Source organism: Gopherus evgoodei, chromosome 2 (genome assembly GCF_007399415.2).
Source record: "Gopherus evgoodei ecotype Sinaloan lineage chromosome 2, rGopEvg1_v1.p, whole genome shotgun sequence".
Classification (NCBI taxonomy): domain Eukaryota; kingdom Metazoa; phylum Chordata; order Testudines; family Testudinidae; genus Gopherus; species Gopherus evgoodei.
In genome coordinates, this window is record NC_044323.1 from 40973009 (window position 1) to 41045097 (window position 72089).

Below are 72089 nucleotides of genomic sequence, written 5' to 3' on the forward strand. Positions count from 1 at the left end.
ACACACACACACCTTAAACATGTTGTGGAAGTGCTGAGCTATGAGTAACTTTCTGGATGGAAGGATTGGGGGACTCTCTATATCCAGGGCTGTTCTAATCCAGAGAAAGGTGATCATTGTTATGTGCAATACTCTTTTACATATACCCACCAAGCTCACTGAATGGTCCCTGATGAACCACACATGGGCAGGATGAGCATTTAAGATGATATATTTATTTATTCATTTATTTATTTTGCAGCCTGAAGCGAGGCTTTACAAGCAGCCCTGATCATGATGCCACTGGGGCTGAGGAAGAATGAAGCTGAGGCTGCAGGGCCTGGAATAGTTTCACACTGACCTATAGCTCCTACCAAAACTTTTCCTGGCAAAGAAGAAAAAGCAGGCTTGTATAGCGGGTCCTTTGAGAGGAGGCGCCTAAACAAGTGAGCTCAAGCTGACTTCCAAAGGGCTGGGGTGGAAGCTCATAGCTTAGGGAACTGACTAGCTTGTGTCTTTGCCAGATAAAGATTTTTTTTTTAAAGTAGAACGGTAACAAAAAAAAACAGAAAAGGGGGAAATATTTACAAGGGTGGGAAGCAGAAGCTTTATCAGCAGCCTGCTGGGGAGATAAGCAGCCTGGCCGGCCCATCTCTGCACCGCTTGGACTCACTCACTGCCTTCCAGTCTCCCAGGAAAGAGCAAAAGGAGCTGCTGACATTTCTGCTTAAAAGGAAGAATCGATGAATCTTTGTTCCCCACCGCCCGCCTGTTTGACCTTATTGTGTTGCAGAGCAGAAAAGAAAGAAAAGGGAAGGGGTGGGGGGAGGCGATCCATGCTAACAAAATCCCAGACAAGATCACAGCCCCTCTGATCGTGGCTGGAGATGGGATTATTTGGTTGTTGTCTTAGTTGCTGCTGGGGCTCATTTCGGATTCTCGCCCTGCTGTAATAAGTCACACGCTTTCCAGCTATCATCCCAATATTGACAGGCAAATGTCACCTGCCTGTGATTGACATCCATTGCTCCTGCATGCAGAAGTACGATTTGGGAATAAATTCTGCTTACTTGTTTAAAGAGCGCTTTGTGCAACTTGTAGCTTTGCTAACTTGGTAACTTGCTTAACATCCTCTGTGGGGAGTTGGCCCCAATGTGACATGCAGGCTGGGCTTTCACCTACCCACTCAGAGCAGAGGTGCCCACCAGCCCTCAGGAGCAGGAGGAGGGGAGGAAGGGACCCTGCCATCAAAACTTATCACCTGGCCCTATCTTTACCCGGGACGGCCCCTTTCCTAGAGTCCTGGGCTAGTCTGATTTGCATGAGCGGGAGTCCTTTTCACTGGCTTGGTTCCTTAAAACGCAAACGATAGCTGGCTACAATATGAAGCAGCCTTGGACAAGTCACCAAGTAGATCGTTTAATTTTAATTCCCAGAGCGAGACATTTCCCACGAGCTATTTCTAGGAGTGTGTCATAAGGCTCATGCCCGTGCTCTAAAATCCGTGGGAGCAGCTAATCTCCTTTGCCTGAGCAGAGGGAGGTGTGGTGTCAAATAATTTTCACTTGGACAGTCAGGTGAAGTGGGAAGCCTGGTCCTTAGATGAAAAGTGATATTTCCAATCCCGTGCTAATGTGACGGGGGAGAGCTCGGGGTCCCATTAACCAGGAGGTGGCGGTGACCTTTCCGTCCCAGCTCGGTGACCTGCCAGGTCTCCAGCCCCCGCTCTTCCCCTCGGGCTGCTCCGGAGAGACTCTCGGCGCCAGGGAGTGCGCACGATTTCACTGTTCATCCATTTGCAGGGAGGGAAAAATCCCCACACTGGCAGGGTGATGCCAAACTCGGTGTGAGTGGGAAGAGCGGAGCAGCTGCTGGAATGAGATGCCAAAGCAGCTCCCCTTTCCCCTGCGCTTTTGGGTGCCTATAAATTGCTTCGGCGCCTTTGTCAGCCTCCTCTTCTCCTGGCAGGTGGCAGGCGGGCAGGCTCCAGCGCTCACTCTGTCGGCGGCTCCGCACCCAGCCAGCAGCCCCGCAGAGCGCCCGCGGGTGCGCGTTGCAGGAAGGAAGCAGGAACCGGCGAGGAGGGCACCGGGCCGCTGCCGCGAGGGGGGATTTTTCCTGCGCTCTTGCAAGTTTCACCAGCCGGCGCTGCCTTGGGAGACTTGTTGTCGCTGCAGAAAAAAAGGAGGGGGGGGGCCGGAAAGTGGGGCGATCGCGAGGGGCGCGAAGAGGCCGGCGCGAGGGAAAGTTGATTCGAAGTGGCACCGTATGCAGAAAAAAAAAAGTCGATCGCCAGCAGGAGCATAAAAGTGTGAGCGGTTCCGGCGCTGGGCTGCAGCTCCCTGAGCGCTAGAGCAGCGGCAGCCACAGGTGCCCGGGGCTCAGACTTTGCCTTGCGGAGCGGCCGCGGGCGCTTTCCTCGCCGCAGGAGCGGAGCCGGGAGGCTCGGGCTCGCCAGGGGCGTTGGGGTATTTTCGGCTCTGAGGAGGTCCCCGCCAACCAGCAAGATTTTGTCCAAAAGCAGGCAGGAGGATCGCCCTGCGCTGAGCCGGCTGGTGGGCAGCAGGCGGCGGCTGATCGCGGCCGGCGCTCTGGGGGTGGTCATGGTGCTGCTGCTGGTCATCCTTATCCCGGTGCTGGTGAGCTCGGCCGGCACCTCGGCGCACTACGAGATGCTGGGCACCTGCCGCATGGTCTGCGACCCCTACGGCGGCACTAAGGCGCCCAGCACGGCGGCCACGCCCGACCGCGGCCTCATGCAGTCCCTGCCCACCTTCATCCAGGGGCCCAAGGGCGAGGCCGGCCGGCCGGGCAAGGCGGGGCCCCGCGGGCCACCCGGGGAGCCGGGGCCGCCCGGGCCGGTGGGGCCCCCGGGGGAGAAGGGCGAGCCCGGGCGCCAGGGCCTGCCGGGTCCCCCCGGGGCACCGGTGCTGAACGCGGCCGGGGCCATCAGCGCCGCCACCTACAGCACCGTGCCCAAGATCGCCTTCTACGCCGGCCTCAAGCGCCAGCACGAGGGCTACGAGGTGCTCAAGTTCGACGACGTGGTCACCAACCTGGGCAACCACTACGACCCCACCACGGGCAAGTTCACGTGCTCCATCCCCGGCATCTACTTCTTCACCTACCACGTGCTGATGCGGGGCGGCGACGGCACCAGCATGTGGGCAGATCTCTGCAAGAACAACCAGGTGAGGGGCCGGGGCGGGAAGCCCGGGGGCACCAGGTGCGGGGGAGTCCGGGGTGGGTATGAAAGGGGATTCGAAGGCAGAGGAAGCAGATGTGGGGGATCCCTGAGAGGGGCGAGGGGGGAGGAGAGGAGGGAGCTGGAGCCTGGGGAGAGGTGGGCCGGGGCGGTGGAGAGGGGCACCCTGCAGGCGTGCAGGGAGTACGCAAGGGCAGGTCCCCGGGGGAGGGATGGTGTCGGGCCGCGGAAGGGAAGGGCACCGAGAGGAGGCCTGGCGGGGAGGGGAGGACACGGGACTAGGGGCGTTAGGAGCCAGGCGGTCCCGGGCTGGGCCTGTCCTGCCCCTTAAGGCCGATGGGGAAACTCCCCCGTGGGTTCCCGGGAGGAGACTCGGACCCTGCGGTGACCTCGGGGGAAAGGAGATTACAACGTCCCTTCTTGTCCAGCGAGTCAATCCGGCTTTGCTCCGGGGGCCCTCCAGCGGGAGCAGGGCGGTGCCAGACCTGGAATCCCTTTGCCCTCGTGTTCCCCACCCAGCCCGGGCCGCCCCGGGCACGTCTGCACAGGAAGGGGGGGTGAGGGAGGCCGCCGCCCCGGCCCAGCGATGCTCTGTAAGTGACAGCGCTTGCGGGGAGGGAGCAGGAAACACCCAGAGACAGCGCCGTGCACAGCGGAGACACTCTGACGAGCACGTGGGGGAAGAGATTCCCTTCTGCGCTCCGCCCCCACCCCACCCCAGGGGCGGCTGTGGCTGGGAATTGCTCCTCTCCCTGGGCAGCACGGCCTCAAAAAGGAGGGTAGTCGCGGGGAGGCGGTTCTGAACTGTACCCTGGAGGGCTGCGATCAACCCCCACAGCCTGCACGGATGCTCCTCTCTCAAACGCCCAGCCCGGGAGGCACAGAAAGGCGGGGCCCAAGGGAGTGGCCGGAGAAGCCAGACGCCCTGAGAGTTTCTGTGAGAATACACAGGGCAAGGGATTGGGGAGACGCGAAATGTAATGGGAACAGGCCCAGCTGGGGACTAGAAGGGAAGAACTCCCGTCAGCAGGAGGCCTGGCCTGCTAAGAGCTAAGTAACCACGAAACAATCCGAACCTCCCGTTTGAAACATGCAATAAATGGAAACGACTGGACACAGTACCGGGGCGAGAGGATGGCAGCTAGGGGCTTTTAAGGCACTGTTGCCAGAGCAGGTAATTTATTATTCTGCCGTAATTCCCCTGTTAAAGAACTTTTATAACCAAGAACATTAATATTAGCTACAGCCTCCCCATTTGTACTTTCCTTGGTACAGAGAGAGCAAGTACTGTGGCTTTCGTCCAAAAATGTAACAGCCATACGAAACATGAAAGAACTCTCGTTTTTAGGGCTCAGAGTCTGAGATTCTCCATCTTTTTCTCAGGAACACCGAAATAGTCGACATAATGAAAGCTCTTGAGATGTGACGGTATGCAAGACGGGCCTAATCCACTTTAATTAGTCTGACTCCTGCTACTGCCGAGTTTGTGGAAATATTCCCTGTAACTTTGCACCTCTTCCCTGTACGCCGAACGAACACACACACACTATGCTACTATAGTTTCTAAATACTATTTCTATGAACTAACGCAGAGGGAAACATACAAGCGTTACTACTATTCTACAAGTCATTCAGTATAACTGTAAACTGTTTCCTACCCCAGGACTATTCTGGGACTAGAAAGCGAACCGACACCGTACCTGAAAATTTCTATGTAAAGAATTTCCCTCTAGTCAATTTAAAATGTTGCAAGGTTGACGCTGTCAGCTAACAGAAAGCGCACTCTGCAGCTTTGCTGCTCTCTGTGCAGTAAGACTCCCGTCTAACCCATGTGCTGGGCAGGTTTTCTTGGACTGACAGGGACAGGGATTGTTCTCATAAGGCTGAAATTTGGGATTCCTTGTCACTATGCCATGGTCACTGTTCCGTGTCGCTTTTCGGATTAAAATCCCCTCCTCCCCCTTCTGAAAGGCACAAAAATGAAGTTTAAAAATGCTTAACACGCCTGTCCAGCGCAATCTCACTGTACCGTAACCAGGCGCGAGCCGTTTCACTTAGGCACTGTGGTGAATGCAGGCGCACAGATGGAATCATCAAAGGCCAGTAAATTAATCTGCTGTGCCACTTAACCTTTTGTTTATGGTTTCTCAGAAGTACCGTGGAATGGAGTTATGAGGACGTCCGCGGCAATTAATTAAATTAGCAAATGTCGCCCATAAATACTGCAGCTGAGCCCGCACTATTAAAACAGTGTTAAATTGTAGTACAACCGCGCTGACTTCTTCCTATAAAAGCAATGCTGTGTATAGTCTATAGTGAGTCTACCGTATCTGCGATAAAATCATGAGCCTATATTTGGGTATTAAAACGTATTAAGTATTTCTCCCACTACCTGCTAGAAGTAAAATAAAATACCACGACAAAGTGAGGCATGCATTGAGAAAACCTAATTATAGATAGTAAATTGAGCCTGAGACTAACCGAAAAGATCCCAACAATTAATAAACTGCTTCAGCCCCCGAGAATGACTACACAGACAGCTCACGCTGAATGAGAGTCTTGTGTACAAGGGATGTCACTATTTTTTTCTTATCTTTATATGTAAGCTGAGAAGTGGTGGTTAAGCTTAAATATCAGGACTCGGTTTATTTGAAATTAGTCGTTTTAGTGCACGGGTGCCTTTTTTAAAGTGTGATCTGTTCGTGAAACCCTGGTGGGTGATGCAATATGATAGTTAACTTCCTATGGTAATTGTGAAAAAGCCTGGACATTATAAAATGAAATCGTTAAAAAGGGGTCTGAGTCTGCCCTAGATGGTGTTATATATTCAGTAGGATTCTCTAAGGGGGGAAATTACTATAGGGGAGAGGGCATGATTTATAGGAAAAATCATCCCAAAGCAATGTATATTAGGAAGCTCATAGTCTCCAGTGTAACACATTGCCTTCCTTAATAGTTAAAGAGCTTAAACACAAGAAGTGCTGAGATCACATTGCTTAGCAGGTATGTGTTTGCAATTTCAGTGTCCCAATGTACCTTTATAAAATGATGAGGTGGGCACTCATGCAACTTATAAAATGGATACTACATTAATGGTTTAATTTTGAAATACATTTACACTCTTAGGGCAGTTCACTTAGGAGTCTTCTGAGACTATTTTCATAGGCTTTAAAAAGAAATTACATTGGCTTTCCCAAACAAAAGAAGAAAAACCCTTACGGTAACACACTGGACTGTGGGACCAAGTTAATGCATTGACTGGGCTTTTCGCTATACACAAATTAATACAATCGGTTACATTAGTTTTAGGTTCTCAATGTCTAAATCATTCTCTCAGTACAGCCCATAAGTACTCCTAAAGTCTTAGCAATGAAATGTCCATTGCTGTAGCGAATGTTCATCACCCATAATATCTTCATAATGAACATCTTTAATGGTAAAGTCAATAGTACAAATAGTTTGTTAATGTACAGCAGATATACTTATTCATAACAACACAGGTATAAATATTAGATATATCCAATAAGTAGAATTTAATTGTGACATGAATGGAATGTGTGGGTGGGTGAGGGTGGTAATTTAAACAATTCAATTTACCAATGTGCAGGGTATTAATTCCCTAGAAAAATCATTTTGTTTCACAGATATTACAAAACAAACTAACCATGCTCACATATTTATTCCCTCTTCCTCCATTTATAGAAGCAATAACAACCTCTATTTTCTATGGAGGAGTATTTCTGGAGTTAATGGCCCAAGCCATCAATTCTCCCCTGATGGTCATTAATCCCTAAGAAATGTCCCATGTCTTGATAGTTATTGCTGAAATAATGGTCAAAACAGATCATCTCAATAAACAATTATACATGTGAATCAGTGACTTCTATATTATGTATTCCTTTAAATTTGCACATTGTTATGCAATTATAAACCTTGTAAGCTGGTCTCACCCCTGCTAGGTGATGCACAGAGAATTTTTGCTGCTTAAGCTTCATAATGAAATACCTTGAGATCTAGAGTGCTAAAGAGCCTTCCTTTTTAACATTTCAATATTAACGTGGAATCATGCCATATGAAAATTTAATCTGAAAACCTGTCATTTAAACTTGAAAAGGAATGCATGGAAATTCTAGACTTATAGATCTTTTTTTTTTTTTTCAATTCTGAAGATAAAAATCCCACGTATTGTAAGTCAAGTCATGCATTATTACTTACTTCTGGTTTGCAAAACCACTAAATCACTTACTGCTCTGTATAACTATTCTAGAATAGGGCCAAGCAACAAAGATGATGTGCTATAATAAAATAAATCACATACAAATCAGTTTAAATATTTTACAAAGTAGAACTAAATTATAGTTAAATGATTTGAAGGATTACCTTTACTTGAGCATGCGACAGAATATTCGTAGCTCAAAACTGACATACAATTTGATATTGATTATAAATTCCTTTCAGTTTGCTAATAAATTCCTTTTTTCTTTGCTAATTATGTCAAACTCAATTAGCAGCCAAACAGTAAGAAGGGAGAAATGTTTGCATTAAAGTAGTATATTCAGTTTTTAAAAAAATCAAAATATCTGAAATCTCCATAATTCATCTTAAAGTACATGCTGATGTAATTTTAAAATGTGTATCTTTTAGACTGTACAGAAGTTAAATGATTAAGTGAACTATGTGGCAATAACAGAATTTCCTACTTTGGATTGGATTGTTTACCCACTAGTATTTTTTTGTTCTTCAGCATTTCATTTAGATTTTGATTACTTATTCAGAGATAAATCAACTACAAGGGTTTAAAGTTCATTGGAAGCAAGATATTATTTTATTTCTGTGTTTTTGCAACATGATCTGGTAACTATTATGATCAGAACATTTCTGAAAACTCTACCTTAATACTTGGTGCTGATAGTGATCTCATGTCAGTGTAAATCAGGAGTAGTTCCACTGGAGTTAAGAGTTCGATCAGTCTAAAAGTGGAGTGAGCCCATAATCAGGTCCCTGGAGTCTAGCTATTTCTTTTTTTTTTTTTTTTTGGGGGGGGGGAGTCCATACGAGCAAAATAGCTGGAGATGCGAGAGTGAGCAGTTTTGTATTACTCAGAGGCAAACAAGCCATGTGATAATGATTTGAGTTAAAATATTTAGCCTAATTCCAGGAGAACTTGCTGCTACATTATAAACCATTTCTAGCAACGGCAGAAATAGTGATGATATTGTTAGGGGAAAACTACAGCTGAGAAGTGTATAGGCACATTTAAAGTGGCACTGAATGTGTGCAACGCCTTCTTAGGACATGTTTTAATTATACCATGCAGGAAGAATGTCCAAGTTTCATAACCAAACATTTATGTTTGTTTTTGTTTTACATAGGTTCGAGCTAGTGCAATTGCTCAGGATGCTGATCAGAACTACGACTATGCCAGTAACAGCGTGGTTCTTCATTTGGAGCCAGGAGATGAAGTTTACATAAAATTAGATGGAGGAAAAGCACATGGAGGAAACAACAACAAATACAGCACATTTTCTGGATTTATTATTTATGCTGACTGATTATGAGTCAAAAACAAAGCTTGTTCTTCTAAGAGATGGATTCATGTGGCAAAAGTCAATGAATCAAGAATCCAGCGGATACTGACCGTGGGACACCTCAGTAGTGGGGGAAAATCAAATGCTACCTGACTCACATCTGTATGACACAAAAAACCCTTATATTAAAATATATATATATATATTTAAAGCAAGTTAAACAGATGTGTGATCCACTACCGCCAAAGCAAATACTTCTTATTGTTAATTGTCGATGTGAACGAAGTCCTATATAGATCACAAATTTTTATTGGAAAATCTAAAGACACTGAATTATTTCTTTAGTGTATATGATACTTCGATGTATTATGATCTTGCTGCTTTATCCATACGTCACCTTTGGTTCTTGTGACTTACCCGCTAACTATGATGTTTGGAGTCCACTCATAGTGAGGAATGAGTTTACAATAAAAGGAAGAGGTAACTGAAATGCTTCTTCTCTCCAAAGGAATTGTTTGCCTTGTACTTTTGTTATCCTTCTATCTAGAACTAGAAACTAGTAAGTTTCAAGCCTTAACTCTTAATTTCCCTGCTTTGTGAGTATAGGTCAGGCCTTTTAAATGATTTCCACCTGTTTGTTTAGTTTAAATTTCCTTTCCCTCCCCTTAATTGTATTCTAAGAGAGACCGACAGAAGAAACAATTCAAAGAAAATGTAAGAGATGATATAACAAACTGCCTATATTTGGACCAAATCCTGGGTCCACTGAAGCTAATTGCAAAACTCCGATTTGGCCTTTAATATGTAACAAATTAGCTCTTAATTTGTAACATGTGTAATACATATATTTAGACAACTTAACAAACCATTCTTGATGGTTTGTTGTGTAAATACGCTCCCAGGCCAAGCCAGGCCAGAATAATTTTTTTGCTGCAATTAGTCTTCAGTGTAAATCTGTAGTTACTACTTTTGTTTAACAAAAGATTATTTATGACTTGACATACTACAAAGAGTCAGCTGGAGTCATTACATAGAACATTGTGAGAAAACCACTGGCCAAAATCCTGCTCTGCTTATTTATGCAACCAATCTTGCTGAAGTCAGTGTGGATACTTGCATGAGATTGGGATTTGGGCCCCATGTAATGATGCCATCACACAGTACCTGTTACAAGGTATTGCATTCATTTGTAGTATGGTGTGACTGAAATTAACAGATAAGCATATTACCAAATATGAAAACCAGTTATGCAAAGAGAGAAACAGATTTTCAAATGCAAAAAACTGTGTATTAAAACCTATTTTTCTTATATATATCTATATCTATATATATCTCTCTCTCTATATCTCAAAAAGTCTTACTCAGTATAACAGACTAATGGCCTGAAGAATTACATTGTAAAAACATGCTTTTCAGTTATAGTTCTACAAAAGTCTTTTACAATCAGTAATAGCTGCAATAACAGTAATTACCTCTATAAAAAGGAATTTTATTTTAGAAATTATGTTTGTTTTTTTAACTGCTCCCATGTCGATACTTGCAAGTTTAAGTCTGAAGCAAAATTATAGCAGAAATACACAACAGAACCTTTACAGCAGGGTCAAAATAATTACAGAGCTTCCTGTTTTAATGCTGATGCAGTATAGATCTTAGGTTACATTCATGGCAGAATAAAAATACTATTTGTATAAATTGCTATGAAGTAGTGAGAGGCCAGACCTAGTTTTTCTGTTTTACATAATCTGCCACATGCAACCTTCTCTAATCTACCAAGGGAAGGGGACAAACTGAGATTTGTCATATACTAAAGTGTCAAATATCTGCCATAATTAAAGAAAAATATTTTCCCCTTTGATTTTTTGATAACTTTAAGATAGAGATTTTAAAGATATAAAAATTCCCCTAAAAAGCATTTATTTACTTGATTAAAGCATTTCTTACACAGACCATATCATTCATCTGGTCTGTTCCTCCTTTGGACAGCTGTTCAATTAAAAAGACATGATGTGCCATCAGTCTATGCTCAATAAGAGAATCTCATATGTAACATATCTTGGTTCTCAAGAGGAAGAGTTGTGCTTCATAACTGCCTTTTTTTTTCTGTTTCCTCATTATATCACATCAGTTTGGTTAAACATTACTACACTCCTTGTAAAAAAGACAACAACCCATATTCATGGGGTGTACTGATTATATGCAATATATTTTATAATGGACACATAGTTGACTTCAAATCTACTCATATCACAATTGCTTTTATTGCAGAGGACCACCGCTACAGAGTGGTTGGCAGCCAAGCCTTGGAGATTTCTCATGCAGATATCAAATAACAAGGTTTCAAGCAAAAAATAATTTATAACTAGCAATGCACATTCACCAAGAAGTGACCAGGAATACTTCATTACCACAAGACATCAAAAGCTGGACACGTGAAGAATAAGCTGTTGAAATGAGATTGCCATTGCTAACACACAATCTTTTCTTTGGATAAATAAATATTTACCCCTGTTTTGGTCTAGAGGAAAGAACAAATATTTAAATGAAAACATATATAAGGCAAACATTTCTTTTTGAATCATACTTGACAAACTGATTTGTAACTGATTAAATGATGGCTTTTGTTATAATTGTAACAACTCATTAAATTGTATTATGTAATATATTTGGACTTGTGGATTTTCATCTTTTCAACATCAAGCTGATTTGCAAGACATTTCATATTTTCACTTGCAAGTTTCCAAAAGTTCAAATCAAAATTTAACATAATTAAAAAAAAAAGACTTCTAAAACAAAGTTGGTAGTGGTCCACAAATTGCTTTATTAAAAATATATTTTCCATGTATTCTTTTACATTTTCATTAAAAATAATCTCTAAAGATTGTTAATCATGAGAGATACAATACCTTTTTTGAAATCACGTTGTCTTCCTTCTGTTATTCTGTTTTCTGCAGTAGCTATTTAAAATGCCATATTCTTTTTTCAAGCAGTAATTAAAGAACAGCAGGATAATTAACAGGATCATCAATATTACAAGGAATGTCAAATTGCTCCAGAGGGGGGCCATTTAACTGGAAACATTTTAAATTTCTTCAAGTAGTTAAGCTAATGCATCTTTAAAAAAATTATAATCCTGAATGATAACTAACCGTAGTATTAAATCTGCTCTTTGGAAGCAGATATTTCAATATTTACTTGGAAAGATTCTGTAGTTGTGCTCAAAACAAATAACTCATTCAGGACCAGATTATTAGAGGTAATCAGATGGAGAGATAATACACAACATTTTTTGTTCTAATTAAAAAGGGAAGTGATTATCTGCTCTTTGGGGGTCTTATGAACATCACACAAGTTTTTCTCAAAAGAACCTAGCTTTAAAATGACAACTCTATTGAAACAAATCTGACTTTTTCTCAGCAAGCTTCACATACAAGATGTGAATATCTAATCATGAGCCCTATTTAAAAGTCAGCCACTGTTTTGGGTTCTCGATCAATATCTTATCAATTATATTTTGGGGTATGCCTCTTATTAGCATTTTAGGAACAATGTTTTGGAGGATATGTGAATATCCATGACCTCCGTATTTCATCAATCGATTCTTAGTGTGCATATCATGAGCAATTACAATTCTGTCTTCATAGCCTTCATCAATTAACATCCGAATCCTGCATAAAAGTAAATAGGAAGTATGTCTGTCAGTTAAGAGTTCATACAATTCTGGAAGTAATATAGAAATAAATTAGTATTTAAATATTTTACAGGGACATACCTCTAGTCTGTATTACAAATGAAATGAACTATTTCAGGGTCTTTAAAAGAAACAAGCAGGCATGTTTCTCAAAAATACACAAAAGATTAAACTCTCCTAGATCCATTTTAGAGAGAAGAAATCTCTCTGGAAGCAAGACAGTGTCACACATCTGGAACGATGGGTGGGGAAAATCCACTTTGCCAGGATTTATTACACTGTTTTGCAGTCCTGCTCCATCAGTGGTAAAATTCATGGATTTCAACAGGAGTAGGCCTGGTCCACAAGACTAAACAATCACTTCCTACATACACTGTTCTTCAAATGATCATTTAACATGGTTAATTCCTGCCTCTAACCTAATACAAACCATTTCCACACCTGTACTGCTAAGTAGTTCAGTTGCATTTGCACACTTTTTTTGAGGGATTTCCACAAACAAAGAACATGGTAATGCACAGGGATTAGATAACTTTCAACCATGGGTCTTTCAGCTGAAGAAGCAAATCTTCTGGAGGATTTTTGCTCACTCTAAACAGCCTTTCTTAACAATACTGGTTTATTATTCTGCAATCACACAGGGAAAAGCAAAACCACAGGTGTAAATGGCTGTAGCCTTGCTGAAGTCAATCAAGCTTCTGAGGATCTGACCCAGATTGTTGAAGTTTATTCATAGAATAAAGTATGGGTGGATTACACAAATATTAACATTTCTTTAGTGAATTGCCATCTGGAATAACTGGGCTACAAATATTTCAAGTCTTTGAGAGTCACAAATTTGCATGAAGACAAAATCACACAGAAAACATCCCACCCTCAGCAGGTTATCTATGAAGAAAGTCAATTAAATGGCTAGTCTAGCAGCCGCTGTTTTTGCTAGTGCTGAAAAATAAAAAGTAATGTCAGCAATATCATAGGTGTAAAGGGCTAATTCCACAGTCCCTGTAAACAGATTTTGCATAATCAGAGAGAGGGCCAAGTTGGGACAGACGATAAGTTGGTGGCTAATGTCTTCCCCTCTGAGGGTGAAGTTTGACTGGTGGATCTGCAAAGATCACCTCTTCTGTGGCAGTGCAGAAGCAGCTTCATGAACCTTCCTGCATCCTGCCACCCTCTTCCAGTCAGCAGAACCACTTTGGTTCCACTCCTTTCAGCGTGCTCCTTCCACACTTGCAAAATGTGGAGGGGAGTATGATTTGCCCCCTAAGAGAACAAAGGTAGAATTCTGCTGGCTGATATACCCTTATGGTAAGAGCCTACTATATCTGAAGGTAGTTCAACATGCTTCTCTGACAGCCTCTACTGGCACAGAAGTGACTGTCAATGTGTTCTGGCCAGGTGTAGGTCTTGCTGCATTAAGAGGCGACAATGTTACCAAGAGTCCTGAGCTCCCACTAGCTTGCAACATTAAAGTGGAAGAGATGAATTTTAGCAAAACTGGTGTTTGTTCATTGCTTATCATTCACATAAACCTTTCGATTCCACCATTTTTATTAGCACACTTCAACTTTGATTTTTCATTATTTGAGAGTGCTTTGATCCCAGACAAGGAACATTGTATTATTTTGTCAGCTTGGGGTGGGGGAGGGCAGGATTTATACAGAAAATTGGTTATAGGAAGATATGTGCATGCAGCTGGGCAAAAATCACAATCAGCCTAAATCTGGTAAATAAGGTGTTTTGGGACTTAGTGCCAAACTGGAGGTTTTTCGTAGAATACGCATGCTAACATTGTAAATACTGTAGGTCTGCCACAGTGCAGGTACATCCTCCATCCCGAAACTACATGCCAATGCCAGACTGTGTACTTGGTAGAGGATAAAATGACAGTGGTTGGATCTGTAAATCAAAGTTTAGTACTAACCAAACCACCAGATCTGAGCAAGGAAAACCAGATAAAAGAAAAAATAGGTAAGATGTGCCATTAAAAAAAAACCCCAAACCAATGAATAAACAAAAATTTTGAAGGAGATTATGTCAGAGATGATGACTGGGTCAGTCTAAGATCCAGGCAGTCCCAGAAATATAACTTCCCCCACTCCATAACTTTCCTAAAAATTGACAATAAATCTACATGTCTGTTCATTAAAAAATACTTTTCAACATACTCTTTGCATATGCCTATATTATATGTACATACATATACATATTTATAGCTGTATTTGTGTGACTATACATACACACGTATGTAAATTAATTCATACATTAGTATTGGATCTGAACATGAATATGTTTGAAAATGTTCTTCTCTTTGACTAGTGCAAACAAATGTAGGGGTCAAGTTGATACGTATTACTTTGTGTGGATACAAATCAAATGTCAGCCTATTAGGAATCTGCAGAAAAACAGGAGGCTGCCATTGTCATGGTGTTTCAAATGTGAACACACTGAAAGTACAAGAAACAGTTTAATGGCGTTGCCAACCCAAATACACACGTGCACACACAAAACCAGAACAAAAGGCAATCTTGTAGTATTTCTTTTTATAAAAAGCCTGCTGCCACATTCATTCAATGCCAGGGAGCTAAGGAGGAACAGCTGTGGCGGGGCGGGCGGGGGGGGGAGGCAGAATATTATGGATGAGACAAAAAATATTACCATGATTAAGGAGAGACATATTACCCGGTCCCAGTAGAGCAATCCTTTTGGATGCATAGCTCCCAGTGTTTTCAATAAGAGTTCTACATGCAAAACAACTGCAGCACTGGATGAATGTTTTGCAAGCCTGTGTTAGAAAGGCCAAGTGTGAAAAACTGTTGTTACAACAGAACACAATTTGAGATAGTGAGTGCAAGACTGAAAAGCAATATAAATAGAGAGAAGATTTCCTATTGTGTAAAACCAGAGATCTTTCAGGCACAGAGAAAGTCAAGTGCAGAATCAGACAAATACTTGGCAGAAAGAAAAGAGATAACAGTCTGAAACCAGACAAGAGAGATTGTGCAGCCAATGTAACAGAGGCGGCCCAGGCAGAAAAGTAACGTCCACAATAGGAGTTAAAACTAGAAAGATATTTCCTATATTTCGTCAAATGATCAGGAATCATAAAAACCTTCTCATCAAAAAGTGAGAAGAAAGAAGTGTTTCTGTCCCTGGGAGAAAGAAGGGATGGCATCTTGCGATGTAGCAATCTTCCACTCAATTAGGAATGACACTGCTGACAAGTAGACACAGTGGATTCCACTCCAAACATAGCAGGAAGCCCCAGCCTGGGCAGATTGTACCCACCTCATTCACATACCTCAGGGGTCTGTCTCTTTTGTAACCTCTGGCAACACTTGTACAGTGTGCTATGCTAATAAATCTCATTGAACCGAACTGGTATTCGAGAAACTGATTAGAAGCAGGGAAGAGGACAAGAAGAAGTGAACATGAAGATCATTAAAGAGTTTTGAAGAGAAAAGAATTTTATCCCTTGGATAGGTAATGTGGTGGTAGTGGGAGAAGTGATAGAGGGCCTAGCGGATAAACAGATCATGCTGCACAGTGGAAGCAAAGGGGCAAAGGCACCTTTCATGTAAGTGGCTGCAGCTCCATTAAGGCCAGTGGTGAATTTGGGCCAAAGTCTTTTACCCATTTATCAGACATTACAATTAGACTGGACAATGGATAGTAATATCATCTAATACAGGGATGACTATAAACGAAGGCCAGACCGTTATGTAATCATATTTAATCCCTCACTTTGGAGACCAGGATGCTAAAAAAGAGCAACCACCGTACATGGTGATATTCAACTAAATGAACAAATAATTATGAATAAACATCTTTAAAATATTCGACTTGCTTAGATTTCCATAGTTGCATTTTCTGTAGGAAGAAATATTTGTATTATACATACCTAGCTAGGTAAGAGACAGAGTTATATTTATTGTACTAGATAGAAGTACCAGCAACAGTAAACTACCATCATTTAGCATATTGGTATGAGCAGTGAGAAGGATCATTCTGTGATGCATTTGAAACCTGCATACCAATAATTTTCATTTTCAGTAGCTAGCAGTGTTATTGTTTATACTTCATTGCATTGCACTAGGTACCTTGCAATTCTTTCATTGTCACTTGGCATATCAATTTCGGGATGGAAGTGGTAATGAAGCAATTCTGTACCAAAGAGGTCATACTCTAAGTAGCATCCAAGTTTAGCAAACTCCAGCAGTTTCTTCTCATCAAATATAGTCCTGCAGAAAATACAAAGCACATTGTAAATGTGCATAAACAAGTCGTCATCATAACACATGTTGGAAATGGTTCCAGGGCACCATGTTATATGAACTAAAGCATTTAAATATATGACTGGGGGAAATCTTACTTCCAAGGAACTAAAATATTTCATCAGGTTTACTGAGAAACTGAGCTACTGTTTGAAAAATTTAAGTTGTTAAATAATAATAAACCAACATATTATTCAGTCTTTTCCCACATCATTTGGAGATTCCATGCCTTTTAAAATATGTTAACATGTAGCATAACCAGTGCAATTATAATGAACTTCAATGAGAAGAAAGAACCAAGACACACATGCTTGATATCAGAAACTGTCCTGTCACACTCATGAGGAAGGAAAGTTTTGCTGTTTGTTTTTTTAAATTCAGAGGGATGTTTATTTAAAGCCAACAGACTACTTATGTGAATTAGCACTACTTGCTCAAACTAGAGGTATCAGATCAGGCACTACATATAGGGCTCATTTCAAAATTCAGACATATTTTGAGGTCGTCTTCTTAGCATATGTGCAACATGCCTCAGGTAACACGTGAGCAGGATTCATCACTGAATTTGGTCTGCTGGTTGGCTTCCCCAGCCAGGACTGGGTACTGATGGGGAGTGTGACGTGAATGCTGATCCACTCCCTTCCCTTAGGGGTAAAATGCTGCAAATGTTTAACACACAACACTACGCACTGGTTTAGGACTGAAAATCCTATCCAACAGAGACTAAGATAAGGTAGGCAGAGTGTAATGGCTCATACTGGAATTTCACCAAGATTCCCTAAGTTAACATCCCTATTCTTGCAAAACAATGTAATGGCATCTTGAAGTAGTCAAGACCACAACTAAAACACAGCACATCGCTGGAGCACTAGTTCAGGGGGAAGGGTGACAATTGGTGAACTAACGACTTCTGGCAGCAAGCAAGTCCTCCTTGGAAATGTACTCTCTGAAGATCTCCAAGCAGGTTCTTCCATCTTTGATAAATTCCTCTGAATGATGCATTATAAATCTACCGATACACCCATAAACGTGAACTTTCTGGCATGGAGGAAGCTATTTTGGGAGGGATAGGAAGAAGGGGGGAGAGGCAGAAGAGAAAACATTTAACAAAAAGCAAAAACAAAGTAAAACAACAATTTACTTTGCAAACATTGTGCTCTGTTCCTTTATTATAAGCACAGATATTGCATTTAAATAAGAATGTTCACTTACAGCTTCTCTTTCATTTTGATGCCACAGTCATTTTTCTCAGTTTAATTACATCATAGTCTGTTGCTATGGAAATGACTGATGTCACAAATTCAATATTATGACTTAACAGCAGAATCAAGTAGGAGGAACAGATGGGCTGAGAGAGAGAAAACCCTTGTTCAGACAAGCCTGTCACCAGCAGCAGTCTCAGTATTATCAACTGTAATTAATAAAACAAATTCTTTTAAATACATTTCACAGTTACGCAAGATAAGAGCTGGGCTTTCAAAGTGCAATGCGAAGAAGGAGTGGCTTACAGTGCCAGCCCTGCATAGTCCAAAGGGACTGCAGTAGCCAAGAGAATGAAGCTAGTTCCAGTGCAATGCCAAATTTCACAGGAGTAATGTCACAGCCATGAAAAATTATTTAAAAATAATTGCTAGTGATGGACTCACAGGGGACTATATATGTTATGATTATTAACATATAAAGCATTATCCATTACACACCTTCATGATATATACACCATGGGTATGGTAACAGTAGCCATGGGTACCAGTGAATGTGCATCCCTATCATGACAGGGCACCTTTGTAACCTTAATCCCTAGGGGACGGGTGACAGGGGCCAGGAAATAAAAAGTTGACTCTTCCAAGCCCTCCTGTGTATCATGTTTTTATTACAGAGCCCTAAGAGAGACTGTAATAAAAAGCTGTACTGGAAAACATGATGTAACTATCAGTACAGAATTAACCATTATGGTCTTTTCCTGACATCTAAATAATACTGTTACGTGTTGAATGAAGACAGGCATGAAGTTTAACTCTACATGCAAACTTCTAAATTTAGGGAATCTGGATATAAAGATGGGCCTAAGATGCTAAATTAACTTCTAGATACTGAGCTGTACGTCAAAATTCGAGGTCATTCAGATCCTGTGTTCCAGTGAGGGCCCATCCCCAAGTTTGTAATGTAAGGACATAATAAATATCAGAACATGTCATTGTCATGATATAATTCCCCAATCTGAACCTTAGAGTCCAAAAGATGGGGTACCAGCATGAATTCCTCTAAGCTTAATTACCAGCTTAGATCTGATAGGCTGTCATCGAACAAAAATATAGTGTTTTGGGGCACTCTGGTCCCCCCAAAAACCTTCCCTGGGGACCCCAAGACCCAAATTCCTTGAGTCTCACAACAAAGGGAAATAAACCATTTCCCCTCCCCCTCCTTTCTTCCTCCCAGATCTTTCCCGCCCTGGGTACACTAGGAGATCACCGTGATTCAAACTCCTTGAATCACAACACAGAGAAATCAGGTTTTTTCTTCCCCTTCTTTCCCCCTCCCAGGCTTTCCCTCTCTGGGCTATCCTGGAGAGATAGACAGAGTCAAGCTCCGTGAATCTAAAACACAGAGGAAATTCACCTTTCCTCCCCCACTCCTCCTTCCCTTCTCCTGCCAGTTCCCTGGTGAGTACAGACTCAGTCCCTTTGAGCCTTAACAAGGGAAAAAATGAAAACAGGTCTTTTAAAAAGAAAAGCTTTTAATAAAAGAAAGAAAAAAGTAAGAAATCTCTGTAAAATCAAGATGGAATATTACAGGGTGTCATAACCTATTCCCAGATTTGGACCTTAGCGTCCAAAATATGGGGGTTAGCATGAAAACCTCCAAGCTTAGTTACCAGCTTGGACCTGGTAAAGCTGCCACCACCCAAAAAATTAGAGTGTTTTGGGGCACTCTGGTCCCCCCAACAACCTTCCCTGGGGACCCCAAGACCCAAATTCCTTGAGTCTTATAACAAAGGGGAATAAACCATTTCCCCCCCTTCTCCCTTCCAGGTGTTCTCTCCCTGGGTTCCTGGAGAGATACACAGAAGCAAGCTCCGTGAATCTAAACAGAGGGACGCCACCCTCCCTATTTCCAGTCCTGGAAACACAAGTACTTCCCTCTTCACCCAGATGGTATGCAAAGTCAGGCTAGTAAATCTAACACACAGAGATTTTCCCCCCTGACTCCTTCCTCCCACCAATTCCCTGGTGAGCTACAGACTCAATTCCCTGGAGTTCCCCACTAAAGAAAAACTCCAACAGGTCTTAAAAAGAAAACTTTATGTAAAAAGAAAGAAAAATACATAAAAATGGTCTCTCTGTATTAAGGTGATAAATACAGGGTCAATTGCTTAAAAGAATATTGAATAAACAGCCTTATTTAAAAAGAATACAATTCAAAGCACTCCAGCAACTACACACATGTAAATACAAAAAAACCCAAACCTATCTTTGTACTTACAACTTGGAAACAGAAGATTAGAAAAGCAGGAGACAGAAATCCTTTCATAGCCGAGAGAGAGTACAGGCAGAACACTAGAACAAAGAACTCAGACGCAAACTTCCCTCCACCCAGATTTGAAAAAGTCTTGTTTCCTGATTGGTCCTCTGATCAGGTGTTTCAGGTTACTCCTTTCCAGGTGTAAGAGACATTAACCCGTAGCTATCTGTTTATGACACGCCCCCAAATTGCAGACAGTGGGGAAACTCACTGGCAGCGATTTCCTCCTAGAACTTTAAACTAAACAGATTAATACAACACATGCACCTTTACATATACCACTAAGTATATAACTAACAGACTTCTACATTTTAAGAACACTTTTTAACTACTGGATTCTGGGAAACTTTCACGGGAGAGTGCATCAGCTACTTTGTTAGAAGCTCTTGAGATGTGCTGAATTTCAAAATCAAAATCTTGGAGAGCTAAACTGCAACGAAGAAGTTTCTTGTTGTTCCCCTTGGCAGTATGAAGCCACTTTAGCGCAGCATGGTCAGTTTGTAGCTGGAACCGCCGTCCCCAAACATATGGGCGTAGCTTTTCCAGGCCGTACACAATGGCATAGCATTCCTTTTCACTGACTGACCAGTGACTTTCCCTCTCAGACAGTTTCTTGCTGAGAAACACGACAGGATGGAAGCTGTGATCCGTTGCTTCCTGCATGAGAACTGCTCTTAACATTGTTTTCTGATATTCAGGCCTCATAATTTTTCCCAACGTAGTAGGCGTGTTTGGGAAAAGACACATCTGGTTTCCACTTTTGGGTTCTGAAACGCCGACGGGCATGATCCGGGATTATCTCCATTGTGTATCTGGCCTTGGTTTGAAAAAGTTTATAGTCGTTCATGTTATACTTAGGCATTTCAGCTGCCACCTCTGCTAAAGGTCCATTGAGCTGTGGCCTCAATTCTACCATGTACTGGTCTTCAGAGATGCTGTACCCAAGACAGGCTCTTTCAAAATTTTCCAAGAAGGCCTCAGTGTCATCACCTGCCTTGTAGGTGGGAAATTTCCTGGGATGTGGAAGCATAATTGGTGAAGGGTTGTTAGGATTGGCTGGAGCATGTTGCTTAGCCTTTTTTAATTCCATGGCCTGTCGGTGGGCTTCCCTCTGTTTTTCCAACTCTCGTTGGTGGGCTGCATTGTTGGCTTCTTCTTGTTTTTGTAGCCTTTCCGTCTCTTGTTTGTGAATTGCCTCTCTTTCTCTTTCTCTCAGCTCCATCTCTTTTTGTTTTATTTCTAGTTCCTGTATTTTTTTCCCCATCTCTCGCCTGTGCTTGGCGTCTTTGATTTGTTCTTCAGCCTCCATTTTTGTCTTGTTAGGCATGGTTCCTGTTTTCTTGTGTTGGGGTGCCCTCCGGTGTTTATCTTCTGAACTGCAGGCTGTCTGTTGTCTCCTGGGGTCTGCCTAGCAACAGTGCCTTTTTCCCTTTCTTCCTCTAGCTAATCTTTTAAATGTAAAGTAAATCAGAAAAACCACTTTATTTGCATGTGTATAGTGCTGGTATTTGACTCCTAATGGGAGTGCTATTGTGTGACAAAAGACCCTGAATAGTTCCTTAATGGTTCCTTGCTTAATATGCAAGCCACAACTGCCAGAGAGAGCAGAGAAAAAAAATTCTCTCTGGTTCCTTTTGAAACCAAACTGTTTTTCTCTGCTTAAAAGCCCCTAGCAGAGAAATGAAAAATATAATATTCCTACTGGCTTCTGGATTCTATCTTTCCCACAAACGCTGCCACCATGTCATAACCTATTCCCAGATTTGGACCTTAGCGTCCAAAATATGGGAGTTAGCTTGAAAACCTCCAAGCTTAGTTACCAGCTTGGACCTGGTAAAGCTGCCACCACCCAAAAAATTAGAGTGTTTTGGGGCACTCTGGTCCCCCCAACATCCATCCCTGGGGACCCCAAGACCCAAATTCCTTGAGTCTTATAACAAAGGGGAATAAACCATTTCCCTCCCCTTCTCCCTTCCAGGTGTTCTCTCCCTGGGTTCCTGGAGAGATACACAGAAGCAAGCTCCGTGAATCTAAACAGAGGGACGCCACCCTCCCTATTTCCAGTCCTGGAAACACAAGTACTTCCCTCTTCACCCAGATGGTATGCAAAGTCAGGCTAGTAAATCTAACACACGGAGATTTTCCCCCCTGACTCCTTCCTCCCACCAATTCCCTGGTGAGCTACAGACTTAATTCCCTGGAGTTCCCCACTAAAGAAAAACTCCAACAGGTCTTAAAAAGAAAGCTTTATGTAAAAAGAAAGAAAAATACATAAAAATGGTCTCTCTGTATTAAGGTGACAAATACAGGGTCAATTGTTTAAAAGAATATTGAATAAACAGCCTTATTCAAAAAGAATACAATTCAAAGCACTCCAGCAACTACACACATGTAAATACAAAAAAAACCAAACCTATCTTTGTACTTACAACTTGGAAACAGAAAGATTAGAAAAGCAGGAGACAGAAATCCTTTCATAGCCGAGAGAGAGTACAGGCAGAACACTAGAACAAAGAAAGAACTCAGACGCAAACTTCCCTCCACCCAGATTTGAAAAAGTCTTGTTTCCTGATTGGTCCTCGGGTCAGGTGTTTCAGGTTACTCCTTTCCAGGTGTAAGAGACATTAACCCTTAGCTATCTGTTTATGACACAGGGTCTTTCAGCTTATACACATTGGAAAGAAGTCTCCCCCCAGCACAAATACCAATCAAAATCCGTCCAGCAAAATACACATTTGCAAATACAGAAAACAATCAAAAGACTATAACCGCCTTTTCTACTTAATACTCACTATTCTGAATATATAAGAGACTGTAGCAGGGAGATTGGCAAGAAACCTGGTTGCACGTCTAGTCCCTTTCAGGACCCAGAGAAAACAAAACAAAACCCAAAAAACACAAACAAAGGCTTCCCTCCACCGAGATTTGAAAGTATCTTGTTTCCTGATTGGTCCTCTGGTCAAGTGTTTTAGGTTCACTGTTTGTTAACCCTTTACAAGTAAAAGAGACATTAACCCTTAACTATCTGTTTATGACAGTCATGAATTGTATCAATGGCTGTTCAGCTGATGCTGCACTTAGAACTTTGTGGCCCTGATTCTCCTCTTGCTTATACTGTTGTTTTTTTTCCACCAGTGTAACTCTGTTCAGTGAAATGGAATCACGTCTAATTCACACTAGTGTAAGTAAGAGGAGATGCAAGCACTGTTTAAAAACAATTTGTTTTGCTACATTCTATTGAAGTGGTTACAAAAGTTCCTGGCACTGCTCGTGCAAGTTGTTGAGCATGCTTGTATCCACAGATTAAGTGGTTAATATGTTTTTTAGAAAGTCCAAGAAATAAATCTATAGAAGATTAATCACATATTAATACATGGAGAGATTATGTGATGTATATAATTGATTTTTTATTTATTTTTATAGCATGAAAGCATTATTTTAAAAATTAATCAAATGTACCCAAAATGTGGATGAATAATTTGGGGCTATGGTATATATACAATCTGTACTTGAATTGCAATGTTGTGGAACATGTAGTCGACAGGAATCTTCAATAAATGTAACAGAGTTGGGTATAATTTATATGTCTATATTACACCCTTGATGGGGACAAACAATTGAATTGCTGAGAGTCATATGACCACAAACAGTTTCCATTATTCAGCAGCTAGCCACATTAATCAATACTTGGACATTTGCCAAATGATAGCCAGTTACACAAGGTCACATAAACCTGCTGTGCGCCAAATGGACTGTTTCTCAATTCAAGGAGCAGGATACTATCTCTTCCCCGCCATGTCTGTGTTGTGTTTCTGTTTTTGTTTTAAAGAGGGCTAACATATCGCTCTCTGTAATAAGACAGGACCTATCTAAAATCTAACTGGGATTTTTTAAGCTGTACTGCTTTAAATTGCTTGCAGAATCTGAAGAACCTGGTTTGGGGTCTGATCCAGAGTCCAGTGGAGTCAAAGGAAGTCTTTCCATTGGCATCAATGTGCCCTGAATTGGGTCCTTGGAAAGTAACCTGATTTTTAAAAGGGATGAACACCTAGGAGCTCTCACTTAAATCATTGGGACCTGCTGAATGTCCAGCACTTTCGAAACAAGGCTACTTATTCAGATGTCTGCGTATCGACACAGGATCTGACTTTTTAAAATTTTGGCCAAGATTGCTTGTAGACTAGAAGCCTGATCCAGAACTTCTTGGATTTCATAAGCATAAGCATTATTATGTTCTTGAATTCTACATAAGCATTATTGTATTCTTGAAATCACTAACCACAAAGCAAGGCTTCTTGTAGTGATATCTGATCACTGGATAAACCCAACTGTCTAAAGCTGCCATGTAATTCCCAGAAATTCCACTATCTCCAGACAGCACATCCAGGAAAACCACAGACATGTGATACCAGGGTAGCATATTAGGTTACCTGTCAAGGTGAGACATGACTGTTTTTGAGATATCCGCCCCAGTCTCCTGCAGAATGCGAATAATCTGGAAAGGAGCATCACTATTCCTGCCAGGATGGATTATAATGGGGCAGCCCAGCTGTGACTGAGCATGCGCTGTTGCCTGCAGTACTTTGTTTTCACTCTCAGTCAGAGGCCATGAGCAGCCAATTTCTCCTACAACACCACACTTGATGTTGGTTCCATCAGCTCCACTGAGTATCTCGTTGACGATAATGTCTGTAAGCTAACAAAAAAAAAAGGAAATCCTTTTGTTAATGATACTCTTTGTGTTGCAAAGTATCAGCTCTGGTCTACATGCAAAGTTGCACGGGGTCTAACTAATGGTGTGATTTTAATCTGTTTATACAAATATATCCAGCTTTGTGTACACACTCTTACACTGGTTTAAGCTTGGTTTACATGAGTGTACCTTGTGCCAAGTGCAACCTAAACCAATATAAGCCAGGTTTAAACCAATACCAGAGCGTCCACACAAAAGCTTGCACTGGCTTAACTAAGGGCTGGTCTACACCCAATATTTGTAATGATTTAAACCTATGGAACATCTGTGCTTAAACGAGGCCTCAAGGTGAAAGTTCATAAATGTCATATTAGTAGAGAAGGGACAAAACTGTAAATTCTTTAAAGTTGGGGGAAGATTCTAGTTGTCAAGACCTGAGGAGGAACCATCGAGCCAAATCCTGCTCTCAAATATGTCAGAGTAAATCTGAAGTAATTTCACTGACTTCCCATTTGTAACCAAGAATAAAATGTGGCCAACAATCTTTCAGGGTGAATTTTTTTAAAGCAGTCTGTAATTCTGCAGGCACAGATGATGGCATGTAGACACCTGCAAATATGGTTGGGTAGTTAAACTTCTTGATGCCATTATTTGCCCTCACAAAAACAGGCGCACACTTGTGTGTGCAAAACTGAGGATGAGGACTTTTAAATATCTGGCTCTGAATGTTTAATATGGAATCATGATTTCAGGGCACACTAACAATTAAGTAAACAAGGAGAGAAAAAGGTCTGGCAAGGCTAATTTACTGTATTAACCTAGAAGCTAGTACCTTAAAACTAGAACAACAGCAAACAAACAAACTCCATGTCAAGTTTATCTGTCATTCATTCTTACTCATTCTCTCCCCTGGACATGGACACACAACACAATGGGGTAGATCCTCAGCTGGTGTAAACTGAAGTTAATAGAGCTATGACAACAAAGACTAGCTGAGCATCTGCCCCAATACTTCTGCACTGTAACTGTAAACCTTCCAATTCATGGATACAACTGAGCAGTTAACAAGAATGGGTAACGGGCAACAGAATACAGTTCTTAGAATTCCTTATGGCTGTCTGAAGAATACCATTTGTGTTGCGATGTTCCTAACATGCAGCTTACCTAAATCTTGTCCAGTTTAAGCAAACATGGCATGGATTGCTGGAGACACTAAATCCCTCCCTCGTTTAACTAATCCTAGTGTCAAAACTTTCCATTTATTTAACTGTATCCTAACAAAAAGATAGACCACAATGTCCATATCAATGTCTCTATGGAATCACTGATCATTTTTCATTGATCAGTCACTGCAGGCATCTACATTCAACCAGGTACCTGTCAACATCCTGGACTGGATTAAGCATTGATGGAATGGACTGCAGACTACACTGCACTCTGAAGAACAGCTTGAAAGCTTGTCTCTCTCACTAACACAAGTTGGTCCAATACAAGCTATTACCTCATCCACTCTGTCTCAAATATCATGGGACCAACACAGCTTCAACAACATTGCACACACTGCGCTCTCTAAGTCACCAGTGGTCCATGGACCACAGTTAGAGAACTTTTACTCTATGGATCCATTCAAATTGGCCCACCTATTGAGAAATGGCACCAGTGCGAATGATTTCAGGCTGCTCCTCAGTTGACATAAATGATTAAGGTCAATGATGCTAACCTCAATGAAAGTATGCCAGTTAGCACCTGCTGAGTATCTATCTCTATGCTTTTAAGATTAATTTTACTCTTTTGTAAATACAGATGTTTTTAGTTTCAGCTCAGATCAATACATTCACACTCTTTGGGATGCTCAGGTCTCTTCTGCCTTGGAGAGGTCCCCTCTCCCTTCATCATATCAGCTTAAAAACAGCAGAGTGGATATTTATTATGGTGAGGTGTAGGGATCTCAGCCATGCTCAGGACCCCATTGTCTAGGCATGTACAAACACAGAGATGGTCCCTTCTCAAAGACCTTAGTCAGACAAAGGGTAGGGAAAAAGGATATAACAGACAGGCAGAGTGAACAGGGAGATGGGTTGCAAATAGCTTGTCAGTGCCACAATTATTTATTTACCTCCTTTTAAAAACCCTTTTGGGTGTTTAGTTGGGATGGATTAGCTGAAAAGAAGGACAAGGAAAGTAGAGGGGACATTAGACTATTTTCATCCCAATATTTTGTAAAAAGGAAGAATTTTCACAGCTGTGCCAGGATGCTGTACACTTGGAGTCATTTTTCACTGTTAGGTCATAATAAACTTCTAAAAGAAAATGGAAATGCTGACAAATCAGTGTGGCAATACTGGGTGCAGATACAACTTACACAAACACAATTACCATTGTTTGCACAGATTTTCAAGAAGAGTCTATTTAGATTTTTATCAAGTTGTGCTTGACCTGTCACTGATCTCCTAGCATCTGTACATTATCAGTCAGGCAGTATTTCACTATTCACTTGTTAGTACTTACCTGCTCCACTGACATAGCTTGTGTCTTGGAAGAATGAGTGGCATGCACATAAAACCCAGCCCCGGCAATAATGTGCACCTCTGTTTCCTCAGCAAGCTTCTTTAAAGTCTTTACATCTCGGCTGATACCCATGGTTGTGTTTTCCACTATAGTCCCACCACCTGCTGCCTTATAATGTAATAGCTCTTCCTTTACAGCATCTGTTTCCTGACAAAGAAGAAGGTTCTCTTTATGGCTGTAGGGATTCTGTTTAATCCAAAACAAGTTCTTCATCTCAATGGGCCCATCAGACAAAGCTTCTTGGCCTGAAGAAGGTGGGACGTAACAGCAGCTGTAGTTCATTGTCAAGTGTTCATGGGTCATGGTGCAGCCAAGCTGACTTGGCTCCACAAGGCCCAACACGGTCTGCACTTTACCACTCAGGGAAGGCATTTTTCTTCTTATTTTAAAAGGAAAGAATCCAGATTCTAAACAAGCAATTGATGGAAAAGAGGAAGGGAAATAAAACATGAAAAAAGTTGCATAAAAAGCAATAAAGCACCTATAAAATATAGGAATTTCACTCCCAATGCCAATGTAGATTGTTCCTTACAATATATTTTAAACTCTTTGTCCAGTCTAGTTTTAAGATGGAGTTTCCTTTACTCCCTTGTGGGAAACTATCCCCAGTTTAGCAGACTTCCCTAGCAGGGAATTTTCTCTGATATTCAGCCTACATTTTCCTTTTGAACCATTACTCCCAGTTATCCTCCCCTGGATCACTCTTATTGTTAATATTCAGGACAGCTGTTTGGAAAGTGTGGGGAAAAAATCACAAACATGCTTTGCTTGCTTGTAAGAAAAAAAAGATTAATAAATGTCTTTGCACACTAATATCCTACAGGAACAGTGATAGACAGAACTTGTAAGGAGTGTTTCAAACAAGGAAAAGATAGCAGACTTGCCTACTAGCTCAGAAAGGGGGTGGCTCTCAAAAAAGCAAAGAGATGGTAGTAGGAAAGGCAGAAAAATGGACCATGGTTGCTGGCATGTTGTGCTGGTTGAAGTTATGTCTACACTACAAGCTAGGGGTGTGATTCCCTGCTCACGTAGACATACTTGTGCTAGCTCTCATCCCAGATTGCATGCTAAAAACAGTAGTCAAAGTAGCACGGGCAGCAACAGCACATGCTAGCAGCCCCGAGTTCAAACCCAGTTGAACCCAATGGGTACGTACTCTGGGCTTCTAGCGCACTGTCTGTGCTACCACAGCTCTGCTATTTTTAGCATGCTAGTGCAATGAGCGCTAACATGAGTACATCTATGCGAGCTGGAAATCACATCCCTAGTTCACAGTGTAGATGCAGCCTAAGTGAAGAAAGAGCTGTGTGATGGTGGGGAGAACCAATATGAAACAAGATCAGATACGTAGACAGGGGCACAGATACGTAGGGACCTGAGGGCAAGGAAAATAAGTTTAGACTTAATGGAGCTGATAAAAGGAAACCCTAAACAATTCCTCTTTGACTTTGGCATTTACACCCCATAGCAGTTATTGTCGTTCCATTTGGCCCAGTTCTTTCACTGTGTCTTCATTAGTCCATGTCCCCTCCATTCCCTTTTGTGGCTGTGAATTTCACCAAATATTTGCCAAAATCTTTCTGGTGTTCTGAGCCACTTTAGGCAAGGGCCTGTGTAACTGGCAGAAAGCTGGACCTGAATTCTGCCAGAAGGACCCCTAGATTCTACAGCTGGCTGGAAACTCAATAGCAGATCCAAATACATTCCAGTAAGGAAATTTTTATCAGATTACATAGGGAAATGAAAAATGCAATTGGCACAACTATGTTTATATTCTCGTTAACGTCAATTATTTAAAACTGTTCACACACTTTCAGTTTTCAGTGTGGTGCAGATTTTCACATTGACAAAAAGCAGCAGCATTATAAAAGCCGGACAGTCTGTCGATTAGGCAGGAGGCAGTTGGGGCTTTTGGCACCAAATGTGCGGAAGGAGTTTTGGAGTTGGGATGGAGTCCACTAGTTGCGCTAGAGGAGAAAGGTGACACTTCCGTTACTCACCCCCGAGCCATCCAGTACCCTAGCAGCATTTCTACCATATTTAGCACCCTGTCATGTCATTGTCTGACATTATTTGTGAGTTCTGACCCTTGTGTCCTAGTCCCCTTTCTCTTTGACTGTCATTTCTAGTATGGTGGTTGGCATAGGAAATAATGATAAATTCAAAGTTAAATTTATATCAAGATATGTAAAAAAATTCTCATTCCAGTTAAAGGAAAACATCACACTTTATTGTGGTAACGCAATATCCCATTAAGACAAATGTTTCCTTTTTAATAGCAACCACTGTATGTTCATTTAGGATTCTCTGCTCCCCAGCAGCTGTCACATTTTGTCAGCTTGAGCCACCAGCTGAACATACTTGGCATCAAGGCTGAATATTACTTGCCTGATAATTTTTTTTTTAAATGGAAAGTAGTATCCTCCAAGATTGAATATACCCTTTCCAAGCCCACGAATGTGCCTATGTTTGGACACCTTGTTTGCCCTACTGTGTGAAGATTTTGGGGGGACAATCTCCACCTATTTTAGAAACCTGAGGTCAAATTCTGATCTCAGTTACATTGGTGTAAACGTGGAATAACTACATTGCAGTTCCTCTGGATTTACAGTAGTGTAACTGAGGCCTGGTCTACACTACGCGTTTAAACCGATTTCAGCAGCATTAAACCGATTTAACGCTGTACCCATCCACACTACAAGGCCCTTTATATCGATATAAAGGGCTCTTTAAATTGGTTTCTGTACTCCTCCCCGACGAGAGAAGTAGCGCTAAAATTGATATTACCATATTGGATTAGGGTTAGTGTAGCTGCAAATCAATGGTATTGGCCTCCGGGTGGTATCCCACAGTGCACCACTGCGACCACTCTGGACAGCAATCTCAGCTCAGATACAGTGGCCTAGTAAACAGGAAAAGCCCCGTGAAATTTTGATTTTAATTTCCTGTTTGCCCAGTGTGGAGCTCTGATCAGCACGGGTGGCAATGCAGTCCCAAATCCAAAAAGAGCCCCAGCATGGACCGTACGGGAGATACTGAATCTGACTGCTGTATGGGTAGACAAATCTGTTCTATCAAAGCTCTGTTACAGAAGACGAAATGCCAAAGCGTTTGAAAAAAAAATCTACAGGCTACACAGTGCTGCGTGACAAGCGTAACGGGAAGCCACAGACTCAAATGGACGCTCATGGAGGGAGGGAGGGGGTACTAAGGACTCCAGCTATCCCACAGTCCCCAGCAGTCTCCGAAAAGTATTTGCATTCTTGGCTGAGCTCCCAAAGCCTGTAGGTTCAAACACATTGTCCAGCGTGGTTCAGGGAATAGCTCGTCAATTTACTCCTCCCCCCACGTGAAAGAAAAGGGAAAGAAATCATTTCTTGACTTCTTTCAATGTCACCCTGTGCTGAATGCTGCTGGTAGATGCGATGCTGAAGCAGTGAAGAAAAGTATCCACTCCTCTCCTCTCCCCGGTGGCAGACGGTGCAGTAGGACTGGTAACCGTCCTTCTTTTCAACCCGTGAGTGCTCCTGGCTGGCTTCAGGTGAGGCTGGCCAGGGGCACCTGGGTGAAAATAGGAATGACTCCCGGTCATTCCCAGTAGATGGTACAGAACGGCTGGTAACCGTCTTCATCATAGCAACTGGGGGCTGAGCTTCAATCAGCCCCCTCCCTTTCATGTGAAAAGAAAAGATTCTGTACTGCCTGGACTATCATAGCAGTGGGATGCTGGGCTCCTCTCCCCCACACTGCTTAATGTCCTGCCTGGACTATCATAGCACCAGGAGGCTGCCTCCCCCTCATTTTATGTCACTAAAAACTCAGTGTTTCTTATTCCTGCATTCTTTATTACTTCATGACACAAATGGGGGGGACACTGCCATGTTAGCCCAGGAAGGTTGGGGGAGGAGGGAAGCAACGGGTGGGGTTGTTGCAAGGGCACCCCCCGTGAATGGCATGTAGCTCATCATTTCTGCGGGATCTGACATAGAGCAGCTGTACTCTCTGATACACTGCTTCTCTAGTACATTTGCCCCATATTCTAGGCAAGACTGACTCTATTTTTAGAAACCACCCAGTTTTGCTTTTGCGCCCCCGGCCGATCTCAAACAGGGGCACCCATGATAGCAGCAGACAGCACAGAAGGACAGATAACCGTCATCTCATTGCCAAATTACACTGGCAGCAGACGGTACAGAATGACTGGTAACCATCTCTGCTATCATGCAAAAGCAAATGAATGCTGCTGTGTAGCGCTGGAGTATCGCCTCTGTCTGCGGCATCCCGTACACATATGGTGACTGTAAAAAAAAAAAGCTGAACGGGCTCCATGGTTGCCGTGCTATGGCGTCTGCCAGGGCAATCCAGGGAAAAAGGGCGTGAAATGATTGTCTGCTGTTGCTTTCCCGGAGGAAGGAATGACTGACGACATTTACCCAGAACCACCCGCGACAATGATTTTTGCCCCATCAGTCACTGGGCTCTCACCCCAGAATTCTAAGGGGCGGGGGAGACTGCGGGAACTATGGGATAGCTATGGAATAGCTACCCACAGTGCAACGCTCCGGAAATCAACGCTAGCCTCGGACCATGGACGCACACCGCCGAATTAATGTGCTTAGTGTGGCTGCATGCACTCGACTTTATACAATCTGTTTTATAAAATCGGTTTATGTAAAATCGGAATAATCCCATAGTGTAGACGTACCCTGAGAGTGGAATTTGGCTCCTGAACAGCAGGAATTCCTACAGCAGAAACTCAGATCCAGTTCTACTCCCAAGCCTCACTGGGAAAATATTGTTATCTGAGGTGATTAAACTAGCATTTCTTTTATATGGCTGAACCTACAATATTATTTTTCTTCAGCTAATTTTGATTAAACAATTTTATGTTATTCCTTTAGACATTAAATGGGCAGTGACTATGATATTTGTTAAGGCTACTACCTACAACTGCACCATGTCAGAGGTTTCCAAACTGTAAAAATGTCACCTGAATCTCTACAGGTTAGAATTAGCAGCAACTCTCTCTCTCCCTCCCTCTCTTTTTAAGTTTACTTCCCGTATTAACACTAAACAAGGCTGACTATCCAGTTCAAGTTAGATCTGCCTGATGCTAGCTGCAAAGGCTTGAGGATATGTAGTTATAATTCCTAGTCAAATAAAATCATGAGTTATGAAACAAAATACATGTTTAATGATGCCCAGAGGATAGGACTAACTGGAGCACACATTATTGATTAAAGAGAGAGGTCTTTCCCTTTCTGTCTCCCTTTTAGTGAATAATATCATAAAGATGGGTCTGTTACTGGTAAAGCCCTAAGAGCAGATTTTTTGTGTTTAACTTTCTGTTAACGTGACAGAAGAACAAAGTCAAAAGGGCATTGAGGCCTAGATATCAAAGGGGTTACTAATATATAGATTTCTGATCTTTAGGGCTAAACAAAGTACGACAGTAACCCCATTTCATAGCGACAAAGAGCTACCCATAGTGTTTCAATCTAAGCATCAAATACCAGGTTCAACAGATTAGCGACTGACACTATATAAAGAGTTTTCAGTGACTGTGGTTAACCTAGTTATGAAACTTGGCCAACTTTAAGAGACAGATCTGGTTGATTTACTGTATTTGTATGTCCTGTGTATAAGCAGACGCTGTATGAAAATTCCAATTAGAAAGGACTGTTCTACTATGGATTTAAAGAGTAAATGTCAGCAGAAGGGGTTGTGCTGTATATGGTAGACTTAATATAAAACATTACTTTGGGATATTTCCATAACATGGGATTACAATAATAGTGCTCCAGGTGGGTCATTGTGTTGACTTGTTTGCAACAGTACAGAGTCACTCTGCTAAGACAGACTCCTAATTTATTAATATAATGAGCTGGTATTTGTCAAATAAAGTCACGAAGGATAAGATTTCGAAGGGGACTGCACTTGTGTGAATCATTAAAAGCAAAACACCTCTCTCTTTCGGTAACTGTGGTTGGTTGTAATTAAAATCAAGTTGTCTGACATCATTAATTGAATGTTGTTGATTAGAGTTGGTGTTCTGCAGACCAGCCCGCCATTTTGGAAAAGATTCAATGACCTGAGTGATTCTTGTCATTCCTATAGCCTAGGCAAAGAGAGTAAGATGATTGTCTTAAATTTTAGTCCTTTTCTTGCTGTTTTTTTCTTCCCACTAAAAAACTACTGTGGAAGTAGAGCAAGAACTGACAGGGATTTCAATGCATGACAGTCTCCGTTAGCAAGAGTCAGGCTAGCTGTAACCCTAATAACGTGTGATTTGTAGAAGCGAGGATTGTGTGAAGCGAGTGAGAAAGAACTGTGGGAGAAGTTGTTGCAATCTTGTGTTGATAAGACTGTGTGAAGCGAGTGGGAAAGAACTGTGGGAGAAGTCATTGCGACCTTGTGTCGATAATAAGGAATGTAAATTGGCATCTAAACAGAAGTGAGAAAAATAAGATAACAAAATAGCCTATGTATAAACAAAATGCAGCTGTTGCTCATTATTGTAGGTAACAAAAAGTATAAATGCTTGCTGTAATTGTTTACTTGAAAAGAGACCTGCCTAGGACCGGGGCAACCCTGTGTCCTAGGGCACTCCCTCCCTCTAAACAATTGTAAAGAGAAAATAAAGTATCTGACTCTGCTGCACCCAACCAAAAAGTGAGAACTAAGTTTTTCTCCGACACTACACTCTCACATTCAACCTAAACCTGGCAGCATAACCAGGGGTATTTACACTCCATATAAAACCATACTTTCAAATGATTTTTTTTTGAACAGCTTCTTTGCAAAATGCACATTTTAGCCTGATGAAACTACCTTTTATAAATATGTTTGACCAAGTAATTATAATTTAATCAGGGATGGCCATAGGGAAAATAGTGTCATGGGTGAACTTGTATTTTGGCACCCTGGACATGCTGTCTCCCTTGGTCTCCCACCTATTCCCTGGCCCCTGCAGGATCCCCATGCCCTAATTGCCCCAGGATCCCACTATCTCCTTGGGCTCCCCCCCCCCATTGTGCCTGGCTCCACACCCCATCGCCTCTGGTCCCTGCTTCCTCCCCCAACCCCTCCCCATTGCCCCTGCTGCCTCCCCATCCATTCCCTCTGGGCTCTGCTGCCTCTCTGGGCTACATTCCCTTCCTCCTACCCCCCACTGTCCCAAACTCCCTTGTGCAGCCTTGCACCCCAAGCCCAGCCCACTCCTTGCCTCTTGACCATGGCATCCCGGGTGGTTGTGCACCCATAAGGCTGGCCCTGAGTATAATGAAAAAAGCAGCTCTTATGGTAAAACTAGATATTGTTAATTAACAATTATAAGGTGGTATTTTCCTGTTATTTTCTACATTTTTCTATTTTATTTTTACTTATGTTATATTACTCAGCAAAAGCAATTCTCATTGAATCAGCCTTTCTGCTTGCTTTCAGACAACTATTTTGATATGTATGTAGATTTTCAAGATGAATTTTCTGCTGATTCCTTTCTGACACAGATATATTAGATTAATCTCAACTAATCTGGCCTGACCTCTGTGAAGACCCATGTTTATGTGTATGATCCACTTATAGCCAGGGCCGGCTCTAGCCATTTGGCCGCCCCAAGCACGGCGGCATGCCGCAGGGGGCGCTCTGCTGCTCGCCGGTCCCACAGCTCCGGTGGATCTCCCGCAGACGTGGCTGCGGAGGGTCCGCTGGTCCCGCGGCTCCGGTGGACCTCCCGCAGGCATGCCTGCGGATGCTCCACCGAAGCCGCGGGACCAGCGGACCCTCCGCAGGGATGCCTGCGGGAGATCCACTGGAGCCGCCTGCTGCCCTCCCAGCAACCGGCAGAGCGCCCCCCGCAGCATGCCACGCCAAGTTGGGGCCTGGAGCTGGCCCTGCTTATAGCCTGTGGGTGCTATTGCTGATTTCTGCCAAACAAAACCTAGAATTATCTGCTCCAATGTTGAATTCTTCTTGTAGCAGAGATTAATCTGTTGACTTTTAAGATTTTGTATTACTGCATATATGCAAACCTAAAAGAAATAAAAGTACAAGCTTCTATAGCACCTTCTGTCAGAGGCTCTATAATTACTTCACAAATTCACACTTTAAGTGAAGTATTCACATTTTAAGTGACTTGTCCAAGATCATTCAGTGGGCTCTCTTCCTGCAAGATATAAGTAACTCTCATTGACGTCAGTTAATTGCTAGCTAAAGCCGTTTTAGAAACCCACAATCCTCAATTAAGAATTGTGGAAAATATAATTAATTTAATGTTCTGATTGGGGTGAAATCTTAATCACCATCCTGTTACCTTCTGTATTGACTTTCATGAATACCATAATTCTAGCATGCTATAATGATATACTCACCTTGATAACACCTGATGGTACCATAGCTAATTCATATATATAAACTAACTCTACAAACAGCAATTAAGACCACAATCCAGCAAAGAGCATGTGCTTAACTTTAAACTGTTAGTAGTCCCAAGGAAGTCACTGGGACCACTGACAGACTTTAAGTTAAGCTTCTGCTTATGAGCTTTGCCGAACGGGGGCTTAATTAACTAAAACCATGTTTTATGTACATACAGTTCATTTCTGTGAAAACATGTTTCTTCTCTTAGGTAAGACAATGAGATTTATATACATGGTCATGCATAGTCTGAACATCAGTAAAAGTATTAATGAATGCAATCACAACCTGTACTTTTCTAGGGCTTAGCCTACACTACAGAGTTAGTTTAGCAGTTGACGTTGGCCTAACTATGTCAGTGTCTACACTACAGCTTTTCTCCCGCTGTTGTAAGTGCCCTACGACATAGTAACTGCACCTCCATGAGAGGCGTAGGGCTTATGCTGGTGTAGTTAGGGTGACACAGTGTCTGTATAGACTGCACTACTTACATCAGATGTTGGCAAAAATCTTGTCAGTTTCACAGCTCCCTGCACCTGACTCAGCTTGGGCTGTCACCCTGGGGCGGATCAGGGACTCTCCCCCCGCAGATTCCCAGCTCCTGGTGGGATGCTGCCAGACTCCCCTCTCCCTGCGAGGAGCTCTGCTGCCCCCCAGACCCTTGACTCCCAGTGAGCTGCTGCCCAGGGTCTCTGCTCCGAGCCCAGTTCCCCCCAGAGCTCTTCTGAGACAATAGCAACATGAAATTGACAAGGGGGGAGCTTCAGCTGTGAGACTCATGTGGCTGTCAGTGCCCCACAATGCCCCTCTTCAGCCAGCGCAAGCACTCCTTGTGCGGACGCGCGCCACTGGCTGGAGGGTAGTGTGGACATCAACAGCTGATTGAACTACTGCGGTCGCTGTAGCTTGACCTAAATTAAGTAGGCCTAATTTTATAGTGTACATGACCGATAGCACTCCCTTCGAAGGAGTAACTTTCTTTCCTAGCTTGACCTGCCTTTCCAACTGACAGTAAGGACTCTCTTCTGCAGCCTGACTCACGATGAATAGCACTTACTCTCTTGACTTCAATGGGTCTACTCCCATGAGTATGTACTACTCAAAGAGAATAGAGGATGAAGAATCTGATCCAAGTGTTGGCCAATACTCAGGCGTTATTAAGGAATGTATATGTATATAATCTCCGTAGCCTAAAATGAAAGTCATTTTAGTTACATTATATTACATTGTGAGATATACATACACACAAAAAATACTGTGAAGAATGGAACTGGGAGATAGAAGGAGAAAAATGCTGTTGAATATTCAAGGGACTGCAGCTATTGACTTCTCAAATTCTGACAAATATTCCAATTTTTTTGGCATGTTAGAAACCAGAATGGAAACAACTCTGAATAGAAGTGTCTGTCTTTTGAGGACTCAATTCTAAGGCTGGTTGGAACATTTTCAGAAAAATATCATTTCATCAACGTTTTCATCAAGGGAGAGAAAGACATTCCCCTCACACTCTGTAGCCTAGGGGTTAGAGCACTGGCCTGGGATGTGGGAGACCCTTGCTATGCCTGATTCAGAGTGATCTAGGATGAAAAATTCAACTCTGAATTAAGCGGAAGAGGGACTTGCACTTGGGTCTTCCATATCCCAGGCCAACGCCCTGACCATCAGGGCCACATCTCCCTCTACCCTTCTTCCTGAATTGAAAAACTCAGTTTTGGTCTGAAAATGGACATTTCAATACAAACATTTTTGCCAAAACATTCAAAATGTGTTGATTTTGTTCCAAATGCGGAATGAAAACAAATTTTGAAAGCTTGAAAGTTGCCACAAAAAACAGAACTGTCATCCTTTGGTCAGCTCTACTCAATTCATTGTAGGTTTTCCCAACCTAGGTAAGAAAATTAGAGGACACTCCCTGAGCTCCCCAACCCCTACAATGGATGGAGTCCTCCAAGACACACAGAGACACTTCCATTCCCTGAGACCTCGTGTCAAAGAGGAGTTGGAGAAGGAAATAGATAGATCTAAAAATCACATATCTCCCAAGTGCCTCTTTGAGGTGGCACTAACAGCCATGGAACAACTTAAATGCTGATCTGAAGTCTGGGGTAAAGGATTCCTTCCCCATCCCAGCTTCCACGATTCTGCTGAGTACAGAGCCAGAAACAGCATTTGTACCTCAGAGTAGAAAGCACTGAATTTCTGAAGGAAAACTACTTCATAATATCATTCTAATCACTACCACTAATTAGAAAGAAGAGTAAATCACTAAAGAAACAAGTTGTGTTAAATAGAATGAAAAATAATAATTTAAAATCAAATTTTGCAGGAAGCTGCCAACTTATCAAACTGAGGGAGCAGGCACAGGAAATGAATTAATCAGAGCTTTACCAGAATTATTAGGTTTGCTCTAATCTTTTTAAAAATACATATAGTTACTAGTATAGCAGCTAAAATAATATGTCTTGAATGTGCACTTCCTACTTGTGCCAATGGCAGGCTGCATTTCCTGAATCCTAACTTGCTTCCAGAAAGCAGCAGTAAAATGTCCACTCCCACTGAGAGAAAGAGAGAAGAGGCAAGCTCCGGTCTGGAGATACTGAAACGATGGGAATTTCTAAAAACTGTTCTGAAATTATTCTTTGTACTATGGTAGCACCTGAGAGCCTTCGTCATGGGCCAGAATCCTATTGTGCTGCAGTATAAACACAGAAATGATGGTCTCTGAAAATTAAATGAGCGTATACACATTTGGATAGAGCAACTATTATTTCTCAATATAACGTACAACTAAGGACTGCAGTTTTCATTATCATCTTGAAACAGCTACCTAGAGTTTATGATAGTAACTCTAGGTGAACCTTTACAGCAATCGACTGTACAGTGCACAAAATATCATCCTCATGTTTAGTCTGCTACGAAACACTAGTGCAGTTGTTACTGTCCCTAGAGGTATGACTGAGAGCAATGGGGCCCACTGGTAAACAGACTAAGAATAAATCCCGCAGTCCTTACCCAATAAAGCCTCCACTGAATTCAACAGACATTTTGCCTGAATACCAATGGCAGGATTTGGACCTTTGTTGGTTTCCCATCTGGAACCTGCACTTCTGTCATTGTGTCATTATAATAGTCTTGTAATGAGAAGTCTACCTAGGCTGGAATTGGTTGTTTCCTGTGGTAATCTCGTATTGCTAAAACATAATAATTACATAAACATAGTCTCCACATGTCTGCAATCATTTTGACTTAGCAAGCACATTTTAACAGTACTAGCACAGAGTCTCTCTAGACTTGCACGGAAATCATTTTATTGTCATTACATTACAACGTGAGATTATAACAACAATAAATGCAGATTGCTGTGACAGAAAATGTATGAAATCTAATAGGCATGGCTCAGTAGCTATTTGTTAAATTTAAAAAAAAATCAATTCACTTTCTGTTTTGGAAATAAGGGTTGCCTTGTTCCACCATGAGCATTATAATAGAATCTTTCCTTACATAATCATACAAACACAAGAAATGTGACGTAACACAGGTTATGTATTTATTTACAAATAGAAGCAAATGCTTTAAAGGTCCGATCCTGCACCTAATTATTTCAGTGGGACAGGGAGAAGCCTAAATATTTAGAAACATTTCATATATGAATTATAAATTAACCTAATAGATTTCTGGAAGAATTTAAGAGACATGCATACTAGCTAGCGCTAACACCAAGCAGCAGTTTTGTAATACTATTTGTTCTGTGTTACTGGCTCTTTTAAAAATATCATATGTTGTACATAAACAAATTACGCAGCCCACCCTTGTGTAGGAAACTATACAAATAAAATGTAACAGCACAGAGAAGCATGCTATTGTTTGCATTACTGCAGAGGCTGGCAGAATCAATGAATCTCTTGTAGCTAGGAGTATGTATCTGATATCATTTAATCACCCCTAAATATTTGGCTCAGTACAGCAGAGTAAACTTACAACATTAAGGAAAGTACTGAAGTTATCACACATCCCAATATCTATTTTAGAGTTTTATACAGCTACCCATCACTGTAGTATCTGAGTGCCTTCCACGTAAAACCAATAGCAACAGTGAAGTCCCTAGCAAACTTCACGGAGTCTTTGGTACTTTCCCTTTTTCAGGGTAACAAATCTGCTTGGGGTAGGGTTTGTGGTTCCCTATTTCTTCCCCTCTGGTTAGCAAAGGTTTATTGGGTTGAAGAGGGTGTCAGTGTTGTGTCATTCTTATGGCTGAAAGGCTCTCTCAAAGACAAAGGTTTTGCAGCAGTTCCTAAGGATAAACTCTGGATTTGCCTGTTCTCTTCAGGAAGTTTGTTCCTTAGCCAGATCCCCTTCACCAGCAATGCTTTGGCCCCAGCTCTCACATGCCTCATCCTGGGCTTTGTGTCCCAGAAAAACATAGCTGTCACTGTGGTTCACAGATTAAAATTCAGTCTTTAATGTACCTAGAACTTGATCCATTTATTGCTTTGAAAATGGGGACTTGATGCTAACTGGTCATGCAAGCTTAATGCAGAGTTGAGCAGGATCCAACAACATCATACCACTTTGATGAACAGTGATGTTTGACACTGAGCTAGTGAGGGTTAGGCAACCAGCAGGCTAAAGCAGCCTAAAGATCAACCTTTAAGGACATATTAGGGAAGTACCGAAACGGTAAACAGGACCATTCCTTGCAGATAGTTATCAAAGCCATGTTAAATGGACGAGAGTTCTGTATTGTTAGAGAGTTAAAGGTAAATACTGGTCTACACTAAAGCTGTAAGTCTACTTAAGTTACACTACTTCAGTTACATATGTTATGTAATTGAAGTTGATGTGATTTAGTCGATTTACAGCAATGTCTACACCGCACTATGTTGACAGGAAATGCTCTCCCACCGACTTCACTTCCCTGAGAGGTGGAAGGTGAGTACAGATGTCCAAAGGAGAGTGCTCTGCCATCATAAGAACATAAGAACAGTCGTACTGGGTCAGACCAACGGTCCATCCAGCCCAGTATCCTGTCTACCGACAGTGGTCAATGACAGGTGCCCCAGAGGGAGTGAATCTAACAGGTAATGACTGAGTGATCTCTCTCCTGCCGTCCATCATCATCCTGTGACAAACAGAGGCTAGGAACACCATTCCTTACCCATCCTGGCTAATAGCCATTAATGCACTTAGCTTGTCTTCACCAGACTCACTAAATCGACACTGCTGCATCGATCGTAGAACTGCTGAGTTAGCCAGAATACAGACAATCCCTGATTGTATTTATCTATGTTTACCTATATCTGTTAGGAGTTTAACAATGTTGTCTAATTAGCATGTAGAAGCTAAACTTTGGTTCCTGTCCATAATATTTCATTACTATATTCTATTGATTCAGTGATCAAAAAGGAACATTAGCAATTAGGTAAAACTTAGATAAAACAAAATCATTTTTTAATTTCTTTTTGAAGTTTATAGTAAATTATCTGTGAACCTTTGAACGGCAAATTGCCTTATGCTAATCAATCAACTAATTATCTGTATATACACAGGAAATAGGAATTGACTTCAAAGTAACCATTTATATTACCTATTCTTCATCCAAGCAATGCCCACTGTGCTATCTGTGTCAACAGACTATAGTAGCCTGCCAGAGATCCAGGAGTGCCGCCAACTTTTTTGCTGCCCCCGAAATACCGACGACGACCGGGGCGGCCAAAGATCCGGCCACCGCGGTCACCACCCCCCCAAATGTTAGCGCCCTAGGTGACCACCTAGGTTGCCTAATGGGTTGCACTGGCCCTGCAGAGATCTATAAAAGAACTCTAGGGCCTGATCCTGTCATCTCAAGTCTGCTTGAACTTTACCAGGGGAAATTTGAGTCACAAGACTGAGGTCTCCAGCTCCAGTCTGATTACCCTACTATTTCTCATGGAACAATTTAAACAGATTCTGCACATGGACTGCCTACTGGATTATGACCTATGGAATTGATTCTGGAAGAACTTTCTACAAATCAACAGCTCACCATCACTACCTATGAAACTGACCTAAGAACTTTATGCATATCTGTATGCATAACGCTCTTTAACTACCATAATTCTCTCTTTTCTTTTTCATAAATCTTAGTTAATAAGAATTGGCTGTAAGTGTGCATTTGGGTATGTCATGGTATAATTCCCCACTCTGAACCTTAGCGTCCAAAAGATGGGGTACCAGCATGAACTCCTCTAAGCTTAATTACCAGCTTAGTACTTGTAGCATTGCCACCAACCAGGAATCCCAGTGCCTGGTACACTCTGGTCCCCCCCAAAACCTTGCCCGGGGACCCCCAAGACCCAGTCCCTCTGGATCTTAATACAAGGAAAGTAAACCCTTTCCCTCACCACTGCCTCTCCCAGACTTCACCTCCCTGGGTTACCCTGGAAGATCACTGTGATTCAAACTCCTTGAATCTTAAAACAGAGAGGAAAATTCACCTTCCCCTCTCCTTCTCTCTCTCCCTCCCAGACTCTCCCTGAGAGAGAAAGTAATCCTAACACAGAGAGAAATTAACCTCTCTCTCCCCCTTCCCTCCTTTCTCCCCACCAATTCCCTGGTGGATCCAGATCCAGTCCCCTGGGGTCTCACCAGAATAAAAAAACCAACAATCAGGTTCTTAAACAAGAAAAGCTTTTAATTAAAGAAAGAAAAAACAGTAAAAATTATCTTTATAAATTTAAAATGGAAAAGGTACAGGGTCTTTCAGCTATAGACACTGGGAATGCCCTCCCAGCCTAAGTATACAAGTACAAATTAAAATCCTTTCAGCAAAATACAAAATTTGAACTCCTTCCAGCCAAATACACATTCGCAAATAAAGACAACAAACATAAGCCTAACTTGCCTTATCTACCTAGTACTCACTATTCTGAACTTATAAGAGCCTGTATCGGAGAGATTGGAGAGAAACCTGGTTGCACGTCTGGTCCCTCTGAGCCCCCAGAGTGAACAACAACCAAAAACTAACAGCACACACAAAAACTTCCCTCCTTCAAGATTTGAAAGTATCCTGTCCCCTGACTGGTCCTCTGGTCAGGTGACAGCCTGGCTCACTGATCTTGTTAACCCTTTACAGGCAAGAGAGATATGAAGTACTTCTGTTCCATTAACTTTTAACTATCCATTTATGACAGGGTAAAATCTGAAATACTTATAGACCTGGTGGGTAATGTGTTCGATCGCCATCTATAACGTTCTACTAATCCCAAGAGAACAAGATTTTCAGTAATTCTCATCATATTTAACTTGGCTTCTGGGAGGAAGCCCAGGGCTGGATCGCTTTAAGGGAGCTGTATTTTTGGCTTCTGGGTATTTTGTAAGATATTTCAGAAGTTGCTTAGTTGCTGACTTGGTGAATCTACTTATTAGAATAACCACCAGTTTGGGGATTGTTTCCCTCATTCTTTATAGTTTGCCCTGACTGAGCATTCTGTGTGGCCCCTCCAGTGACCATGTCCACAGGATGTATACTTTCACTGGAAGATGAAGGCTATGCCTCGACTAGTTCTGCTGAGTGTTTCCTCTTTCTGACCAGCATTGCTTCAGTCTTGCCTGGGTTCATCTTGAGCCAACCATTCTTCATCAAAAAATTGATTTCTCCTAGGCCTTCTGACACATCAGTAGTGGCAGTGGTTGCATCAGCTTAGAACAGGATATATATAGCTGAGTATCATCAGCATTCTACTGGCAGCTGGGCCAAGGGCATCTTGCTAGCTCTCTCTCAGTCTGATATGGGTACTGAAGAGAAGAAGGAATACTATGGATTCTTTCAGAGAGAAGGAGTAGTTATTCACCACCACTTCCTAAGTTCTGCTGGAGAGGAAGGAATGGAGCCAATATTCTGTTGGGCCATCTACAACTGCTACGTCATGTAGGCATGTTAATAATACCTTAGGGTACACTTTGTCAAAGGCTGCAAATAGGTTCAGTAGCCTGTGTTCACAGCCATAAGAAGGTGGTCTTTTAGTGCCACTATGTTGTACCCTGATTTGAACCCTTGGTAGCAGGCATCCGGAATACTGGCTGACACTGGAGCTTGATGGTTACTATTTTCTCAGTTACTTTGTCCATGAATGGGAGGTTGGAGATGGGACAGTTACTGGAGAGGTCTTCAGGGACAAGATTCGGCTTCTTGAGGCCGCGGTGAACTGCATTTTTCAAGGTGTTTGGCAGATGCGCTTCTCTGAAGGAGGCATTAAGTATTTCTGTTAATGGTTGGTGTAGCTGGTCTTCACAGCCTTTTACCAGCCAGAAGGGGCACAGATCCATTTCACAGGTCATGTCTCTAATACTTTCATGGTTTCTTGATATTCAGAAGATGTAATGTGGCCAAAATCAATAAAGGTGATTGGATGGATAAAGTGATCTGGTCTGGGATGGAATTTTTATTTCCCAGTTATCAAATACTTATGGAGCTCTTACCAGCAAATTATGTTGACAGAGCTTCACAATGTATGCAATAGTGGTCCCACTGCCTAGTGCAGCAGTGTGACAGCTCTATGTGATTCTCTCTCACTACAGAGAAATTCCTACTCTACAGGATTTCAACTGGAAAGGTTCACCATCCATTAAAAAAAAAAAGACATTATGGTCATATGGCCAGAGCTAGTGGATTGTTTCTGACCTGATTCACCACGGTCACATCAGGCATGTGGCTTCCATTTCCCTTCTCAAAATCCACTTCTGCTCCAACAAGAAACCAGCCAACAGATAAATTGAGAGGGTAGATGGGGACAGAGGATATTTACTAATGTAATTACAAAACTATCTTTTTAAAAATAAACTGCCTCCCTGTCACCCACCCTTCGTTATTATTATAGACCAGGGGAATTACAGACCAGTCATCTTAACTTCAGTATGTGGAAAGATAATGATGTAAATAATTAAGCAATCAATTTGAAAACACCTAGAAGATAATAAGGTGATAAGTAATAGTCAGCATGGATTTGTCAAGAAGAAGTTGTGCCAAAACAGCCTAACAACTTTCTTTGAGAGGGTAACAAATTTGTGGATGGAGGGAAATGGTAGATTGGTATATCTTGACCTTAGTAAGGCTTTTGATGCCGTCTCGCATAACTTTCTCATAAAGAAACTAGGGAAATACTACCTAGATAGAGCTATTATAAGGTGGGTGCATAACTGGATCGAAAACCATTCTGAGAGAGTTATTAACGGTGGTTTCTGTCAAGTGGGGTCCCACAGGGATCAGTTCTGGGTCTGGTTCTGTTCAATATCTTCATCAGTGATGTAGATACTGGCATAGAAAGCACACTTATAGAGTTTGTGGACAATGCCAAGCTGGGAGGGGTTGCAAGTGCCTGGAAGATAGAATTAAAATTCAAAATGATCTGGAAAAACTGGAGAAATGGTCTGAAGTAAATAGGAAGAAATTCAGTAATGACAAATGCAAAGTACTCCACTTAGGAAGGAACAATCAGTTGCCCACATACAAAATGGGAAATGACTGCCTAGGAGTGAGTAGTGAGGAAAGGGATCTGGAGGTCATAGTGGATCACAAGCCAAATATGAGTCAACAATGTAATACTGTTGCAAAAAAAACAAACATCATTCAGGGATATATTACCAGGAGTGTTGTAAGCAAGACATGAGAAGTAATTTTTCTGCTCTACTCTGCGCTGATTAGGCCTCAACTCAAGTACTGTGTCCAGTTCTGGGTGCCACATTTCAGGAAAGAGGTGGACAAACTGGAGAAAGTCCAGAGAAGAGCAACAAAAATGATTAAAGGTCTAGAAAACATGACCTATGAGGGAAGATTGAAAAAACTGGGTTTGTTTAGTCTGGAGAAGAGAAGACTGAGAGGGGATATGATAACATTTTTCAAGTATATCAAAGGTTGCTAAAAGGAGAAGGGAGAAAAATTGTTCTCCTTAATCTTTGGGGCTAGGATTAGAAGCAATGGGCTTAAATTGCAGCACAGGCAGTTTAGGTTGGACATTAGGAAAAACTTCCTAACTGTCTGGGTGATTAAGCACTGGAATAAATTGCTTAGGGAGGTTGTGGAATCTCCATCATCGGAGATTTTTAAGAGCAGATTAGAGAAACACCTGTCAGGGATGACCTAGCTAATCCTTAGTCCTGCCATGAGTGCAGGGGACTGGACTAGGTGACCTCTCAAGATTCCTTCCAGTCCTATCATTCTATGATTATTCACTTTCTTATACCCTAGTTCTGTAAGCTGTTTCACATGAGGAGGCCCTGTGTCTGTGCATAGCTCCATTGCCTTCAATAGGGATCCACACAGGTGCATAGGTTCACCAACATGGAACAGCTTCCCAGATCTGGGCCTTAAATTTTAATCTTTTTCTGGGAAAGGATTACATCTACCTTCCCACGCTTGTATAGCGCCCTGGTACTGGTTGCCTAATCTTGATTGGTGCACCAGGAATATAAATAGTACTAATAATAACAATAACTAATAATACCACTGTTTCTAAACAACAAGAGGCTGGCCTGATCAGGCTGCCAGCTTCTTTGCCATGTCTTTAGGCCTCTTTCCAGTTATTGTTGAATCCCTGATCCATCAGTATTCATGCAAAAACTGGCCAAGGAAACTTACTATTACTCCTTAGTTTCATACCACTGAAGGTTACTGCACTTTGCTTGGACACCCAAGCTCCAGGACGGAAAAGGAAAGCAGTACAGAAGAACTGTGGTGGCCAAAACTTTGAGACGGGAAGAAAATGGGATGGGGGAGTGTCATAAACAGATAGCTAAGGGTTAACGTCTCTTTCACCTGGAAAGAAGTATCTGAAGCACCTGACCAGAGGACCAATCAGGAAACAGGATTTTTTCAACTCTGGGTGGAGGGAAGTTTGTGTGTGAGTCCTTTGTTCTGGGGTCTTCTGCCTGTATGCTCTCTCAGCTATGAGACGATTTCTATTTCCTGCTTTCTAATCTTCTGTTTCCAAGTTGTGAGTACAGAGTTCATAAAAACAATAAGGGTTATTGTTTTTTTCTTTTGTATTTACATGTCTATAGTTGCTGGAGTGCTTTGAATTGTATTCTTTTTGAATAAGGCTGTTTACTCAATATTCTTTTAAGCAAATGACCCTGTATTTGTCACCTTAATACAGAGAGACCATTTTTATGTATTTTTCTTTCTTTTTATATAAAGCTTTCTTTTTAAGACCTGTTGGAGTTTTTCTTTAGTGGGGAACTCCAGGGAATTGACTCTGTACTCACCAGGGAATTGGTGGGAGGAAGAAGTCAGGGGGAAATCTGTGTGTGTTAGATTTACTAGCCTGACTTTACATTCCCTCTGGGTGAAGAGGGAAGTGCTTGTGTTTCCAGGACTGGAAATAGAGAGGGTAGACTCCCTCTGTTTAGATTCACGGAGTTTGCTTCTGTGTATCTCTCCAGGAACACCTGGAGGGGGGAAGGGAAAAGGTTTATTTCCCTTTGTTGTGAGACTCAAGGGAGTTGGGTCTTGGGGTCCCCAGGGAAGGTATGGGGGGACCAGAGTGCCCCAAAACACTCTAATTTTTTGGGTGGTGGCAGCTTTACCAGGTCCAAGCTGGTAACTAAGCTTGGAGGTTTTCATGCTAACCCCCATATTTTGGACGCTAAGGTCCAAATCTGGGACTAGGTTTATGACAGGGAGGTAAGTTAGGAATTGAGCATCTCACAACACAAGCAAGTATTTTTCCAGTAGCACAACCTCTGTGTCCTAGGCAATGTTAATTTTCTGTGACAGACTAAGGTTCTTTAGAACCTCTTGCTCTCCAGGCCTACCTGAATAACATGTAGCCATCTCTTTCAGTAAGGGAAGATTACAGCTGTCAAGATCTACACCAGAGTTTTAATTGATGGTGGAGAGTTTTCAGCTTCCCATCTGTCATAGGATATACAGACGATGGCAAGAAAACAGTTAACCGCCTTTCATTTTAGAATACTGCCTCAGCTGTCTCTAGCCCAGCGTTTCTCAAATGCGGCCGCTGCTTGTCGTGGGGGGTGGGGAGCAAAGTAGCAGCCCCTTCCTGTTGCTCCTGGATGCACTGCCTTGGTGTTGATTGCTGAAGCCACCTGCAGTGGTTGGGTCCTGCTCTCCCTGTGGAGACACTTGGGGCACAATGCTCGAGAACCAGGCAACTGGTGAGATTCCCAAGTTCCCAGAGGCAGTGGGGTTCAGGCTTTGGATTTCAGCCCTGGGGTAGTGCGGCAGCAGGGCAGCAGACTCTGGCCACAGGGCTTCGGGCTCCAGCCCCACACCCACCCCCATTGTCCTTGGCCCTTGCTACCTCCCTCGACCCCTCATCCAGGGCTTAATTTGTCCCTAGGCTTGACAGGGTTGAGAAACCTGTAAAAATCAATTTTTGTATCCTTGTTAATATTACTTTTCACAACAGACTTATTAGCTAGCAATAAATAAATTACAATAATTTGGACATGTACATGTGCATATTTATTTGTTTTTCCTAAAGCTAATTAAGTATTTTAGGAAGAAGTGAGAGAACAAGAGTTGGTGGCCGTACTCTGAGGCCACCAAAAATTTTGTCCTGAGAACCCCTGAGTCACTGCAGAGATACTCAGGAGAGAACAGAAACAGCTGGGAAAATTGAAAGAACCCTCTTATTATACTTCCATATAAGGGATCAGATTCTGAAAAAGCAGAAGTAGGAAATCACAGTTCCTTGTAAGTCCTCAGCAGGGCTGAGACCAGGAAACAGCTTGGTTCTTTGGTCCACTTTCTCCAGAGAAGTTGGCTGAGAAATGCCACGCTATGGGCTAGTCTACATTGGGGGTGGGGGTGGGGGTGGTGTCAATCTAAGTTACGCAACTTCAGCTATGTGAATAATGTAGCTGAAGTCGATGTATTTAGATCTACTCACCGCGGTGTCTTCACTATGGTGTGTCGATGGCAGACGCTCTCCTGTCAATTCCCCTTGGCTTCTTGTTGAGGTGGAGTACCGAAGTTGCCACTAGAGTGATCAGCAGTCGATTTATCGTGTCTATACTAGACACGATAAATCAACCCCCACTGGATTGATTACTGTGGGAGCAGCAATAGGAGGAGTGATTTTTCACATGCCTATCTCTTGAGATTTGGCTGAGTTTGAAACTATGAGCAAGGAAAAGTGGGGAAACTTTCCCCCCCCTTTAACCCTAAAGAGGTGGGACTCTGTTAGACGCCAACATCTGGGATCAACTGATAAAACCTGTCCCTCTTAGACTACAAAATACCTACCTTGTGTTCTGACTGGTATTTGATCTTGCCCTATTACAGGGGTAGGCAACCTATCACACGCGCGCCGAAGGCGGCACGCGAGCTGATTTTCAGTGGCACTCACACTGCCCGGGTCGTGGCCATTGGTCTGAGGGGCTCTGTATTTTAATTTAATTTTAAATGATGCCTCTTAAACATTTTAAAAACCTTATTTACTTTACATACAACAACAGTTTAGTTATATATTATAGACTTATAGAATGAGACCTTCTAAAAATGTTAAAATGTATTACTGGCACGCGAAATTTTAAATTAGAGTGAATAAATAAAAACTCGGCACACCACTTCTGAAAAGTTGCCGACCCCTGCCCTATTGTATGGACATCATCTTAGTCCTAAATCAAAAGGAGAAAAAATACTCATGTGGTCTGAAGACACCAATCCCCTAATAGTACACTACTTATTCAGTATTCTGTACCTCCAGTGTACTCTGGCTTTAGGTACTTTATGAGCAAGTGTCTCAACAGGTCTGCGACTGATTGCTTTTTAACAACGAAGGAAGCAGTAAAGCTAATTTCTATTGCATTGGGAACTAAATTTTGTTAAAAATTAGCACTAGTCACCTTTATGAAATGTAATTAAGCATCTGAATGCCATTGTTGCCATCTCTGATTATAACAACAAAAGTGAATATGACAATGGTGACACTAGTGAGAACATTATGGCTGTTTAAATCCCCAAATGCAAGAGAGGCGTTAATAATAATAACTGACATTTATGTAGTGTCTTTAATTCAATGATCCCAAAGTACCTAGCAGAATAATACAAAAATGCGTATTACAGGGATCACTTCATCCATCACTCAAATACAACCACCCCACAGGCAGAAGGCTGCAACCTTTTAACACCACAGAACAGATGAGGACAGAAAGTGAAGTATGCCATATGTAACTAACTACTGGGGTAACTTTAGATAGGCAGAATACAATTGTCCTACAGAAATTCAGCCAAGGCTAAGATCCTTCCTCTTGCAAGACGTGCCATGAGAATCTTTAATTACCACAAATAGCCAGAACCTTGCTTCTATCCAAATGATGGTATCTTCAACAGCAGACTGCCCTAAAACCATGCTGGGATAGTCACTTAGTTAGTCCTAATAAAAGAGGAAGTACACTACTTCCCATAACACCTAAGGTTTCCTTTAAGAGCTTGCATTCATGTACCAACTAGGCCAGCCCTCCTTACCTGAGCTCCCCACTGAGACGGCTTACTTACCTATGTTGATAGCCATGCATGTCAATAAGGGTCACAATTATAATGTGGCCACTACTGATCACCTCCACTGCAGAGTCCTTGGACTCTGAAGAACTGTCTTCTGCTTCCAAAGTAACCTCCTATAGGAAAGCTGGGAGATGCCCTCACCACTGTGGGAAGCTGGGAGCTACCAGATGCTACACTATTCATTTAATAGTCTAGACACACTCTATCGCAATATTGAGATTTTTTTTTAAAATTCCAGGTTATTTAATAGGACCCACACAGCTTTCACCTCTGCTCCTTGGCTTGCCATCTCCACATGGGAGGCACAGCAGGAATAATAATCCAGATTGTTGTATGCTGACTGTAATTTAACTGCTCTGAGGTTCTAGACTTAAACCCCTCACAGCATAATGGCCTTGCAAACCTGATGACAGCATTGACCATTAGCAGTGGTGACTTGCCCTATCAAACAGACTACTGCTCGACCTGGAACTCTAGGTTGTAAAAACTATCCGCTTCTCTGTGCCAAAGTTGAATCACTACTAGAGAGGGGGCATTCCTTCCTGATGCTTGGCTGGCCAGTGCTGCATGAGTAGCAAAGTGTCAAAACCCTAAGGACAGTGAGTCCCTTTGATCACACAGTGCAGCAATTCCCTCTTATTGGTTTGACAATAATTCAACCACCGTTTCTCATTCTGTCACAAAACTGCCACCACCCCATTGTCATTGATTTCCTGGGCAGAGGGGTACTCACATATGCCAGCTCCCAGGTTGCAGTTAATATCCTTTTCAGTTCCTCAAACACCTATGTATTCCACTTTCCAACAGAGCTGGGTCTCTCCTGGCCAATTAGTTTTGGTTTGTGTGTTTGGCTTCTACTGCTCCAGTTATTTCCAATCCTTCTGTGTACTCCCACTATTTCCCTTAAATGGTCTGTCGCTTAACATGGGAAAGTCCAACTGGCACAAGGCCTTCTTATGCCAGAAGAGGTATTTCCCGTTAGCCTGTCAGACGTGCCCAGTCCTTCTGTGTCCTCCTTAGCTTCCTCCCCCCAGCTGGAGGGATGGGTGCCACTACTCCAGTGTTTCGAAGCATGATAGTGCAACCCACGCACAGTAAGACACTTCATGCAGGGAACGTTGCTGCGCAGGCCGTGGTCCAAGCACAGGAGTGGGATCAAAGTCCTGACTGCTAAACTGACTCGCTGTGTGGGGCGGGACAAGCGGGCTAATTTACTGCCTCGCTCACACCACTGGTGGGGAAAACACTTACAAAACAAAACCCGAGCTCAGCCGGGGTCCGACTGGGCGCCCAGTGCCCGACACCGGAACCACCCGGGGCCGGGCCGGGCCGCAGCACTGGCTCCCGCCCCCACGGCGGACGAAGCTGTCCCGAGCCGCCCCCGAGCTGGCTGCGTGCGGCGGGCTCCCGCGGCCGGGCGGGCACGGCTACAGCTCCCGGGCCGGGACTTTGTGCGGGCCCGTCTAGCGCTTCCCCCGCCGCCGCTCACCTCCGCGCAGCCTTCAGCGCCAGTCCGTCCGCCCGCCCGCCTGCCTTCTGTTCCGCCTCCCCGGCCCGGGGCGTGGCTTCCCCCTCCGCGCACCCGCCCCTCCGCTGGCGGTGCTTGGAGGCCGCCAAGGCCGGGTGTCTTTCGCCACCTGCAGCCAGCCACGGGCTCCCTCCCTGCCCGCTGCAGGGTGCTCGCACTTCATGCGCCCCGGGCTCAGGGAGCGCCCGCTGCACTGGGTGCCCTGCGCCCTGTAATGGCACTGCGCCCCGGGCCGCTGCTCTGCCCGTTTCATGGGGCTGAATTCAGCGTGCCTGCTGGCTGGGCCCTGTGGGGGGTGACGTTGTGTCTCCGCCTCTTCCTGGTGTGTCACCCACAGTCCTGTCATGGTGCTACCAGCCTTGTGACATTGGGTTGCAGCACCTTGCACAGCGCGGGAATCATAGATGTGTAGGTCTGGCAGGGACCTCCAGAGGTCTGCTAGTCCCATCCCCTGCACTCAAGGCAGGACTATGTAATAACTAAACTCTTCCTGGCAGGTGTTTGTCTTAAAACTTTCAGTGAGGGAGTTGTCACAACCTGCCTCTATAATTTATTCCAGTGCTTAACTACTCTTACGGGAAGTTTTTTCTAATCTGCAGCCTAAACCTCCCTTGCAATTTATGCCTACTGCTTCTTGTCCTAGCTTCAGAGGTTACTTAAAACAATTTTTCTCCCTCTTCCGTGTAACAACCTTTTACGTACTTGAAACTGTTATCATGTCCCCGCTTAGTCTTCTCTTTTCCAGACTAAACAGACGCAGTTTTTTCAGTCTTTCCTCAGAGGTCATGTTTTCTAGACCTTTAACGGTTTTTGTTGCTCTCCTTTGGAAGGCAGGCCGCTGGAGGGACCTTCCGGACAAATGACCTGTTGAAGTCCATTCCAGTCCTACATCTCTGTGATTCTATGATGTGGCCCTGCTTCATAGACAATTTTCCTTAATTTTCACCTTTTTTGAAAGGTAATGAAGAAGCAAGTGTATGAGGGAGGGAAAGCCCAGAAGGGGATGTTTTAAGGACATGGCTGGGAACAAGAGCTGGGCAGAGTTAGTAGAGAAAAAGTGAGGCTAATTACTGAATGATCTTTGAGAAAAAATACAGAGAGTAGGGCTGGCGCATAGTAATGTCTGACATTTATAAGTGTTTGTCTGTAGCCACAAAGACAACAAGGAGTCTGGTGGCACCTTAAAAACTTACAGATTTATTTGAGCATAAGCTTTTGTGGCTGAAAAACCTCATTTCTGCAGATGCATGGAGTGAAAGTTACAGATGCAGGCATTATATAATGACACATGAAGAGAAGGGAGTTACCTCGCAAGTGGAGAACCAGTGTTGACAGGACCAATTCGATCAGCGTGGATGTAGACCATTCCCAATAATAGATGAGGAGGTGTCAATTCCAGGAGAGGCGAAGCTGCTTTTGTAATGAGCCAGCCACTCCCAGTGCCTATTCAAGCCCAAATTAATGGTGTTAAATTTGAAAATGAATTTTAGTTTTGCTGTTTATCTTTGAAGTTAGTAATGTCGGTAGTGAATATAGACTGCTGCAGATGAGGGAAAATCAGGAGGGCTTCCTTTTCACTGGCCACCAACCACACATAGATAACATGGAGTTATGGTAAAATGGTCAAAAATACAAATACATTGGTAAAGGTGGGCTTCTTGAATGGTTTCTACTCTCAATGTCACTTGTTTTGATTTGCAGCAAGTATGAAATCCAGACAGTAATAGTTCTACAAAGATTAAGTGAAAACCTGAAAGCCTAGCAATTATAGTGCTTTGTATTTTAACATGTTCATATTGCTAGGCAATCAGTGTAGGAGAAATTATGTATGAGAACCATGTTAAAAATAGCAAAGAATCCTGTGGCACCTTGTAGACTAACAGACGTTTTGGAGCATGAGCTTTCATGGGCGAATACCCACTTCGTCAGATGCATGTCATGCATGTCACACATCTGATGAAGTGGGTATTCACCCACGAAAGCTCATGCTCCAAAACGTCTGTTAGTCAATAAGGTGCCACAGGATTCTTTGCTGCTTTTACAGATCCAGACAAACACGGCTACCCCTCTGAAACATGTTAAAAATAGTCATGCAGTGCTTGATGAGACTCTTTTCATTTATCATTGGCCATATTAAACCCGTTTTGAAGATTTGTGATGAATTTCACATAAGACCTGCACATCCACGCACCTTTGGCATTTTAGAATTATAAAGGCAGTATCAACACTTTTGTAGATTCAAAGTAAAATTTCATAAGAGCTGTATTTAAAAACAATCTTCACTATGTCAACAGCAAACTGTTATGCTGTAGTATTATTTTTATTTTCTTGTCTGCTGCAAAACAGTACTTGTAATCCTAAAACCATAGGGCTAGTTCATCCAAAGCAATGTTTAGTAAATAAATGGGGAAAACAACTCAGTATCCAGCACTGTCTATACTTGTAATTCTGTATTCACAATTTAGATGGTATACAACTTTCTGTAATGCTGTTGACTTTTGTTTCCTCTCCCCAGTCTGGTAATCAGGCTATTAAAAATATTTGATTAGTTGCCAAATGTTATGCCACTGAAACCAAATTCCAAAGAATTTTGAAGCATCAAGAAATCAGGTATGTGGTAAACCAACAGCCTGTGATAGCATGAGTTAAAGTTGTAACATGCACAAAAGGTTTTGCATGAGCTCCCTGTTTTAAAAAAAGACAAACTTATTCTTTCATTTTGGCATAACTTTTAGAAACTCTGAGCTGCAGAAAATCTGGTAAGGCCAAAATCCTCAAAGGGCTAAATGAGGCTCCCCTCCCCCACTCCTTATCAATCCCCTATTGGTGCAGAAGGCATCCTCCTGTTGAAGTCAATGTGCAGGATACGGTCCTCATTGTATTCAGGGCGCTGTTGTACCAGGTACATTATATAATCAGATGTGCAAACCAATGACATCTGAGTTGTAGGTATATTAGGAATCTTAGATTCACCACAAAGGGGCAGGCCAGTAAAATCCTATGCACAGGGACTTCACATTTTTTCTTGCATACTGCAGAACAGATACAGTTGTCTCCATCATGACCTGGAGGGTATGGTGTGCTGGGGTCATGGTCAGTTGGTCTACAACTATGCAGATTTTATACAGTGGCTGTGACCGCTACTACAACACATGTAACAGTTGAGTTCCAGTGCTCAATGCCCAGAGAGCAAGCTCCATTCTCCTGCAGCCTATATGGAGAGCTTCTGCTCAAGGTTCAATTACCCACCCCAGGCTATACAAAAGGGTGCAAAATTCTCCCATGAAGACTGATCTGGGTTCCTGGACAGAAATCGTGTTAACCAATAATCTACAGGAGAGTTGAAATCTAAAATTCACATGACTACAGAGATTCTTTTATCCCGTCTATAGCCTAGATATATTACCCATTCCAGTCACTTCAAGGAAATCAGATTTTGATATTAGAATCTTTCTGGCAGTCAGAATTAGTAAAATGACTGAAGACTCAAATCTGCAACCAGGAGTGTTCATCACAATGGAGTTATAGATCACTTAGGTTTTTTGCTATTTAATCCTTGCTTTTTATCCCTCAGGGATAGGAACAGTAATAACCGAAGGTCTTCAGTTATTATTCTGTGTCAAAGCAAAGTGTAATTACAAATGGTATGTGTGCAAGTGCAATCACACACAAACATTTGCACACCTTTTTGAGCAGTGTCACCTCAGTACAAAGCTATTCATTAACCGCACAAACCGCACACAACTATTCATTAACTGCAAGCATAAATGGATATCTCTGAAGAATGCTGAGCTACAATTTTCTGGGTGTAAGAAGTAGAACAATGTGGACTTGAGACAAAAAAAAGTAAAGACTTACTTGAATTTATAATCTGAATAATTTGATTATTTTTGAGGTAGTGGAGAAGAGAGCGTAACTATTTCAAAGCAGCAGAAATTCTCTATTTTGCTCATCAAGGAAGCTTAAACAGCTTTAAACATAAACATAATTTATGGCACTAGTGAACCTACATCCATTCCTAAAGGGAGGCTGTGGTTGTAAGTTGTCACCAGGATGGAGCAGATTTACATCCACATCCACATCTTGAAAAAAATAACTCCCAAGTCAGCTAAGAGAATTTGCACTAATACTAATTTGCTGCTAGCATCCAAAAAGTGTAAGGACCTCTGAGAATATTCATTTACAGTCTTCTAAAAAAAACAAAACAGAAAATGATAAAGACAAATTCTTCATAACACACAAAGGCTTGCAAATCCCTTTTCCCAAAAATATTAATCATCATCAATAAAACTGCAAGAGAGATACCACTTCAGTTACTGGTTTATAGCTTCCTGCCTGGCCAGACAGAACAAAAAGCAGATGGGGACTTGCCAGAGAATCAGGTTCAACAACTGGAAATATATTCTATAGACTCTTGATCCTACGATCTCTATTGATTCAAAAGTATGAAAGTAGTAATTAATTTTTCTCTAAATTATTTTTCATGTGGTTTATGCAGTTTATACATTTCAAATGAGTATGAATGAAATGAAATGAGAGAAGAGAAATAACATTTAGATCAGAAGACAGTTTTAGAGTTGAACTGTTTAAGCTTCCTTGATGAGCAAAATAGAAAATTTCTGCTGCTTTGAAATAGTTACTCTCTCTTCTCCACTACCTCAAAAATAATCAAATTATTCAGATTATAAATTCAAGTAAGTCTACTTTTTTTTGTCTCAAGTCCACATTGTTCCACTTCTTACACCCAGAAAATTGTAGCTCAGCATTCTTCAGAAATATCCATTTATGCTTGCAGTTAATGAATAGCTGTGTGCTGTTTGTGCGGTTAATGAATAGCTTTGTACTGAGGTGACACTGCTCAAAAAGGTGTGCAAATGTGTGTGTGTGGTTGCACTTGCACACATACCATTTGTAATTACACTTTGCTTTGACATAGAATAATAACTGAAGACCTTTGGTTATTACTGTTCCTATACCTAATATTTTTTTCAAGATGTGGATGTGGATGTAAATCTGCTCCATCCTGGTGACAATTTACAACCACAGCCTCCCTTTAGGAATGGATGTAGGTTCACTAGTGCCATATGATCTTCAAGTGAAAGTGCCTTAGCACTGCCTGCTCATACTCCTGCTAAGATGAAGGAGAGAAAGAGAGGCATAAAGATCTTGAGGTAAGATTACTATATTTGAAAATGGGGTGACATTGCAGCTTGCTTCAATTATAATAGGCCTCTACTACAGGACGACAACAGGTTTCTTAAATGAGAAATTCAGTATATTTTCAGTAAATCAAGATACACTATCCTATACAGAACTGAAATTATTGTTGTACCCCACTAAAAAATATAGTTTCAGTCACTATTGTCTCTTACATTGTTTTATAGTAGTAGGTGGCAGAATTTTGGAAAATAACCTTTTTTTGTTTTTGTTGGTTTCTCAGGCACTGGGGCAGCTTGACTCAATAGCATAAAACTAAAAGTTTTTTTCTATTAGTGATCAGAGAACACACAGTGAGAGGAAATAAATAGCAGTCACTTCAGCCTGCTCTTTTGGACATAATTCTTTAGATATACTCCAAGAACTGCACATAAATGAAATAAATTTGCTACTGTCTGTGCTTACAATTAGCAACAAAGTTACAAATATCTTAACAGATTTTTGCCTGGATGTAACTGGGAGCATCACTTGGACCCATTGTGTTTAAATTAACTGTAAAAGGGAATAAATCTTTTACAGTTACTTGCCACCTTTTAAACTTTGTATCTTTAATGAGAGAAACTGAGAACAAGAAAGCTCTGTAATGAGAGAAACTGAAATTGATAAAGCCACCCCAAGAGCAGAACTAAAGCATAAAGGGAAGCTAAACTGGCCTTCTGGTGACTAAATCACTGGGCCAAATCATCTCGCCTTTTAAGTCAATTGCAAAACTCCCGCTACTTCTGTAGGAACAAGATATGTCCCTTGGGGCCTCAAACTACAATCCTTATTAAGGCAAAAAATCCTTTGAAGTCCATGGGATTGCACAGTTTAATAGAGGGCAGAATTTGGCTCAGTGTATTTTTTTGTTTGTTTGCTTTAATTTAAAGATGGTGCTTTATTAAATCCTAACACCATTTTAATCTAGAAAAAATACTGTAAGTAGCGTGTTTCTATATTTAAAGCAAAAACTTTCTTAGCAACATGGGGCTAGATCCTTCATGCATCATCCTGCAAACTAGGCCCACTGAAGTCTATGATCAGGATGAAGACTTCACTATATTCAGGACACTGTTGTATCAGGAACATTATTTAGTGGAACACACAATCTAATGGCACCTGAATACCGTAGGTATTTTAGACACATCTGAAGTTAACATAAACATACACTATATTGCCCAAAATGGAACAGATGGTTCTGAATTTGGTTAATGCTAAATTAAATGAAGCTCAAGCTTTAAACAGAAGGCATTTCTACTTAATAAGAGTACCCTAAATTGTATTTTCATTATCCCGGATGCATTCAGGTAGGTCTTTGCTATACTACACTTTGCACTAAAGGCTTGTGCAAATGGCGAGTTAGCACAGCAAGCCAGGGTGTGAGTCTATAGCACACCAGCTTGCTGCATGCTAACTCAATAACCTACCGTGCGGAGCCTGCTACCATGCACTAAAATTTCCATAAAGCACTTTGATTTAGATAGTGTGTTTGAAAGAGCAGTATGTCAAAGCGTATTATGGAACCTTTAGTGCCTGTAGCAAGGTCCACATGGTGAGCTAGTTCATGGCAGGCTAGTGCATTGTTAATTCACACGCCTGGCTTGCAATGCACTAACTTGTCATGTAGATGATCCGTAAGATAATCCTATCCAGAGAGATACATAGACAACAAATTTAGGAATTTATCATCATGTGATAACTTTAGTCAAGTCCCTGTGGGATAAAGTCTTGAACACCAGGGTTCCAGTCCTGGGCATTTTATCTGTGGTGGCCTTAGCCCCACCTACTGTGCATTGGTCTCCATTTTTTTTTTCACGAGTATAGTACTGTTTTTTCTCTTTGGCTTCTTGACCTCTCTTACTTTCATTTGCCCATTATTTTACCTGGTTCTCTAAGTAATAATAAGCATACATCTTTCCAGGTTTCAGTGTCCAGCTTTTAGGTCATGCTTCATCTTCTTGGCTTTTGCTCTATGTCATGGCTCATGAGACACAGGGTTCAAAAACTTTCTTTTAAAGGAATTAGGGATCTTACCTTCTCAAGTCTCACTCCAGCTCTCCACTGAACCTTGATCCTTCCCCCCATCCCCATTTTGGAATACACAGTTATGTATCAACTGTGTATTCCAAATGGCCTAGCAGACATTCTTAGATTGTTATTGCTTCCCCATCCATAGCAACACACCTTTTTTCTTCCTCCTTTACTGAAAGAATACACGTGGATTATGCTCTTGGTAAACTTATTCAGCTTCAGGCTTATGTACATTAATAGAGAGTAGCATAGGCACCAACTTTTCCCAGCACCGGTGGGTGCTCACACCCCCTACTCTGGCCCTGCCCCAACTCCACCATGCCCTGCCCCCATTCCAACCCCTTCCCCAAATCCCCATCCCAGCCCCGCCTCTTCCCCGATGTGCCATGTTCCCCCTCCTCCCCACTCCATTTCAGCACTTTCCACCACAAAACAACTGTTTCATGGCATGAAGCACTGGGAGCTGGGGGAAAAAGCGGCATGGTCAGGGAAGGAAGCGGAGTGGAGGCGGAGATGAGCGGGGGCTGTCAATGGGTGCAGAACACCCACCAATTTTTCCCCATGGGTGCTCCAGTCCCAGAGCACCCACAGAGTTGGCACCTATGGAGAGTAGGGGTGTCAAGCGATTAAAAAAAAATCATGATTAATCACACTGTTAAACAATAATAGATTACCATTTATTTAAATATTTTTGGATGTTTTCTACATTTTCAAATATATTGATTTCAATTACAACACAGAATACAAAATATACAGTGCTCGCTTTATATTTATTTTCATTACAAGTATTTGCACTATAAAAAAACAAAAGAAATAGTATTTTTCAATTCATCTAATATAAGTACTGTAGTGCAGTGTCCTTATCATGAAAGTTGAACTTACAAATGTTGAATTATGTAAAAAAAACCCTGCATTCAAAAATAAAACAATGCAACATGCAAGTCCACTCAGTCCTACTTCTTGTTTAGCCACAAGTTTGTTCACATTTGCAGGAGATAATGCTGCCCTCTTCTTGTTGACAATGTCACCTGAAAGTGAGAACAGGCGTTCACATGGCACTGTTATAGCTGGCATTGCAAGATATTTATGTGCCAGATGTGCTAAAGATTCATATGTCCCTTCATGCTTCAACCACTATTCGAGGGGACATGCGTCCATGCTGCTGATGTGTTCTGCTCAATAATAATCCAAAGCAGTGCAGACTGACACATGTTCATTTTCATTATCTAAGTCAGATGCCACCAGCAGAAGGTTGATTTTCTATTTTGGTGGTTCGGGTTCTGTAGTTTCTGCATCAGAGCATTGTTCTTTTAAGTCTTCTGAAAGCATGCACCACACCTCTTCTCTCTCAGAGTTTAGAAGGCACTTCAGATTCTTAAACCTTGGGTCGAGTGCTGGAGCTATCTTTAGAAATCTCACATTGGTACCTTCTTTGCGTTTTATCAAATCTGCAGTGAAAGTGTTCTTAAAATGAACAACATTTGCTGAATCATCATCCAAGACTACTATAACATGAAATATATGGCAGAATGTGGGTAAAACAGAGCAGGGGACACACAATTCTCCCCCAAGGAGTTTAGTCACAAATTTAATTAACACATTTTTTTTAACGAGCATCATCAGCATGGAAGCATGTCCTCTTGAATGGTGGCTGAAGCAGGAAGAGGCATATGAATGTTTAGCATATCTAGCACGTAAATACCTTGCAATGCCGGCTACAAAAGTGCCATGCAAATGCCTGGTCTCACTTTCTGGTGACATTGTAAATCAGAAGAGACAGCATTATCTCCTGTAAATGTAAACAAACTTGTTTGTCTTAGCAATTGGCAGAATAAGAAGTAGGACTGAGTGGACTTTTAAGCTCTGAAGTTTTACATTGTTTTGTTTTTGAGTGCAGTTATGTAACCAAACAAATCTACATTTGTATGTTGCACTTTCATGACAAAGAGATTGCACTACAGTACTCGTATGAAGTGAATTGAAAAACACTTTATTTTGTTTATCATTTTTACAGTGCAAATATTTGTAATAAAAAATAATATACACTTTGATTTCAGTTACTACACAGAATACAATATATATGAAAATTTAGAAAAAATCAAAAAATATTTAATAAATTTCAATTGGTCATCTATTGTTTAATAGTGTGATTAAAACTGCAATGTATCACGATAAATTTTTTAAATTGCAATAAATTTTTTTTGAGTTAATCGTCTGAGTTAACTGTGATTAATCAACAGCCTTATTAGAGATTGTTGCAGAAGTTGCACAGCATGTTTAGATCTGTGAAATAAGCCTTCCATGAACAGTAATATTTAGCACATTTACTACACATTAAAAAACCATATGTTGAACAGAAAGATTTTATATTTAAAAATGTACCATTGATTTGAGAAAGCAGTGGCAGAAAGTTGCGATATGGCACCTAATTTCTTTAATTCCCTTCCCCCAAGGCCATATCTTGAAAACAAAGATTTTTCCAAGGAATCTCTCATTTGACACCTTCCCTTTCAGACAGCATCAGAATTCTTTTCTGGGACATTCTCTCCCCCCACAAATCACATTTTTGGTTAAGAAAAATGCCAGGCTGGTAACTCTGGAACTGGAAATGAATCTAACTATGAATCAGATTTCTGTTTAAGAAAAAGCAGCAAAGAGTCCTGTGGCACCTTATAGACTAACTGACGTCTTGGAGCATGAACTTTCGTGGGTGAATACCCACTTCGTCGGATGCATGTGACATGCATCCAACGAAGTGGGTATTCACCCACGAAAGCTCATGCTCCAATATGTCTGTTAGTCTATAAGGTGCCACAGGACTCTCTGCTGCTCTTATAGATATAGACTAACATGGCTACCTCTCTGATACTGTTTAAGAAATAAACCCTGCAAGTTTGTCTGTGCTGTGAGGAACCTGCCTTTATCTACAGTAATTGCTTTTCCCTAGTGGTGGCTAGGAAAGAGACTCTCCCCTGAGTTTCCCATGCCTCATCCCTGCTTGTGGCAGATTAGCTTTACAGCTGCCCCAACTCATTTAGGAGTCATTTTTCTTCCACCTAGAGGATATAATTTTGCTGTATTCTGCCTGCAATTGACTCTCACAGCCTCACTTTTGGCATTGTCCATTCAGCACTACTTAATGATCCTGATCCTGAACTCCCTTGGCACTGACCATAAGTTGGGTAAAGAAGGGACAGAGTTTGAGATTGATTAATAGAAACAAAAGTGACTGCCCTTTCAAATCAGACTAGAGGGAGCAATTTCTGCTGGCTTGCTCAATCTCTGATGCAGGTATAGTGTGCGCCATTTATAAACAAATGTTTACAACTGCTTATAGGAGAGAGGAACAATTTTCAGAAGCCAAACAATACATATCTCAATAGCTATAACACATTTTCTGGCAATTAATCAGCACAACTCCTGCTCTGAAAGAGAAGAAGAGAACTAGTGGGGAGAACAAGCAAAGTACCAGAAAATATATACTGAAGATGTTCAAAGCAATGCGGCAGAGAATGGCTGTAGTAGCCATAGGAATCTCAAGGCTGTCTACAGTGGCTCCAAACAGGCTATTGCAGCAGCTGGAGATTGTTAAATGCAGTGTGCTCTGGACATACCCCTTCCCTGCCACACCACAGCATAATCCCCAGCTGTAAAGGGACCAAAAGTCTAGCCTTGAAAGAAAAGATGTGCACTTACTGTATAGGGACTGTTTTAGCTGAGAGGAAAAGGGGCTAACATTGATGGTTCATCAAAAGAACCAGTTTGAGCCCATGCTAACAAGCAAAAGGGATTTTCTTTTATTGAATGCTAAATTTAAAAGGACACAATAAACATAAAATCATGTCCAAAAACATTGTACCTACTACGGTTACAACTAACTCCTGACATTATTATGGAGAAACAAGTATTTTCCTCTCTTTTCAGCTGACTCTGTGCATTACACAGCACTTTGTATCATTAGTTAGCCCCTAATCCTGCCAATGTCCCATGTGGGAAGCCCCCTGTTCCCATGTGGAGCCCCACTGATGCTAATCGTTCTCTGTAGAGCAAAGGGGCCTCTCCATCTAGAGTAATTTGCAGTATTAGTGGTGTTAGCCAGTTTTCCCTAGTTGTCTGTGTGGCTCTTTCACACAGCAAAGGGGAAATAAGGAGACCGTAAAACCACAGAAAAGCCAGGAGGACTTAAGTTGAAGGTGTAGTAACAAGCTATCTTAACTGTTTTTTTAGGTGAGTGGATTACAAGACGAGAAAGATGAGATGGGTGAGGTAATATCTTTTATTGGACCAACTTCTGTTGGTGAGAGACAAGCTTTCAAGCTACACAGAACTCTTCTTCAGGTCTGGGGAAGGTGCTCGAATGTCACAGCTAACTGTAAGGTGAAGCAAATTACTTAGGTTTTTACGCTTGGCCCTGGTCTACACTATGAGTTTAGGTCGAATTTAGCAGTGTTAGATTGATTTAACCCCACACCCATCCACACGACGAAGCCATTTTTGTCAACTTAAAGGGCTCTTAAAATCAATTTCTGTACTCCTCCCCGACGAGAGGTTTAGTGCTGAAATCAACCCTGCTGGGTCAAATTTGGGATAGTGTGGACACAATTCAACGGTATCCCAGAGTGCTCAATTGTGACCGCTCTGGACAGCACTCTCAACTCAGATGCACTGGCCAGGTAGACAGGAAAAACCCCATGAACTTTTGAATTTAATTTCTTGTTTGGTCAGCATAGTGAGCTGATAAGCACAGGTGACCATGCAGAGCTCATCAGCACAGGGGACTATGGAGTCCCAGAATCGCAAATGAGCTCCAGCATGGACCGAATGGGATGTACTGTATGGGGAGATGAATCCATGCTATCTGAACTCCATTCCAAAAGATGAAATGCTGGAATATTTGAAAAAAATCTCCAAGGGCATGAAGGACAGAGGTCATAACAGCGACCCACAGCAGTTCTGCGTGAAGCCTACCAAAGAACCAGAAAGGCAAACAGCTGCTCCAGGTCAGAGCCCCAGACACGCCGCTTCTATGATGAGCTACATGCCATTCTAGGGGGTGCCCCTACAACTACCCCACACCTGTGCTTCCCTTCTCTCCCACCCTTCCTGAGCTACCTTGGCAGTTATCCCCCCATTTGTGTGATGAATTAATAAAGAATGCTTGAATTTGAAACAACAATGGCTTTTTTGCCTCTGCAAGCGGAGATCAAAGGGGGGAGGAGAGGGCGGTTGGCTTACCGGGAAATAAAGTAAACCAAGGGGGGGGGGTTTCATCAAGGAGAAACAAACAGAACTTTCACACCGTAGCCAGTCATGAAACTGGTTTTCAAAGCTTCTCTGATGCACAGTGCGCCCTGCTGTGCTCTTCTAACCACCCTGGTGTCTGGTTGCATGTAACTAGCGACCATGCAATTTGCCTCAACCTCCCACCCCGCCATAAACGTCTCCCCCTTACTCTCACAGATATTGTGGAGCACACAGCAAGCAATAATAACGATGGGAATATTGGTTTTGCTGAGGTCTAACCGAGTCAGTAAACTGCGCCAGTGCACTTTTAAACGTCCACAAGCACATTCTACCACCATTCTGCACTTGCTCAGCCTATAGTTGAACTGCTCCTTACTACTGTCCAGACTTCATGATCCATGGGAGCAAGGGGTAGGCTGGGGTAAGTGCAACCACGCGGTGCTGCTGACTGAGAGAGCAGCCTGAGACAGAAGCCTCCAGCTGGTATGATATTCCAGGCAAGACTCAATCTCCATTAGAAGAAACTTAAAGAAGAGAATGACCTGGAGTCATTCCCATTTTTGTCCAGGCTCCCCCGACCGACCTCACCGAGGTCAGCCAGGAGCACCCATGGGACGACGATGATGGTTAGCAGTTGTATTGCGCCATCTGCCATCCGCAAGACAAGGCAAGGCAAGGCAAGGGGATGCTGCTGGGTAGCACTGCAGTAGCGAATCTGCCAGCAGCGCCCAGGAGACATACGGTGACAGTGAGCTGCATGGGCTCCCTGTTTGCCATGGTATGTCGTCTTCATGGGTAACCCATGAAAAAAGGCAAGAAATGATATTTTGCCGTTGCTTTCACGGAAGGAAGGGGGGGGGCCTGACAACATGTACCCAGAACCACCCGCGACAATGTTTTTGCCCATCAGGCATTGGGAGCTCAACCTAGAATTCTGTTGGGTAGCAGAGACAGCGGGAACTGTGGGATAGCTACCACAGTGCAATGCTCCAAAAGCTGACGCTAGCCTCGGTACAGTGGATGCACAGCACCTACTTAATATGACTTAATGCGCTTAGTGGGGATACACACAATTGACTGTATAAAATCGATTTCTAAAAAATTGACTTCTGTAAAATCGACCTAATTTCATAGTGTAGACATACCGTTGGAGTACCTTCCCAGACCTGAAGAAGAGCTCTGTGTAAGCTTGAAAGCTTGTCTCTCTCACCAACAGAAGTTGGTCCAATAAAATATATTACCTCACCCACCTCATCTTTCACTATTGCTTCTTAGTTGTATATCCAGATGAAGGAAGGCCAGGATAGCTCTCTTTTGGAAACAGTCTCCCTTTAAAGATTTGGCTGCTGTGTTATTTTGATTTATTGCCTTTGCTTACCTTGGGCAACATACCAACTCTGATGTTGCAATGTTTCTGTTATTAACAGGTGCTTTTACCTTATCTCTTGATAATAGATAAATCAAATAGGTTGCATTTTAAGAGTTATGTAATGTGCTGGTCTGGCTATTAGATAAACTAGTTCAGTCATCATTAAGGGAAGATAAGTATTCAATTGCCCAAAGAAATTCTGGATCTTTCACTTGCCATGTGGCTTGTTTACTCAATTATACCTGTGCAAATGGGTGTAAAAATCTGCCTAATGAGAATTCTCCACTCACTTGCACCAGTAGTGACAAAAGAAGTGAAGAATCTGGCCCTATTTCTCTAAGTGACATTTTCCTGAGCAAGACACAGTGGGGGAAATTCATCAGAGATAATATACAGATTTTTAATGTTTGGTTTTATTTTTGTTTCCTGTGTGAAAAATTATATTATTAACTTAATATAAATAAATCCATTACTTGGGTGTCAGTTTGCTAGAAATATAGGACTCCAGAGCCAGATTATGCTATCTTTACTTCTGATGAGTAGTGCCTTCCCAATAAATCAATGGGACCACTTACAGAGTAAGGTCCAATGCAATAGGCTAGATTCTTGGGTCTAGACAGAATGTGCTCTCTGCAGAACACTTGATGAAGGCTTGCAAGGCTGTTCTAACTCCTACCTAGCAACAGTGGCTCTTGGGGGAATCTCCAAGAGGGCTCTGGAAATGCCTCCCTTCCAGCAACCTCTCCACTAACCCCAGGGGCTGGGAAAGCACAGCATACATTAGAAGGAACAACTTTATATTAAATATTAAACTTTAAATATAGCAATAAGTAAACAAATAATTTTGTCAAATTGCAGCAATTTTGTCAGCAACTTTTAAAGCTGATTTGTACTTCATCTATGTTACCTGGGTTCTTTCAACCCAAAGCTCTTGGTAACTTTTACTCTATGCAAGGTGGTGTCAGGAAATAAATCAAGGGAGACACGGCCATCCGACTGAAAGATGGCTGGCACAAACAGGACAACACAAGAATGCTTTCACTTAAAGCTAAACTTTACTTAGTCTCAAGCACTTATACATATCCACAACAGCTTAATAAAACACCCCCAACCTTTGATAATTACCAAAGCTGAGTGTGGCTCTCGAGTGACACAGCGGCAGGCTTCTGGTGCCCAAATCTTCTGTCTGCTGGTGGGGACCACAAGATGTATTCAGAAGGAGAGTCCAAACAAATCCCAAAAGACTCCAACTACCTCAAACTTTTCCCCCATATTTATACATTAGTAATAGAATGACATGTCCCTTAAAGAAAACTTGTTAAGTAAGCAGTTTCAACACTCAGGCAAGAGGTTCCTTCTGATTATTGATTAACCAGATGTGCGTTTTTCCAGAGTTTGCAGCTTTGAGGCCCCAATAGACATTCCTGGGGCTTATCCTCCTCTCCTAAAATGCATGTATCAGCAACTTCAACACAATTCTTATCAGGAAGGATGTGGGGTTAAGCTGCCCTTTCTGTAGTACCCCAAACCTCCTCCCCTCCTGCCTTGGTCAAGCTGAGACTGCTGACTAGGCTGCTGTTAGCAATAAGCCATAGTGGTTTCAGGCACTTTACTGGTTTGCCAAAATCTCCCCATACAATCTAGACTGCCTGTTGTGTGACTAACAAATAAAGTAATATTAACCTGGATGTCATGAGCCTAAGAGAGATAATATACGTCATGATACCTACAAATAGATGTGAACACTAAAAGACTATATAAATATTAAGGAGCAAGAAGCCATAACACAACTTGAGAAATCCCATAATGAACTGGATCATAGTCAGAGGAACATTTAAAAAAGAAAATCTTCCTGCATATAAATAGGATGAGAACCAAGATAACAGAGCACAGGAGAGACATACCAGATGTTCCAGGCAAGTTAAAAAATCTCTATGATCAATATTATGAAAAGCATCTGAGATATCTAACTAAATGAAAATGTGAAAATATCTGTAGTACTGTTTATACTCCTATCCATTCTTCCACAGAAAGACCCTATTAAGTCAAGGTAAATTGTACCAAGTGCCTTAAAGTAGTGCCTGTCTGTTCTAATTTTATTGATATAGCAAGCTGAGACTTAGTATAATAGTGATTGTAGCACCCTGTTAGGGATGAAACTGATAGGAAAATGCAATTGTCGCACACAGCTTTATTATTTTGATGCCTAAGAAATGTTTTTCTTACACTATTGTTATTGGAAAGGGAGTCAGTGGCCTACTACCATTGTCTTCCTAATAGACAACACTTATGAGCCTTGGCTATAAATGTCGCAGTTTAAATGGAGTTCCTCTTTAAAATGCATTTGTCTGTCTGCAGACAGTAGGAGAATAAATTAGTTATGTTTAGTGCAGCGTTCTGACAATACCTTTTCAACAGCTCTGAAAATAGAGTCACTTCCACACTTTTATTAGTTTGTTACCATTCAGTACAACTTGTCATTTTGCTAAACTAGGTTTGGTGGCTTTTTCCTTCATACAATTTTGTGGGAATTTAGTGTTCATGAAAGATACTTGATTAACAGCCCTGGAGATTTTACTCTATTTATCCACAGAATAGTTATGCTATGAGCAGTGACAGTTCAGTCTCTGTAACCACTGCCCCAGCAAGGAGACATAATGCTGACCTAAAGGGACCACCCTCATGGAGCTTGAAGGTTGTCCAGAATTAGACTCATGTCTATGCAGTCCTTGTCCTCTCTGCAGAGACTGTCAAAAAGGCAACCAGTCAAATGCTGGTTGCAGTGCTTAGAGCTGTAAATCCTGGACTCTGCTTCTTGTCTGCCACTGTATCATGACCTTGGGCAAGTCACTGAGTTTCTGTGCCTCAGTTTCTCCATCTATAAAAAAGTATGCTGCAATGCTTGGATGAAAGGAGCAATATAATGTAAGGTATTATTATTTTAAGGTGGACAGTTAGCCATCAATCCAGGAAAGCACAAACACACGAATTGTCCCACTGAAATTAATGGGATACTTATGTGCTTAAAATGTAAGCACTAGCTTAAGTGCTCTGCTGAACTGGGGCATTATTCACAGAGACCATTACATTTATTTTACACAGGTCACTGAAAGCTATCAGATCGTAACAGCTCTTGGTTACACCTGGGTTACACTTGGGTATGCCGGACTGAAGAGCCCTTCAGTAATGCTCAGTCATTATATCCCCATAATATAATTTATAAAAAAGGACACCGGGGCAGCTCCAGGCACCAGCGCTCCAAGAATGTGCCTGGGGTGGCAAGCCACGGGGGGCACCCTGCCGGTCCCTGCGAGGGCAGCAGTCAGGCAGCCTTCGGTGGAGTTTCTGCGGGAGGGCCGCTGGTCCCATGGATTCGGCGGCAATTCGGCGGCGGGTACGCCGAAGCGGTGGGACCGGTGGACCTCCCGCAGACAAGCCGCTGAAGGCTGCCTGACTGACGTGCTTGGGGCAGCAAAAAAGCTAGAGCCGCCCCTGAAGGACACTATCAAATAATTTAGGCCTCAGATACAGCCTCATCATACAACTGTTTAGGCCAAAATTTTCAAAAATGGGAGCCTACAGTTAGACTTCTGAGGTGGGATTTTCAAACATGCCTCGACGATTTAGGATTGTCTCAGTGACAATAGAATGTTGGACCTAGTGTAAAAAGTACTTCAGATTCTAAGGAACACATTTTCAAAATAATGAAATTGCAGTTGGCAAGTTTTGCTTTCTTTGTTTGCACCTACAGTTCAAGTGCATCCACAAATCTGAGTACTTGTACCTCTAGCAACTGGTTTCCAGGTGCAAATCAGTCAGAGGTACAAGCACTCACAACTGTACATGCAATTCATTTTGTAGTTGTAAAAAGACAGATTTTTCAAGCATAAACTAAACCTGGTAAAAGGGATATTGGTCTCTAACCTTGCTGAAAATTTACTTATTTTGTTTCTTAATTTAAAAAAAAATGTTTTTAACAACAAAAGCTACAGTTTTGGTGAGATACACAGAAAGGAAGAATGTAGATGCCGTGGTGCATCTAAAAGGGTATTTCAAACAATGAAATAGTACAAAACTAGCTAACAGTAACACATACTACAATGCTGTGGGGCCACAACAATCATAATACTTAATATGTAAGGCAAAATATAAGTGCTAACTAATTCATTCTTTTAACATCCTGTCAAGTAGGCCCCATAAGTGTTGCTATTCCCATTTTAGAAATGGAGAAACAAAGACAGAGAAGTTGTCACATCCCTAAAGCTACAGAGGGAGTAAGGGTCAGAAACAGAATTGGAGTGGAGGAGTTCATGGCTCCCAGGCCTATCTTTAGGCCATCCTTATCTTCTGCCTGATATTTAGGATTAAGTGGATCAGCTTGAATGAAAAGAAAGCAAGTAAAATATAAGGAAAATAATCATTCTCCCATTAGGAATCTAGGTATTTTCGACACTTTGAAAAACACATTTTCAGTATATTTTTTCATAAATAAGATGATTTTATTTGGACTAATATAAATGTAATATTCTGACTTCTGCATTATGCTTCAGTCTTTTAAACCAGTAGCTGAGAAAACACACTTCCTTTCTGTGCGTATCAAACCTGATCATAATAGGGAAAGATGATGGGCCAAACTGACTTTGGTGGAGTAAGGGCTTGTCTATACTTGAAATGTTACAGCAGCAGAGCTCCCCAAGAGGCAGTAACTAGGTTTGTACGGGGAGATTTTGGCAAACCAGTAAAGTGCCTGAAACCACTATGGCTTATTGCTAAAAGCAGCCTAGTCAGCAATCTCAGCTTGACCAAGGCAGGAGGGGAGGAGGTTTTGGGTGCCACAGAAATGGCAGCTTGACCCTGATAAGAATTGCGTTGAAGTTGCTGATACATGCCTTTTAGGAGAGCAGGGTGTGCCCCAGGAATATCTATTGGGGCCTCGAGGCTGCAAACCCTGGAAAAACCCACATCTGGTTAATCAATAATCAGAAGGAACCTCTTGCTTGACCACTGAAACTGCTTACTTAACAAGTTTTCTTTAAGGGACAAGTCATTCTATTACTAATGTATAAATATGGGGGAAAAGTTTGAGGTAGTTGGAGTCTTTTGGGATTTGTTTGGACTCTCCTTCTGGATACATCTTGCGGTCCCCACCGGCAGACAGAAGATTTGGCCATCGGAAGCCTGCCGCTGTGTCACTCGAGAGCCACACTCAGCTTTGGTAATTATCAAGGGTTGGGAGTGTTTTACTAACCTGCTGCGGACGTGTGTAAGTGCTTGAGACTAAATAAAATTTGGCTTTAAGTGAAAGCACTCTTGTGTTGTCCTGTTTGCACCAGCCATCTTTCGGTCGGATGGCCGTGTCTCCCCTGATTTATTTCCTGACACCACCTCGCACAGAGTAAAAGTTACCAAGAGCTTTGGGTTGAAAGAACCCCAGGTAACAGGTTGATGTAAGAATTCTTCCATCAACCTTGCAGTGTTGACACTATGGGTTAAGTCGGTGTTAACTACTTCAGTCAGGGGTGTGGATTTTTCACACTCCTGAGCAATGTAGCTATACCCGATGTAAGTTCCAAATGTAGACAAGCCCTTACACAAGGAATGATTTGGGACCTTTCTATCTTGTAGAAATTTGATCTAAATGAGACTGAATTTATTTACTGGCATTTCTATTGTGCTTATCACTCGGTCCCCCCTATTCTCTGTGTGGCACGTCACACTCTAGTCTCCCAGTGGTTGTGATGCTTTAGTCTTGTGTTGGTTTTTGGGTTTAGTCTATGGGTGCTAGGGTGACCAGAAAGAAGTGTGAAAAATCAGGACAGGGGGTGGGGGGTAATAGGAGCCTATATAAGAAAAAGACCCAAAGATCGTGACTGTCCCTATAAAATTGGGACATCTGGTCACCCTGTGGGTGCTGAGTGGTGTCGGTGGCCTGTGAGCTACAGAAGGTCACAATTTTGAATGAGACATAGCCCTTGTCGACACTGAAGGCAGGACTCTCTGTTCTCCTAAGGTGACTTTGCACTGTCTAAGTGACCTGAAAGGAACCAGACAGGGCCAGTGGAGAATTTCTTGCTGGTGTAAAACAGGCAGGGATGGCTCTGCTGCCTTTTACACAAGCTGCACTCTGAACCCCAGTGTAAGTAGCATGAAGGGGCATGTTGGGTGTGGATGGGACAATGGAGAGACCTGGCAGGGAAGAGCTAAGCCAGATCTGATATTCCACTGTTGAAAGGGCTGATTGACCCTGAATCAGGAGAGTCATCACTGTCTGCCTTCAGCCATCACATGCTGCTATGTTAGAGCTGTGTGAGGATGCAGTGGAGGATCAGGCCTGGGTGTTTAGCCACCAGTG

The 72089-nt window shown here is 42.2% G+C and overlaps 2 protein-coding genes across 4 annotated transcripts; one reads left to right on the forward strand and one right to left on the reverse strand.

Annotated features, from left to right (window-relative positions):
- The first annotated feature begins 1423 nt into the window (after nt 1–1423).
- On the forward strand, nt 1424–12008 carry C1QL3 (complement C1q like 3). Of its 2 annotated transcripts, XR_003998780.1 has the most exons (3): nt 1424–3170; nt 8557–9192; nt 10978–12008. XR_003998780.1 is itself a non-coding variant. In XM_030550457.1 (2 exons), the coding sequence occupies exons 1-2, from the start codon at nt 2583–2585 to the stop codon at nt 8734–8736; spliced, it is 768 nt and encodes a 255-aa protein (XP_030406317.1). In that variant the 5' UTR covers nt 1424–2582; the 3' UTR covers nt 8737–12008. The 2 variants fall into 2 exon arrangements, 1 of the variants encoding a protein (XP_030406317.1); XM_030550457.1 differs by having other exon boundaries at nt 8557–12008.
- Nucleotides 11532–51934, reverse strand: PTER (phosphotriesterase related). Of its 2 annotated transcripts, none has more exons than XM_030550455.1 (5): nt 51859–51934; nt 27395–27861; nt 24624–24889; nt 16501–16641; nt 11532–12377 (listed from the first exon to the last, which is right to left on the reverse strand). In XM_030550455.1, the coding sequence occupies exons 2-5, from the start codon at nt 27824–27826 to the stop codon at nt 12167–12169; spliced, it is 1050 nt and encodes a 349-aa protein (XP_030406315.1). In that variant the 5' UTR covers nt 27827–27861; nt 51859–51934; the 3' UTR covers nt 11532–12166. The 2 variants fall into 2 exon arrangements, with proteins under 2 accessions (XP_030406315.1, XP_030406314.1); XM_030550454.1 differs by lacking the exon at nt 51859–51934 and adding an exon at nt 51103–51738.
- Between the last annotated feature and the right edge of the window lie 20155 nt (nt 51935–72089).

Bases quoted from the DNA above. Each gene is read 5' to 3' on its own strand.
- C1QL3 (XM_030550457.1), top strand. From the start codon at position 2,583: ATGGTGCTGCTGCTGGTCATCCTTATCCCGGTGCTGGTGAGCTCGGCC. The intron at 3,171-8,556 runs GTGAGGGGCCGG...TGTTTTACATAG, and splicing joins ATCTCTGCAAGAACAACCAG to GTTCGAGCTAGTGCAATTGC.
- PTER (XM_030550455.1), bottom strand. From the start codon at position 27,826: ATGCCTTCCCTGAGTGGTAAAGTGCAGACCGTGTTGGGCCTTGTGGAG. The intron at 24,890-27,394 runs GTAAGTACTAAC...TTTTTTTGTTAG, and splicing joins AAGCTATGTCAGTGGAGCAG to CTTACAGACATTATCGTCAA. The intron at 12,378-16,500 runs GTACCTAGTGCA...ACTTTTATGCAG, and splicing joins GACAATGAAAGAATTGCAAG to GATTCGGATGTTAATTGATG.